The sequence below is a fragment of the Perca flavescens genome, chromosome 15 (assembly GCF_004354835.1).
Source record: "Perca flavescens isolate YP-PL-M2 chromosome 15, PFLA_1.0, whole genome shotgun sequence".
Taxonomy (NCBI): domain Eukaryota; kingdom Metazoa; phylum Chordata; class Actinopteri; order Perciformes; family Percidae; genus Perca; species Perca flavescens.
In genome coordinates, this window is record NC_041345.1 from 20617656 (window position 1) to 20674432 (window position 56777).

General features: G+C 40.8%; 1 protein-coding gene, 1 long non-coding RNA gene and 3 other non-coding genes across 8 annotated transcripts; 1 reads left to right on the plus strand and 4 right to left on the minus strand.

Annotated features, from left to right (window-relative positions):
* Window positions 1-19556: 19556 nt before the first annotated feature.
* LOC114570109 (uncharacterized) lies at window positions 19557-21576 on the minus strand. The gene is made up of 4 exons (XR_003694469.1): window positions 21299-21576; window positions 20518-20555; window positions 19874-19913; window positions 19557-19669 (listed from the first exon to the last, which is right to left on the minus strand). It is a non-coding gene; the product is annotated as an uncharacterized LOC114570109 (long non-coding RNA).
* Window positions 19740-19829, minus strand: LOC114570448 (small nucleolar RNA SNORD88). The gene has a single exon (XR_003694523.1). It is a non-coding gene; the product is annotated as a small nucleolar RNA SNORD88 (small nucleolar RNA).
* LOC114570444 (small nucleolar RNA SNORD88) lies at window positions 19981-20072 on the minus strand. The gene has a single exon (XR_003694520.1). It is a non-coding gene; the product is annotated as a small nucleolar RNA SNORD88 (small nucleolar RNA).
* Window positions 20626-20717, minus strand: LOC114570447 (small nucleolar RNA SNORD88). The gene has a single exon (XR_003694522.1). It is a non-coding gene; the product is annotated as a small nucleolar RNA SNORD88 (small nucleolar RNA).
* A 3351-nt stretch (window positions 21577-24927) lies between the features above and the next one.
* On the plus strand, window positions 24928-43992 carry si:ch211-51c14.1 (protein kinase C and casein kinase substrate in neurons protein 3). Of its 4 annotated transcripts, XM_028599990.1 has the most exons (11): window positions 24928-25207; window positions 25583-25682; window positions 27491-27558; window positions 33241-33397; window positions 33595-33830; window positions 34724-34879; window positions 39389-39564; window positions 41598-41718; window positions 41849-41919; window positions 42066-42145; window positions 42647-43992. In XM_028599990.1, the coding sequence occupies exons 3-11, from the start codon at window positions 27499-27501 to the stop codon at window positions 42754-42756; spliced, it is 1167 nt and encodes a 388-aa protein (XP_028455791.1). In that variant the 5' UTR covers window positions 24928-25207; window positions 25583-25682; window positions 27491-27498; the 3' UTR covers window positions 42757-43992. The 4 variants fall into 4 exon arrangements, with proteins under 4 accessions (XP_028455791.1, XP_028455789.1, XP_028455788.1 ...); XM_028599988.1 differs by lacking the exon at window positions 25583-25682; XM_028599987.1 differs by lacking the exon at window positions 24928-25207 and having other exon boundaries at window positions 25387-25682.
* Window positions 43993-56777: the final 12785 nt, after the last annotated feature.

Genomic DNA, 56777 nt, shown 5'->3' on the forward strand with positions numbered 1-56777 from the left:
ACACGGGGACAGGGGCCAAAAAGAGACAGGGGGCGAAGTTTCTATGGAAATGAGGTGTGTATTGTGAAACGTACTACATTATATTTACGTGTGTGTTCCTGTGTTGACTGGGACTGTCATCAGGTTGAGAAGAGTGCCTGTCTAACATGACATTGAGTTTTAGTAAGAGACAGCAAAGAATATGGAATATAGATAACTTGGACAAGACTTTTATTTAAAGTTTCTCCTAATTCCTACATAAAAAGGTTTGAAAAGTTAAAGATCCCCATTGACTGAGACCCATAGATTTGCATAAACATACACTGGAGACAGATATTATCACCTGGCCTGTTATGAACAACACACAAACCCACGTAAGGACAGCACAAGAGGCATTTTCACATTTGTGTGGAGCAGAATGTGTAGTCCGAAGATTTGTTACATGATAATGTCTGCAGCAACATATTTTATTATTTTCAGTCTTCTATTGTTGACTCATTTAAACCTGCATTAACTGGCATGTGACCCTAACTGAACCAGTCATGCAAAGGAGTCCCTCATACACAATCTTTAGTTACTTTAGCTTATTATTTTACACATGTACTGTACGATTAAGTCTCGTGTCACTCTCCACTTTCTTTCACATGCTCCTTTTTGGCGTTTCAGCCAAACTACGGGGATCATTCCGGGATGGGGATGATGTCGTCTGGGTTGGGCCTTGGCTACGACCGTGGCCAGTACACCTCAGGTCACGGCCCACCGCACGGTATGCTGCGGCAGAAATCCATCGGTGAGGCTGTCTGTTTTTTCTGTCTGCCCCTCCTTTCGCCTGTCTGTCTGTCCTCTGGACCAGTAGAGGTCTAAACTGTGCTGACCTGTTTGTCTGTGGCCAACCACGTGTTGTCTGTGGCCAAAGTGCACACTTTGTATCTGTAGCTGATTGTATGTTATACACTTACCTGTTTAACTTACTATACCTGTACTGTACTGTTTGTCTTTTACTCACCCAACTACTATTAGTTATATACAGTAGTGCCAATAATCTCCTAGTTTTATTCTGATGGATTATTTTCTGGTTTGTAAACAAATGCTGCCCAGTTGTTACTTGTTTGTGGAATTATATATTGCACTAACTGACTTACCTACTAACAGACCTAAGAATTGAGGACAGACTCGCTGGCAGGTAGATGGGCAGTCAGATTTAGACAGACACTCTCATAGATTACCCTCAGCTTTCCTTTTTTTCTGGCTCCATTTCCTCTCTACTTTTATTCACCCCAAAACTTTTCTTCTTTTCTTCTTCATCAGCCTCTCTTAATCTCACTCTCTATCGTACCACCTGTAAATCCCTATTTCATCCCAATTTGTTTTTTCTCCATTTGTGAATGCTGTACTGCAGGGGTGCCTGAGGAGGAGAGGCAGTACCTGCATCCTCCAGCCATGAAGTTTGCTCGCAGTCTGTCAGTGCCTGGCCCAGACGAAATCCCTCCTCCTCCCACCACAGCTCCACCAGACCCTCCATTCTCCTCTGCTCCGCCACTAGGTTGGAGAGCAAAGTCATCCCAGCAGCCCTCTGTCTCCGTTTCACAGTCCACATCCACCTCTGCGCACTACCAGCCCTACTCCCAGTCAGGGCACTTCACACATGGGGGCAGGGAAAGGGCCGGTGGTCCCAGCACTGGCCCCAGTGATGGAGCGGTGGACAACACAACCTCGTATGCACACGCAGCTGCCCATACTGCTCAAAGCAGGACTGCTTCACGGAAGGTTGCGTATACTGGGGAGTCTGTTGGAGCTGGCATAGGGGCTAGTGGAGGGGCCATGCCTGCAGGTCTTAGGAGAGGCTACAGCACCGCTGTCCCCCCATCCAGCATTGCCACTGTAATGCCCCAGCAACAACAGACTACCCAGAGTCAACCCCAGCGAGCAGACCGCACTGCAGCTGGGGCAGGCGGTCCTAAAGGAGGGGCCCGGAGAGGCAAGGGCCCCCTGGTGAAGCAATCCAAGGTAGAGGACCTGCGCATGGCCCAGGGTACGCTGGGAGGCAAAGGCTCGGTGGAGAAAAGCTCCATCCCAATACCAACCATTATCGTCAAGGCCCCTTCAACCAGCAGCAGTGGACGCAGCAGCCAGGGCAGCAGTGTGGAGGCCGATGCTCCTGCATCAGGGGAGACAGATGAAGCCAAAATGCCTCATGGTCCTCCTCCCTCCACTCCTGCTCCACAGCCCCCTTCTCCCCCTTCCATCCCAGCGCCGCCGCCTCCGTCCTTGCCTTCTATGCGAGCCCAGGATAATCTGGACTTTACCAGCCAGTTTGGGGCTGCCATTGTTGGTGCAGCTCGCCGAGACAGGGAACGGTTTCATGAAGCCCGCAGAAAGAGTGCCTCATTGTTCATGTCTGTTGAGGAGGATGTAAGTCTTGGGGGAGTGAGTGATGGAATAACAAGGACTCAAGCGTCACAGCAACAGCTTAACACACAGGGTGAAAGTTCATCAACACGGCTGCGCCCTTCCAAGTCTATTGACGAGGGCATGTTCTCTGGGGATACTTTTATCCATCACACCCGCAGTATGCCTCCAGCCTTTGGCCTACCTGAGTACTCCTCACCTGCCCTGGACTATCAGCCTAAGTCTGTGCCTACTGACTTGTACACAGCAGCAGGCAGGCAGCCAGCACCCTCCAGTACCACCACATTCATTCACCCTCTAACAGGAAAGGCTCTTGACCCCACGTCGCCACTAGGCCTCGCCCTGGCTGCCAGAGAGCGTGCTCTGAGGGATGACAGCAGGTTAAGGAGGGGAACCGAGCACCACTTTACCCGACAGATGTCAAGTGGGATGTTTCCTTCGTCTACTGTCACTTCTCAGCCTGTGTCGTCAACCGCCCAGTCCTCCAGCTCTTCTTACCTGGTCACCTCATCTTCTCTGGCTGCTACCACAGCCACTGTTGGACGCCCACCCTCACCCAGAATCCTCAGAGGAGTTGGGAGTGTGTGGAGTGAAGAAGGCGGTGGAGGAGAGCGGGAGCGGGAAGGAGGAGGGGCTCGTGAGGGGCTAAGAGTTCGCTTCTCTGAGGACAAAACGGTCCACACACACCACTACCAGTCTCAGCCGTATCAGCCAACCTACAAGGAAAGGGAGCGGGACAGGTCGAGGGAACGGCAGAGGGAGCTGTCAAGAGAAAGAGAGAGGGACAAAGAGAGAGAGGGTTACATGAGGAGAGCAGAGCAGGCTGCTGCCAATTCGGCAGCCGCTGATAACTCTGCTCAGCAGGCGTCCCAGTCTCAGCAGCCTCGGAGGCCCACTTTTCTCAGGATGGAAAGTCAAGCTGATGCCTATATCTTGTCCCTCACCCCTCCCTCTCCTCCACCTACCAGTACTCAGCAGACAGCGAACACTACTGGGAGCACTGGGACTGGTATAATGGTTCTTCCTCCCCCTGCCCCCTCAGTTGATGCCGACGATGAGTTTGTCTACGCAGACCCTCTCCCACCTCCATTACAGTTTGCTAACAGCTTCGACAGGGGAATATCAGGGTACTCACAACACGGGATGCGCCCCAACAGCATGACATCCCGCCAACAGCAGGTCCCACCCCCTCCACCTCCACCTCCTCCTCCACCACCACCCCCTCCACCCCCCCAAAAAGAATCATTTGTAAGTGGGTTTCCTGCTCATACACCCCTGCCCTCACCTCAGGCAGGGGACTCCACTGCCTCCAGCCTTACATCTTACGACAGTGAGGTGGCTAACCTGACTCAGTCCGTCACCTCCCCCTCCCAAACGTCGCCCAACCCCCCTCCCCCTCACTCTCCCTCTACTCTGCAGCCCACCTCGATAGCGGGACCTCCGCCTCCCCCTTCAGTCTCACCACCGCCTCCTCCCGGATCTTATCACAGACCCTTCTCTATGTCCCACCCCCACCACCTCTACAACAGCTCTCACACTCCTGGGCGCTCTTCCCCCACGCCTCCCCCGCACACAGTCGCGCCTCCCCCGGCCTACCGTGGTCACCCAGCGCCCTCCTCCACTGCTGCCACCTCTGCTCCACTTAGGGGCACTGCCTCACATGTCACGACCGCTAGCTGTGCCGCTATAACCACTGCTGCTGCCACCACAACAAACACCTCCACTCAGCTCTACCACGAGCGCACACATACCACGCATACAACATCATCCACCGCCATCACCGGCAGTCGCAGGACAGGGGAGCACCATCGTCCTCCCCCCGCTACTAAGAAAGGAGAGTCCCAAGAGACGGTGGTGGACTCTGGGATTGAGGAACTGGACAGCCGCAGCAGCAGTGACCACCACCTCGACAGCATCCTGGCCAGTGTCCGTGGAGACAGGCTGGACCGAGGGGAGAGAGGAGGACGGATGGGAGGCGGGACAGGGGAACCAGAAAGGGGAGGAGATTTTCTGGAGTCTTACATGAGCTATCTGGACGGACAAACTTTTGAGATGCAGAATGCCACAGCAGCAGCCTCCACCTATCCAAAAACCAACAGATTCAGAGAAGGAGGTCGCACCAGTGATCTACACAGACAGACCAGCACTGCTCCTGCATCCTTCCACTCACACAGACATAGAGACGAGCAGGAAGAGGATGAGGTCGAGGAAGGAGTGGATCAAAGTGGCCGGGATGGGTATGGAGTGAGGGACGTGCAAAATTTGGGACGTCCTATTTCACCGTACTTTGATCGCCCTCGCACTCCTGAGATGAAGCCTCTATGGGGCGAGGGGCAGATGGCCTGTGACCAGTCTGGGTCACTTTTAGAGGGGAAAAAGATTTATCCTCCCGCATCCAGTATGAAGCCCAGCATCATAAATGAGCTGAGCAGCAAACTGCAGCAAAGAACCAAGGACAGCTGGAGCACCCAGAGACCTCTAGGCAGACACAGGTACACATCAGTGAAAACGTTGGCTTTATGTTTTTCAGTGTCACAGCATGAACTACAGTTTTTTTTGTTGTTGATGCACGGCATTGTCATTCTATAAATGTCTCACCTGTGTGAATGTATTAGTGTGCCACCTGTGAGTTCTGTACCTTGATGTTCAGGCCTTCTGTGAAAAACTATCTGTGTATGTCTTGTGTAATTGTTATGTCTATACTGTGTAAACCTCTCCTTTTATTTCTCTGGCTTTTTCCATGTGTTTCTCTCAGAAGCAGAAACAGGTAATAGAGCCACTTCCACACTCCTCTTTTTCTGTCAGGAAGAACATAAAACCTTGACACCTGCTTAAATTTACAGCCGGTTTTTAGACAGTAAGGAAGGAGAGGAGTTAAACTGGATTCAGTTAGAATGTTGTACACAATCACGATGTTGACAGTATCAAATCATTTAAATCCATGGGTTCTAAAAATTGCTGGTCAATGGTGACCAACATTTTCCTTAATGTGTGTGCATGTTTTTCATCGTATCGTTTTCTGTAATCTATCATGCTTTTTTCTTGTCAATTTCTCTCCTTCTCCATTCACAGATTTTCAGAAGACTCAGCCTCAGCTTTGAGCCCCCCCTCAGCTCGATCCTTGTCACCGTCTCCGATTTCATTATCGCAACCGGCGTTATCCCCGTCCCCCACCCCTGCCTCCCAGTACCCCAACTGGGGACGATCCCCATCTCCTCAACCTCAACCTCCAGCTTCCTGCCAGCCTCCACGTTCACATTCCCCATTGTCTCCGACATCTTATGCCCCTTACCCCACTTCCCCCAAACACAGACCTGTCTACCGGACCAAAGCCCTAGAATTCCAGTTCATCCCCAGTCGCGACTCCCGTAAAGCAGAATCACACATGTTACAGCGTAGGCGAGCACCCAGCCCCCTCATCTCTCCGTCAGAGAGGCCAAAGCTGGGTCCTCCCCGGCCATCATCCCTTCCACTCCTCCCCACCACACCTCTATACAGTGCCATGTACGACCTCCGAGGTTCAATCACCCCGCCATCACCCGGGAACCCTCTTGGAGATCCTTACTTCTCGCCCTCTCCTCCCCTGTTTGCCCCCTCTGGTGCCCCTCCTCCTCCAAACTCTACTTTAGTTGTCTCTCGATCCCTCTCTCCAACTCACTTCCTTTCCGGAACCTCCTCTCCGCCCCTGCACCCTCACCCTCCGCCTACATGCCTGAGTTATCCCCATCTACCGCCCCCTTCCCCTACAAAGCCTTTTGCCTCCAAGCCGCTGCCCTACTGGACCAAGTATGACGTTGCAGACTGGCTAGGATACCTGAACTTGGGTGAGCACAGAGAGCGTTTCCTGGACAACGAGATTGACGGCACCCACCTGCCCTCCCTAACCAAGGACGACTATCTGGATTTGGGTGTGACACGTGTAGGCCACCGCATGAACATAGAACGGGCCCTGAGGACTGTTATGGACAGGTATGGCTTTAATTCTCTATTATCACTGACCATCTCAATTATTTGGAATGTTTACAATTGGTTACATGCATTTTAACTTAACTTTTTAACTTTTTCAAAAGCTTCACAGTTTTTTTACCAACATGCAACTCAACACAAACAGTTAATCTAAAATGCCCTGATGTAATCAAAACCCTTCTCAAAAATAAAAATATAATACGCTAACAACCAGTAGCATTACAAAATGTATTACTATTGAATTTGAAGTAGCTTTTGTTTGACTCTTTTTTTTGCATAAAATGAGATTCCGTTACACAAAAAGAATGGCATCACTTTACTGCAAGTAAGTTATTAAAGTCGGCTATCCATCAGTGGTGTTGGAACGTTTTTTGTTTTGTTTATTATAACATTGTGATCGCATGATTTAGATATTATTGTAGAAATCTACTGTTAACCTCGCACTAGCCTTTTGCTCATTATTAGCCTGCCAATTTAAATAATTTGATGACAATTCACGCAATTAATTGTGATTCAGGCTAACGTTCAAAGATGACATACTATAGGCATTTTATGGCATACATTACTGTACTTCAACTTTTTGTATGACATACTATATACCATAGGTCCTCCACTTGCCTTCTTTCTGTCTTAGTCCATCCCACCGAGGAAGCACGGGAGAGACGCAAGCAAATAATGGGAGGAGAGAGGGAACGAGCAAATGTGTTTAGTGGGATGCGTCACATGAATTCATCAGCTGTATGGGGGGAGTTAGCAGCTCCTTCAGCTGCACGGCTTCCGGAAAGGCTGCTCTCGTGTATCCTCTCTTATAGCTCCTCTGTGATTCCTCCTTGATGCTCGTTCCTCGGGGTAGAAATAAGGGCTTTGAGACAGACTTCACAAAGGAGGGACAGAACAACTTCTGGTTCAGCCGAGGACTGAGGAGCGACGAGCTATCAAATAAAAGACATGAGATACAGCTTATGACTTTTTATGATATTTTTATGACATGACACTATACTATGATTTTTTTTTAAATAACTTTTTAATGACATACTATACTATGATTTTGTTCAGATTTTTTTTTATGAAACACTTTACTATGACTTTTTCAAATTACATATACTATGACTTTTTTGTGACATACTATACTATGATTTTTATGACATTTTTATGACATACTATCAAATTACGTTTTTATGATTTTTATGATAAACTATACTGTTTATCATGACTTTAAATGACTTTTTTAACCACTTCTTATGGTATACTATACTATGATTTTTTATGACATACTGTACTATGACATTTTTATGACATACTATATTGTGACATTTTTATGGCATACTTTACTGTGACATTTTTATGGCATACTTTACTGTGAATTTTATGTGACATTGTTATGCCCTGTCTAGGGGTGGCCAAGACACAACAAGAACCAGCCCCATCTTTCCCAAGTCCCAAGCAGCCACAGAGAAGGATCATTGAATATGAAAGAACTTAGTTTATTTACAGATTCAGATAAACATACTGGGAGCCTGGTCAGACTTCAGGGTGAGCCAAGACCAACAAAACAAATATAATGTAAGAAGCAACCAATCTAACCTGAAGAAATAAAGTAAACCAAAATACAACTACTAACCTCCCTAACTCAGCTAAACAGGAGAGAAAAAGGTTACCAAATGTAAGCAGTCATAAAAAAGTTACTTCCAAAAGAACATAAAACGTCAGTATGGCTAAAGCTACAGTCAATCCGTGTTTGGATGCTATTTTGCTTTTTTATGGCATACTATACAAAATGACTTTTTCATGACTTTTAATAACTTTTTTCATTACTTTTTCATGACAAACTATTCTATGACTTTTATGATTTTTTTATGACATACTATAACTTTTTATGACTTTTAATAACATACTATACTATGACCTTTTCAACATTTTATTGACATATACTACACTATACCTTTTATGATTTTCTAAATGACATGCTATTCTGTCTTCTTTCATTCTTTTCATGGCATACTAAACTATGACTTTTATGAATTTCTTATGACAAACAATAACATTTTATTGACATACTACACTATACCTTTTTGATTTTTTAATGACATGCTTGTTTCATGACTTGTTTCATGACATTTTCATGACATACTATATTTTCCTTAATTCTTTTTCATGACTTTTTATGGTATGCTATACTATGACTTTTCATGACTTTTATTACGTACTATACTACTATGACTTTTTCATGAAATTTTTTGACATACTATACTATGAATTTTTTATAACTTTTGATGACATACTAAACTATGAATTTTTTATAACTTTTGATGACATACTGTAATACTATGACTTTTTTCATAAGGGAAAGAATGCAGAAAGCCATCACAGGTCAGACTCAAACCCTGAACCTTCTGCGTTGAGGTATAAACCTATATATATCTGGGCCTGCTCTACCAACTGAGCTTATCTGGCCACAGTACTGTGACTTTTTCTCATTAATTTTTTATGACATATTATACTATGACTTTTTCAGTACATATAATACTATGACTTTTTTCATTACTTTTTTTATGACATGCTGTACTATGATTTTGTTTTGTGGCATTTCCGCCTTGAATGGAAATACTACTACATACATACTATACAGTTACTTTTTTTATTAGTTTTTTCGACATACTATTCTTTGACTTTTTTCGACATAATATACTATGACTTTTTTCAACATACCATACTATGACTTTTTCCGACATACTTTACTATGACTTTTTTCGACATACTATTCTATGAATTTCTTTATTAGTTTTTTCGACATACTATTCTTTGACTTTTTTCAACATACTATACTATGACTTTTTTCAACATACCATACTATGACTTTTTCCGACATACTTTACTATGACTTTTTTCGACATACTATTCTATGAATTTTTTTATTAGTTTTTTCGACATACTATTCTTTGACTTTTTTCGACATACTATACTTTGACTTTTTTTATTAGTTTTTTCGACTTTGACTTTTTTCGACATACTATACTTTGACTTCTTATCACATTGTTTTTGACATACTATTCTATGACTTTTTTTGACATACTATACTATGCCGTTTTAGTCACTTTTTTCAATATACAGAAGGTTTTAAGGGTCCAATATACTAAGTAAAAGAGATGAATATGACAAAATCATAATGTCTTCTGTCAAGTCAGATAGCTTAGAGGGATAAGTGAATGATTGGAAGACAGAAGGTTGAGGGTTCAAGTCCCACATGTCTCAGCAATTTTTGAAGTCCAACATATTAAGTGAAAGAGGCAAATGATGAAAACATAAACATGAATGTCTTGTCAGATAGCTTAGGGTGCTAAGAGAGTGATGGGAAGATGGAGGGTTGAGTGTTCAAATCCTGGATGATGCTGATAACAATGGTTTTAAGACCTACATTATAGGAATGAAGCATACAAAAAGATGAAGAGTTTTGTTCTTGTCTGTTATTACTTTTTTCGACATGCTATACTATGACTTTTTTTTGACATACTATACTATAACTTTTTATCACATTTTTTGACATACTATACTATGACGTTTTTCATGACATATGCTGAGTTTTGTAGTACTATGACTTTTTGCGACATACTACACTATGACGTTTTAGTCACTTTTTTCGACATACTATACTATGATTTTTTTCAACATACTATACTATGACTTTTTTATCAAATTTTTTGACATACTATACTATGACGTTTTTGTCACTTTTTTCGACATACTATACTATGACTTTTTATATGTCATGACTTTTTCATGATATATAATACTATGCTGACTTTTTTTTAGTGATGGGACGTTTGACACCGAGCACCGACGCTTGTATCACTCCCGCAAAGCACACTGGTTGGAAGCAGTGTTGGTGCTTGTATCAAATTGAAATAAGCATGTGACTGATGATGTCTGAAGCTTCGAACGTCACTACTTTTTTTTCAAATGTTTTGACATACTATACTATGACTTTTTTCTATAATTTTTTTTTAAGATAATTTTTTGGGGCATTTCTGCCTTTAATGGATAGGACTCATTAAAGGCAGAAATGCCCCAAAAAATTGTATATATAAAAAAAAAAGTACTATACTATGACTTTTTGATCACTTTTTTCGACATACTATACCATTACTTTTTTATCACTTTTTTCGACATACTATTCTATGACTTTTTTTGACATACTATCCTATGACTTTATTATCATTTTTTCGACATACTATACTATGATGTTTTTGTCACATTTTTTGACATACTATACTATGACTTTTTTTATCACTTTTTTTGACATACTATTCTATGACTTTTTTTGACATACTATCCTATGACTTTATTATCATTTTTTCGACATACTATACTATGATGTTTTTGTCACATTTTTTGACATACTATACTATGACTTTTTTTATCACTTTTTTTGACATACTACACTATATCTTTTTTCATGACTTTTTTATGACAATGCTGTAGTATGACTTTTTTTTAAAGATTATTTTTGGGGCATTTCTGCTTTTAATGGATAGGACACATTAAAGGCAGAAATGCCCCAAAAAATAATCTTAAAAAAAAGTATTACACTATGATTTTTTTCAACATACTTTTCTATAATTTTTTTTGACTTACTGTACTTACTTTTTGTCACTTTTTTCGACATACTATACTATCACTTTTTTTGACATATTCTATGACTTTTTTCGACATACTATACTATGACTTATTAGTTTTTTTGACATACTATTTGATGACCTTTTTCGACATACTATACTATGACTTTTTTCATGACTTATAAATGACATATACTGTAATACTATGCTGACATTTTTAGTACTATAACTTTTTTCGACATACTATACTATGACTTTTTTTATCAATTTTTTTGACATACTATAATATGATGTTTTTGTCACTTTTTTGACCTACTATTCTATGACTTTTTTCGACATACTGTACTATGACTTTTTTATCAAAGTTTTTGACACTATACTATGACGTTTTTGTCACTTTTTTTGACATACTATACTATGACTTTGTTATTAGTTTTTTCGACATACTGTACTATGACTTTTTTATCAAAGTTTTTGACACTATACTATGACGTTTTTGTCTCTTTTTTCGACATACTATACTATGACTTTGTTTTTAGTTTTTTTTGACATACTATTCTATGACTTTTTCAACTTACTATACTATGACTTTTTCATGACATATACTACTATGCGGAATTTTTTCGACATACTACACTGTGCCTTTTTTATGACATGCTGTACTATGACCTTTTTTTTAAAGATAATTTTTTTGGGCATTTCTGCCTTTAATGGGTCCTATCCATACTACATGTATACTTTGACTTTTTTGACATACTATACTATGACATTTCAATCACTTTTTTGCAACATACTATACTATGACTTTTTTCATCAAATTTTTTGTCATACTACACTATGACTTTTTTGACATACTATACTAGGACTTTTTTTCGACATACAATTACTTTTTTAACACATTGTTCGTCATACTATATGACTTTTTATGACATACTATTATACTATGATTTATTTATGACGTTAAGGCATTTTCATGGCATACAATACTATGACTTTTTCATGACTATGAATTTTTAGGATTTTTTTAATCACATGCTATTCTATGACTTTTTCCATTACTTTTTGTGACAGACATGCATATATAGATTGATAAATTGATATACTTTATTGATAAGAAATTTGAAAATCCTTATATTACATAGTAGGTTATCCAGGCATTGCATTGGAAAATATACATGAATATAAAATTAACACCATCCATCCATCCATCCATCTTCGTCCGCTTATCCGGTGTCGGGTCGCGGGGGGAGCAGCTCCAGCAGGGGACCCCAAACTTCCCTTTCCCGAGCAACATTAACCAGCTCCGACTGGGGGATCCCGAGGCGTTCCCAGGCCAGGTTGGAGATATAATCCCTCCACCTAGTCCTGGGTCTTCCCCGAGGCCTCCTCCCAGCTGGACGTGCCTGGAACACCTCCGTAGGGAGGCGCCCAGGGGGCATCCTTACCAGATGCCCGAACCACCTCAACTGGCTCCTTTCGACGCAAAGGAGCAGCGGCTCTACTCCTCACGGATGACTGAGCTTCTCACCCTATCTCTAAGGGAGACGCCAGCCACCCTCCTGTGGAAACCCATTTCGGCCGCTTGTACCCTGGATCTCGTTCTTTCGGTCATGACCCAGCCTTCATGACCATAGGTGAGGGTAGGAACGAAAACTGACCGGTAGATCGAGAGCTTTGCCTTCTGGCTCAGCTCTCTTTTCGTCACAACGGTGCGATAGATTGAATGCAATACCGCACCCGCTGCGCCGATTCTCCGACCAATCTCCCGCTCCATTGTCCCCTCACTCGCGAACACAACCCCAAGGTACTTGAACTCCTTCACTTGGGGTAAGGACTCATTCCCTACCTGGAGAAGGCATTCCATCGGTTTCCTGCTGAGAACCATGGCCTCAGATTTAGAGGTGCTGATCCTCATCCCAACCGCTTCACACTCGGTTGCGAACCGATCCAGTGAGTGCTGAAGGTCGCAGGCCGATGATGCCATCAGGACCACATCATCTGCAAAGAGCAGCGATGAGATCCCCAGCCCACCAAACTGCAACCCCTCCCCACCCCGACTACGCCTCGATATCCTGTCCATAAATATTACAAACAGGATTGGTGACAAAGCGCAGCCCTGGCGGAGGCCAACCCTCACCTGAAACGAGTCCGACTTACTACCGAGAACCCGGACACAGCTCTCACTTTGGTCATACAGAGATTGGATGGCTCTGAGTAGAGACCCCCTCACCCCATACTCCCGCAGCACCTCCCACAGTATCTCCCGGGGGACCCGGTCATACGCCTTCTCCAAATCTACAAAACACATGTAGACCGGTTGGGCATACTCCCAGGCTCCCTCCAGGATCCTTGAAGAGTGAAGAGCTGGTCCGTTGTTCCACGACCAGGACGGAATCCGCATTGTTCCTCCTCAACCCGAGGTTCGACTATCGGCCGAACCCTCCTTTCCAGCACCTTGGAGTAGACTTTACCAGGGAGGCTGAGAAGTGTGATACCCCTATAATTGGCACACACCCTCTGGTCCCCCTTTTAAAAAAGGGGAACCACCACCCCAGTCTGCCACTCCTTTGGCACCGTCCCCAGACTTCCACGCAATGTTGAAAAGGCGTGTCAACCAGGACAGCCCTCCACACCCAGAGCCTTGAGCATTTCTGGACGGATCTCATCAATCCCGGGGCTTTGCCACTGTGTAGTTGTTTGACTACATCAGTGACTTCCGCCTGGGAAATCGACGACAATCCCCCATTATTCTCCAGCTCTGCCTCTAAGATAGAGGGCGTATTAGTCGGATTCAGGAGTTCCTCAAAGTGCTCCTTCCACCGCCCTATTACCTCCTCAGTTGAGGTCAACAGTGTCCCATCCTTACTGTACACAGCTTGGATGGTTCCCCGCTTCCCCCTCCTGAGGTGGCGAACAGTTTTCCAGAAGCACTTTGGTGCTGACCGAAAGTCCTTCTCCATGTCTTCTCCAAACTTCTCCCACACCCGCTGCTTTGCCTCTTCCACGGCAGAGGCTGCAGCCCTTCGGGCCCTTCGGTACCCTGCAACCGCCTCCGGAGTCCTCTAGGATAACATATCCCGGAAAGACTCCTTCTTCAGTCGGACGGCTTCCTTGACCACCGGTGTCCACCACGGTGTTCGTGGGTTACCGCCCCTTGAGGCACCTAAGACCCTAAGACCACAGCTCCTCGCCGCAGCTTCAGCAATGGAAACTTTGAACATTGTCCACTCGGGTTCAATGCCCCCAGCCTCCACAGGGATGCACGAAAAGCTCCGCCGGAGGTGTGAGTTGAAAGTCTGTTGGACAGGGGCCTCCTCCAGACGTTCCCAATTTACCCGCACTACACGTTTGGGCTTACCAGGTCTGTCCAGAGTCTTCCCCCACCCTCTGACCCAACTCACCACCAGATGGTGATCAGTTGACAGCTCTGCCCCTCTCTTCACCAGAGTGTCCAAAACATACGGCCTCAGATCAGATGAAACGATTATAAAATCGATCATTGACCTTCGGCCTAGGGTGCTCTGGTACCAGGTACACTTATGAGCATCCCTATGTTCGAACATGGTGTTTGTTATAGACAATCCATGACTAGCACAGAAGTCCAACAACAAACAACCACCCTGGTTTAGATCCCAATCACGCCTCTCCAGGTGTCTCCATCATTGCCCACGTGTGCGTTGAAGTCCCCCAGCAGAACAATGGAGTCCCCCACTGGAGCCCAAAATAAATTAACACAACAAATAAAATAATTGAAAATAGCTCAATACAGAATTCAAAAACAAAATTGTATTTAATATATATATTTTTTATTGATAAAATACATAATAGAATAGACTAAAATACACTCTGAAGCCACAAATAGACTTCCCATCCCTATGGCCAGTTGTACAAATCTACAACAGCCGCTGGCGTGGCTGAGGTCAAATAACCAATCAACAAAATCAACAAACTTCTCCAGACAACTGCATGTGCACTGTGGACTGCAATTCAGTCAAAGGCTAAAGGTTAAAAAGTCTAAAACAATTATACCTTTCTCCTGAAGTACCTTGCTTTTCATACAAAAAGAGATTAATTGTCCACCACAGAGGACAAATTGACCAAAGATGTTCTATTCAGAGGTTAAAGTTTAGTGCACATCATCAACTCCTGTTGTGATGAACTCCACCACAAAGAAAATATTGAGTAAAGGCCAGGATGTCCTTTACATGGATGAGTCACGGGAAAACAACAAACACCATTCATAATCATTTCACAAAAAACACCAAACATCACTTGTGTCCTATGTCTGTTCTTCTGTCCTCAGGATGTCCAGCAGTCCATTCCCCATCTCTGTTCTCTCACCTCGGGATGGACAGACTGAGAGGAGGAGGGACGACGGGAGTCGGAGCTGAGGTTGCAAACATATAATCATAAAGAGAGAGAGAGTGAGAAAGAAGGAGGGGTTGGAGTCAATGAGGGAGGAAAACACAACTGCTGCTATCCATGGAGGATTCACACAACAAATGAGGGGGGAACAGATTTCACACAGAGAGGACAGAAAGAGGGAGTCAAGTCCCAAAGGGAGATGGAAAGATGGGATGGAAGAAGGGCTGACGATCCATAAAGACACCGGCTGGCGCTCCCCAGTTGTGGCAGGCTGATTTACACAAGTACACTCCCCACATGCATGCACGGTCACACCAATCAACAAACAAGTAACACAAAAACTTTCATCCAGAAATCATACGAAAATCATACGAAGACAGATATTATGAGTGATAAAACCGAAGAAAATACTTATGAGAGAGGATTAAATCTATAGCCAGTTCGATTAAAAAAAAAAGAAGAAGAGCGGGTTGTGTTGTTGGCGAGCTAGAGAAAAAGATAAAGGTGTACTTCATCGTGCAGGCATCTTGCTGAGTAGTCTTCTTACCCCCCTCAGCCGGCTGTTCAGGTTTACGAGTGGCACCCGCCAAGAGTGCAATCAATGACAACCCCTCCCCGTGTGACTGGATGTTAGTTTTAAATTGTGTCTGAATATCATTGAGGATGAATATTTGAGGGTGAATGGGGGTAAATGTGTGCAAATGTGAGGCTTTGTCTGTCTGCATGGTGAACGTAGGACGACGCAGGGCAGTGTATCAGGACAGCTTCCACGTCTTTTAGAGGTGACGAGGGCTCAGACCGACAACTTGGTTCAAACCAAGGAGGCTGTCTATGTGTTCAGCTTTGATTGGTTACGTCCTGTTTTTACCTCACCACTGATAGGGCTCTGTCCTCACTGCAGGTCCTGTGATCAGGATCTTATGTGTTTCTCTATAGCTCTTTATCATCTTAAGTCTTATAATGACATATATACAGACTGGTCACTGTATCACAAATTTGTAGCAAAAACAAGTGCCCAGACCAACAAAATAAAAATAAAAAAATAACAAAGAATCACACCGATATACACACACACACACACACACACACACACACACACACACACACACACACACACACACACACACACACACACACACACACACACACACACACACACACACACACACACACACACACACAGGCACCCCAGTTACTACTATACATGCCTGCATGCATACACCAACATGTAGACACACACACTTGCAAGTGATTGTGTTAAGAGTTTATGGGACACCTTATATATAGACACACTATATGTTTGGATCCAAGATATACAAAAGGAGACAGACTGCTTTCAACTGTTAGACTGGATATGTGACATTGTGAGGAGAAATACCCCAGAGGATTTGATTTACCGAGAAAGACTTCCTCAGCGTTGAGGCAACTGTTGTTCAACCATTCAGACCTTCCGTCCGAGGGAGACTGGAAAGGAGAGGGGAGGGGAAGAGGAAAAACTGCCATTTTCTTGCTCTTTCCCACCCAATCGCCCCTGCTCCTTCCAGGAGTGGCCTTTCTCTCTCGACAAAATCCAAGAGGAAACAAGCAGCCACCCAGCCGAGGGGATTTGAGAGACAACGCTTATATCGAGTTTTAATACTATGATTGTTCTTACAATTTTTAAACTTCAAATGGGAATACTGGAATACTGATATTGATATGAAGAGATTTATTGTTACTATTTATCATTACTTCATCGTCCTTACTGTTATTATAGCTTCAGAGAGTTCCTGATATGGTGCTCTTGTGCAGTCAGTGTATTTTCTGACTGTGCGATGAAGATGGTGTTGGTGATATATATAAATATATATGTTTGTATATATAGGTATTTTTGAATAGAAAGATGCATATTATTTCTTGCACGGTACCCTTAACATTGCTTCTGTGTGACAAGAAGCATTGCAACTTAATGTGAAGCACATTTTTAGAAACACTTCTTTTCTCCTTTCTGTTTTTCTTTCAGCAGACTGTGAAGCTTTAATCAAAATCATGTTGACCTTTATGGCCTCAAAATATGATTTCCTCACTCTTTTTAAAAGTTAGTTGCCACTTAATATGCAGATACTAAAAGTGTAGCAACTGTTACTCTGGGGATGCCCACGATACACATAAGTGAAAATGATGTATCACTATTTAAGCTGTCCTTTTTTTTCTCATTTCTGGCTAACAGACAGCCCCTTTTGATTGATTACATACACACATTTCATTCTTAATGATTCTTGATGTGCCATATTGCACTGCAGTCTTTTTACTTTCCTATCAGCTTCCAATGCACATTTACATCTCATTATAACAAAGTCCTGCTTTTCTCACTGCTGCTGAGATCAAAAATAAGGGCTCTCTCATGACCTCTCTACCTTGAACAACGCTTCACCTCTCCTGCCGCTTTTGAGTCCTCGAGCACATATCAAACGTACGCTATACATCAGGCGTAGTCTGGGGGAGTTTATCTTCTCTCGGGCCCTGCTGTCTTGTCTGTTTTTTGCTAAAAGTTTTCATAGATCATTTCGCTCAAAGTGCTCATACATACAGGCATGTGACTGAACAAAGGTCATTAAGGTGGATTTGTCTGTAATTGTTTTATGCTGGTGGTCAATGAGAGATTATATTTGAATGGAAGGGAAATAGCAATAAGGACGATGAAAACAATGGTCATCTAATTATGGTTTAGGTTGTAAAAAAAGTTCTAAAGAATCTCTGTCTTCCAAATAATGTTTAACATGAAAAGGTACAATGTATTTATTTAACTGTTCTGCTTTCTTTACAGTTCGACCCGTTCTCTACATATGCCCCCTTCTACTGTTATTGACCTGACAGTATTAAGAGCTCCAGTATGTTTTCGCTCATCATTTGCATCTCCTTGTTTGTACAAAGCACCTTCTGCCATCGCTGACATGTGCCAGTATGCTCACAGCTCATTGTTTATTACCAGCATATTATGCAATGACCCTATTTCCATTAGCAACTGTTTTTTTTTTTTTTTTTTTTTTACATTTCCCTTTAAAGGTTTTGAAGTCATTTTCGGCCAAAAAGGGCATGTTTCTGAAAGGGTCAACAAGCAGAATGTGGCTTCCTGTCCAAACTCATTTCTACTTGTTTCTATCAGGTCTCAAAAGTGTTTGCTAGTGTAAATAGGGCCAATTAATTCTTTGGATAAGACATTCTAAAAAACATATCTTACTGATACAATGATGTTCTCGTTAAGTGGCTGGTGAGAATTGTTTTCAATCCTTTCTTTGCATTTGATAGTTATAATTTATAGAGGCTCATGGTTGCTGTCAGGAGATAAAGTAAGATCTGAGGGAACCGGTGTGACTCTATAGAAAGCATTTCTTTTCCTTTAAGAGATCTTTTAAAAAAATGAGAATATGAGCTGATGAAAGTTAACTTACAGAATATATATGTATATGTAATAAGCATATACACATTCATATAAACATATGAATTTCAAATGTTTTAAGAGATCATAAATTGTTAGAATTATAATAAAGATACAGAAACAAAGTTGTAATTTATGTTGTGATTTCTTGAATCTTGGATATTTACCGTTGTGCAAGACAATGCTCTAAATGAATTTGGATATGGTGTATTGTTTATGCAACGCTACATGAGATGAAATGGATTATAATAGGGAATTTCAAATCTATTCATACAATAAACTACATCATACAACATTGCGCATAAACCTAGCCCAGTGCTGCAGTACATTGTATAATGTACCAATAATATACTTACTAGATGAGGATTTCATATTTAGGGACCTAGAAATTACACCCTCCTGCAAATATTAAATTACATGTTACAGACAGTGAACCAACAGCCTTTTTTCTGTCCTTTCACAAGAGCAATGTAATCACGTAGTGAAAATGATTGATTTGCATTATCCACACACAAAGGGGAATACTTTGCTTTTCAATCTTAACCGAAGACAGTTTCCCCTTAAATAGTGTAGAAAATACTATAGTATAAAGTTGACATATGGAGTAAGTATCCTTTTAAAATACAATTTAATTGCAACATTACAGTTTTCACATTAGATGTATCCTGTAAGGTTCTCAGTGCTGTAAATCCAGAATTTAGATGTTGCAGTTGAATAACTTGAGTAACAGAAGGGTTACAAGTCATTACATCATTTCAAATATACTGTCCCTATACACTGGTATAGTAGTTGCACAAAAAGAAAAATACTTTTAGAAGTTTTATTTTATTTAAAATACTGGTCAACATTGCTTTCAAAAAAGAAAAATCAAGTTACAACATTGTTATAAAGCTGATGATGTCTGTGGGAGGACCAGTACCTGAAAAAAATGAAGAAACAGCAGTCAGAATAATCTCAATCCTACACTGTTAAAAAAAATTTATATCAATCATCTCATCAGAGTCTGCCTTGTCAAGGGCAGATCAGCACTTCTGTCATCACTAGTTTTCTGAGCCCAGTGCTATACATCACAAGAGATCAGCATTCACATTGTCCGCTAGTTAAAGGCTGAGTTATGACAAACCTGATTTAAGTCCAGTCTGTGAGTGGCTTCACTTTAGCACCTGAAAAAAGAAGAAAATACCATTTTAATTGTGTTATAATTCTCACTTTTAACAATCATTTGTGTAGTTTCTCCTCAGAAACTCTGGCTTGTCAGGGCCAAAGATGCACGTTTATCTTCATACAGACTCAGAGCCCAGTGCAAGTCATCAGGGGAGAGGGACAGCTAAATCCATTCAAGTTTAACCAATTGGCAGAAATAACAAAAGCACTGGGTTGCAGTAGCTGACATGTACAAGTATAGCTAGATTCACAAACAAATCTCATTCACATTTAGTATACAAAGCCATCTTACCATTTTAGTGATGTGCTCAACGCAGACTACTTGAGAGACATTTGACTTTCAACAAAGGCGACTTAGGGTGCCAATTTTAAAGTTTTATTTCTAATGACCTTGATAGAAGTGCTAGTGGACTCTAGGAGCTCATGAGAGTTAATTGTGAAATATTGAGTGTTCATTGCTCTCTGGTGGTCAGTTCATAACTACACCTTTGTCCACTATGAGATTCCTGTTCTAACATTTTCGCCAAAAGATATTGTAAACTGTGTTCAGTTGGTAGAGCAGTTGGCTGCCTTGAGAACATTTATAATTATGAGAATACATACCTATGTGTCTGTGAGTGTTTCCAACTGTTGCAAGTGATCTGAAAAAAAAGGACAAAAGCATGAGTTATTGTATTGTCATGACCATAACCTAGACTAACATTAGCTTATTTTCTCCTCAGAAACTCTGGCTTGTCAGGGCCAAAGATGCACGTTTTTCTTCATACAGACTCAGAGCCCAGTGCAAGTCATCAGGGGAGAGGGACAGCTAAATCCATACAAGTGGATACCTCATCATATACAAGAAACATTTACCTTAAAATGCAATCATTCATGCTGTGCTAGTATTTATCTTGCGATTACTAATTTTAGCTCACAACACTGTTAGCTACAATGCTAATGTTCCATGTTAGCTACCATGCTTACCACGTGGAGTTACCCAATGGGCCCCAGCGTTACCGGCTAATGCAGCTGCTGTATGCTAAGGGAACACGGCAGTAACCGAACCAAACCATGTTCAACACCAGACAACACGTGTCCTAGAAGTGGCTACAGGACTTGAGTTGTAGCGTCATTTTGGTGTTAAATCGTACATACAATTTATGCACCTCTCGTTTTTTCTTAAAAACTCAAGTTTTTATTGGCGGCTCCCGTAGTTCGATAGTGCTAGCGTTAATCATACCGAATTGAAGTTTAACCATTATAAGCGACGAATGTTAACGTGATTCATTCACAGAACAGATAGGCCGTGGGTTGCAGTAACGTTAGTTGTATTACTACGTTACTCTACTAGTCTAAATGTTATCACGAAAAGCGATCAGTGAAATTCATAATATAATCTTACCAGTTTCAAAAGTGATGTTTTAGTCGAAGAAGACAGCATCAAGTGACTGCTAACTGCTGCCGCTTCCTCTTCTTATAAATATGGGCGGTTGGCAGCCATCTTATAAAACAACTACCGCCGCCTAGTGGACTGGAGTGGATCGGAAACAAATCACCAAGAAACAAATCGAAATCCTCTCTTCTTAACTTCGAACTACCTTATTAAGTGACTACTATTAATATTCACTTTACTGGTAAATTCCAAATAATATGCTAAGATGTTAGGTCCACCGCGCATTCACAAAGTTTACAAAACTGGTTGCTTGAAATGTGCATGTATCTATGGATAAATAAGTAGTGCTGCCCTCTGGTGGCCACACTGTGCAACTACATGTCAATTTTAAATGTTATATTTTGAAAGTATCAACCGGAAATAATACAATGTTATTGCGTTTGGCTTTACTTCATTGTAACCAGTAGAAAAGACAAACGCACCAGGTTTAACAAACAAAGTAAAATTAGTAAAAGTTTTGAAGTACTACTATATTGTTGCGTTTGACTTTACTAGTAGAGTGTTAGTTCTTCACTTTAACCACTGGAGGGCAAAACTACTCGTGATTTTGAATACATATGGTGTTGAAATTGTCACAACTAAATTGAGGTAAAGAAAACGCAACTGGATTAACAAACATTTTTCTTTCTGCATTAGAAAGTAAGTTTTAAGGACAATTGTGTTGTGTGTACCTAAAAACTAATTCCCCTCTAGCGGTACAATCTTTACAGTACAAATAGTCAGTCTTTGAGCCGGACAACCTGTGTGTTTTATACTGTTATTATTTAGAATCACGAGTATTTCTGCCCTCCTTTGGTTACAATGATGATCTGCAACTCTACCAATAAAGTCAAACCAAATGCACACAAAATAGTAGTACGTCCGGAAGATACTTTCAAAATAAAACATTTACAATCGGCGTGTAGTTACGCACTGTGGCCAGAGGGAAGAAACACCAATTGACTAGAAATGTAAAAGAAAAAGATTATCATTATCATTTTTAAACTGTACAGGGTGTTTCTCATTTCTAACTTACAAGGACAGTTGTGTTGCACTTATGTCTTATACATTAGAGATGTCTATAAGGCAAATAACGTGTTAATTTGCAATCATGTATTTCAGCCCTCTAGTGCGATGCGTAACTACATATATTTACAAAAAAATAAAAGTTGTAGTTACTCACTGTGACCACGACTCTTCCGGTATACAAAAATAAAACACACATACTTTTTTTTTTATTTATTTATTTTTAAAATAAAACTCACATAGAGTGTAGATATTAGATAAATATAGCCTACAACGTGATTAGTGATGCTAGACCTGAAACAGACGACTTGACTGAGTATTGCCCTTTCAAAGCTGATGCAAGATGTATCAGTGCCTCATTAAACACAGCCAAATATCAATAAAGTATGCTGCTGGCTTTAAATATGGGGTATATAATCTGCCACAGTATTTGAAAGCAGAGCTGTATCAAAATATCAAGGCTGACAATGGTGAGTTCATTTATATAGTTCCATTTTTGACTCACCGTTTCTACGGTCTTGCATTGAATCAGTCTTTACAAATTCAGTACAATGTGCAGGTGTTAGAGGTGAGACATTAGGCTCGTTCGAGATGAACTGCGCCTCGCCTGTAAAGTGGACGAGAGCAGGCGGCAGCAGCGGGCGGCGGGGACAAAAGTCCGCTCTCAAGTCGGACAGTTTTCCAGCTGATTCCAGCAGCATTCAGGCTGAACAGGAAGTGACACAAACACTGTGGTTCGATTCCGATTTAATAAAATGTTATCAGACCCATATATCAGCTTGTACACAGTCTCCAGTTGATTTTATTATGACAGAGTAGCTGTCAAAATTCTCTACATGTGATCTGTTGCTGATTTTAATTACCAACAGACTGTAGATGATCCATAACCTGAACAGATTTAGTCTCTCTGACTTCTAAACGTAACTATCAGCCTCACAACAGGTGTTCTGTACAGAATAAGCCTTTAAATGAGACAAATAGCAGTTAAAATCCCTCCGACTCAAAAATCAATAAAAAGTTTATATAAAACGTCGTCATTATGAGTCGATTATGAACCAATCAGCTGTTCAATCAGCTGAGAGGCCGGAGTTTCCCAGCATGCACTGGGTCCACTTGCGTCCGCCTGGCTCTTGCAGTTGGTGAAAAGCAACTGCGCTACCTGCGTCTCAGAACTGCGGCCGCCTTGGTCTCGTGAGATTATCGTTGTCCACGTGTGCATGACGTCAGAGCAAGTCGGGATCAAGTCGGACAAGAATCTAACCGGCATGCATTGGGCGGCGATCGCAGGTGATCGATTCTGCGCAGATCTGGCTCATCTCGAACAGCCTAATTTTATTTTGCATCAGATGGACCCTAGTGGGTGGCCTACGATATGTCTTTTCAAAAACAACTTCTTAAACTAATATTTCATTCACATCAAAGTAAACTTTCCCACACATTTATAATCAACAGAATTTTAAGTGTACGTTTTGCACTTTTGTAGTATGATATGAATAATGGACACCTTTAAGGTAAATTGTGATTTTGCTGTAAGAGTAACAAGTTACCTTTGTACTGAGACAGTATTTTCTTTAGCAAAATGCATTTACATCAATACATTATAACAAAGGGAACATTGTGTCTACTTTACTAAACGTTTCAAGATTCTTTTTGATTCTTTATTTTAAAAAACTGACCAGAAGAAGAGGGTTGAGCTGGAGTTAGAATCATTATACTATTCCTCTAACTTTCCTATAGGGATTTGGACTGTGCCACTGCATGATGAATCTACATAAACATTACTTTACAGGGACCTTAATCCACTTGTTGACTTTTTCTCCACAGTGTTGTCATGATATCTGCCTCGTATCCTTACAGATTTGATTATAGGATTACTAACACAGGATTACTTCTTGCAGGTTGCAGCTGGGCGTAAACTTTGCAACGTCTAACAGCTGTCTAGTTATTTACATGGCATGTTCTGGCAAAGCAAAGTTTCAAGCAAAGCATGAAGCAAGAGCGGCATATCTGAGTGTGAACAATTCTTCCTCAGGGGTCTCTGACTTCAAAGAATCTCTGCCTTAAACACAAACACACACACACACACACACACACACACACACACACACACACACACACACACACACACACACACACACACACCGGATGTATCCTCCAGCTGTGGAGGCAGACCTACTGAACTCTCCCGAGGGAGTGTAGAGGGGAGGAAGAGGGGGTATAAAGACATGCATGAGGGGATGGAGTTATTCTAATCTGGACATGCTGCTTTGCACTTCTTTGTAAAATAGTAAAACATAGTTAATAGGTCAATTCACACACACATACAGACAGATTCAGGCTGGGTGACTCAGCCATTGTCTGACTCACTTACTGTAGACGCACACACACACATAAACAAACCCCAAAAAACACACTATAGCACACTTCATTAAGACTACTCCGAGGGAGGTGAAGCGAGTGAATGATAGAGAAAAAGAGAGCCGATCTTCAACAAGTGGTGAAGTACAAAGAACAAGAGAATACATTTCCTGCAGCTGTTTTAGAGAGAGAGACCAGGAGAGAGGAAGGGAGGGTGTGAGGGAGGAGAAGGAGGGAAGAGGAGGAAAAAAAAAGAAAGAAGCCAACTCATCTGACACAACAGTGGGCCAAAGAAAGGGGAAGAGCAGGAGCAGCACTGTCCAGAACGAGTGGAAAATCAAAGTTGGAGAAGACGAGTAGAAGTGTAAAGAAGACAAGACGGAGAAAAAGAAAGAGCCTCAGAGTCTGCACAAAGATTGAACTGGGTGAAAAAAAGCTGCCAAACAAAATAAGGAAAAGGGGGTTGAAGCAGAAAGGGCCCCAACATTTAGAGAGGTAAGCAACTGTGAGCGGCTTGTTATCCTTGCATGGCTGTATACTTGCATTTCAGAGAGATCTGATGGCGTGATTGAGCTCCTATTTCTGCTCCGTGTGTTCACTTGTTACTATATATTTCCTCTATGCAATGTGTGTGTGGTGAGTTACATCTGACAGATGAAACAGGGACAGGGGGAGGAGTGAGTGTGTGCCATAGTGGGTGCAGTATCCAGGGGTGAAAGAGTTGCTTGGTTGGTTGGTTGGAAGCTTCAGATGGGATCTTATAACTCAAATGACATTTAGTTTTTAGTAAGTTGTAAGTTTTTAACATGTAAAGTTAGAGTTTTAGATACTGAGAGGACTGGGTTAACGGAAGTTACTGGATTGCTTCAGGACTTCTAAAAACTGGGGAACAAATTTCCTGCCCGACCTGCCAAGAGACTATAAAAAGTCTGGAGGACCCCTGCTGGAATTAGATCTGTGCTGGTACGTGGTAAGTTATGCAGTATACTCTGAGTTGAACTTACAGGACAGTGAAGTAGTAGGCAAATGCAAGTACATAATACATATATTACCACTTGCTTTTAACTTTTGTAGCTCAATGAAAGTCAGCAAGTTAGGAATATGGTGAAATATACCTCTCAAATATCAGAAAGCCAGTTGGAAATTCCCAGCAGGCTTTTCTAACTTCAATTTGTTTCATTTTATATCTATTTCTCAGACTAAGGTTATTTACATATTCAGGATACAACAAAACCGGAGCCTATCCCAGCCCTAGAGGATGTTTAAATTGATTATAACGTCTATGAAATAATATTTGAAAGGCCTATGGTGGCATCGAATTGATTCCAGTAGATGTGGAGTTGCACAGCACGCTTTCTATTGCACATCTACAGATCCTAATGCTTGTAAAGAGTATGAAATAATATCTGAAAGGCATGCAAGTCAGCCAAGACTGTTACTTGCGTGTGTACGTACAGGGTTAATCTTATATAAGCTACAGTTGGGATTGAATTCACACAAGTAATTTGCTTGTGTCTAGTTTTTGATAGGCAGAGACAGCAGAGCTCCCCCACCCCCACGTTCCTCTGAAAACACAGACACTATCATACCCAGAAGAGAGCCAGCCCGCAAGGGGACAGGAAGTCCAGGTCAAGGGTTAAGAGGGAGGCAATTCATTATTTTTCTGACCTCCTGCAGAACTCAGGGTTGTGTAATCTATGAGACCTCAGCGGCAAAGACACGACAGAAGCAAGCTGAGGAAGATTCAGGCAGGGAGAGGCATGGCATTATGCTCTTAGTGGAGCATGTGATGATGCCCCGTGAACAGCAGGGTGTGGAGGAAAATCATTGAATCTAATTTTGTGCCTAACAGAGCCATGGGGAAAGATGGCTGCAGGGAGGAAAAGCAGGAAAGACATGAAGGATGTATCTGGATGGAGTTCAGCTCCGGGTGCATCAAGGGTTTAAAACGCCAGAAGGGAAAACTGATGTGTGCTTAAATATTTAACTGGAAAAGTTTCTTTTTTGGAAGTGGAACCAGACAAGCATAAAGTAACATCAGACAGAACTTCTTATGTATTGCATAGTGTGCCCGTGTTTCTTTTGTGAGTGAGCGCGAATGATGGGATGTGTTGACCTTTATACCCTGTTTATTTTAGGATAGCTCATGTTTCAAAACTGAGATTGCTGGGATAGGGTTCTCCATGCTCACTGATGTTGTTACGGCATGTGAGACGCTGTCCGATTCACTGTACACTTCATGGGTTCAAACTTACTTTACACGTCAACTTCCAACGGCAACTACAACTCTTCAATGGGCTTACAGAGCCTCCATTATACGATTCAGTCTCTGACACGTTACACCTGCTGTCATCAGTCATTTATCTGAGGGGGATATCAAATGCTCTCATATCATAGACCCTGGAATTGAAATTATGTACATTAGAGCAATGATTCCCAGCCAGAGGTATTTGTACCCCAGGAGGTACTTCTGCAACCGAATAAATATTGTAACAGCCACTGTTATCCACGTCTTAAATATCCACTTTAAAAACAATTCACATTAACAATACAGGGGTGTGTGAGTTCATCTGACAGGGAGAGAAAAGGTTGAGAGGACATGGTTGGTTCTCCACTGATTCCATGTGGAGGGACTTTTGCTGGTGGTTTTGAACTGAATTATAAAACTGTTATAAAATGTAGGTAAGCCATTGATACCTACACGTAGAAGCCGATTAAAGAACGGTCATATTAAATGTGAGATAATTTGAACTAATCATATATTCTTTACTCTCTCAGAAAACAGGATGTCAACGCTACCATCAGAAAACAGCATTGAAGATGCCTGCAGTCGCAGCTTCTGGATGGTAAGACTGAGTGTATTTGTCTGTTTGTCTTCCGAGAGAGAGAAAAAGGCAGATCCACAAAATAGCTTTTCCCCTGCAAGTCTCAATGACCTTCCTGTCAAACCAGACTAAACTGTTTTGTCGTTCAGGCAACGTATTAGTGTGAACAAGGCTGTGCTTTCATTTTTAAATGTGAATAAGAACCATTGTATAGTCGGAATTGCCTTGCTTGGGTTAACTGCGCTCCGGGAAGGTTTTTGTGATAGTGCTTAGCTCATTAGGTATTTGATTGTCTGTGTTTGCTCGACAAAGTAGACTGTGTAGCACAGAGGTCATGTCTCTGGGGATCCAGGACAAGTTTTTTTTTTTCCATTTTCACTGCTCTCTGCAACATCATTGTTCTGGTAAAGCACACTGCTGCATGATGTTTTTATTTGTTGTGTCTTCTGCTGGATAAGGAAAAGTGGTCACATCCTATACAGAGATGAGAGATCTTTCATCTTTTTTCTGCTAGTACATTAATTTGTCCAAAGTGACTTGAAGTACACGTTTGATGACTTCCTGAAGTCTTTGCTGAAGTCAAATGATGATTATGGAGATTTAAAATGTGCTGGTAGGTGGAATTGTTACCTTTAGATAGAGCAAGGCTAGCTGTTCCCTGTTTGTAGTCTGTGCTAAGCTAAGACATGTGAGTGGTACTGATCTACTCATCTAATTCTCGCAAGAAAGCAAATAAGCCCATTTCCCAAAATGTCCAACTATTCTCTTAAATAAGATCTCAACCATGTTGTATAAAGCAACAGTCAATAAAAGATTAAGATTAAGAATAAAAGATTAAGATTTAAGAATGTAGCAAGTAAGTGACACACACAGTGAACTTTACTGGCAGAACAAAGACTGCTGAGGGCAAAACCAGTATCAAGTTCAAGTCTAGTCAATTTTGTTTGTATAGCCCAATATCACAAATTGGGTTTTACAATCTGTACCACATGCGACACCCTCTGTTCTTTTTCTTTTCTCGCTTCGGATAAGGAAAAACTCAAACAAACCCATTTAAAGGCGGGTGTGGGGGGCTTTCATTCATAGCTCAAACCTAGACAAAATAAAGAAAAGAGGTGAAAATGAATCAGAATAAAATAAATAGGTGACACAGTAAATAAATAGTGCATGCATATATCACTTTTCATCAATAAACAATAATTCCAACAGTGTTATCAGCAGTAATGCTTTCAGTGCAGGATTTTATTGAGTAATTCACAAGACATAATAACACATGATGAATTACACTGACAGTAAGGTTATGCGTACATTTTAAGAAATGGTTGTGATAAATAACCTTTGTAGTTCTAAATTGCCTAAATCTTATTTACTCCAATTCAGCACCTGTAACAAACTCCTCAGGACAGGCTCCTAGGAAGTGCGCTGGGCTTTGAAGCCAAATGGACATAGCAGCCAAACAGTGGAATAACAATTTACGTGTCTGTCACGTGATGTACTCTGGCCCAAAAAAACTTTTCACCATAGACTTACATGGCGAAGGAGGAGTCTGTAGATCAGTGGATACCTTTTTTTAAACGTCACAACCACTGCGAAATGACTTGTTTCACTATCAGTATTTGATCCATTGATCCAATAACATTTGGAAAGTCTGGAAGACCCGTGCAATTAAACCATTGAATCCCCATTCAAGTTAACAGACCACTATAGATCATCCAGGTCTTTTTATTCGCAGAAGTTATACTTTTTTGGCTTCATGCACCATTGAACTCTTATAGGAATGAACGGGGTTCAGCCTTGAACGCTGTATCCAGTTATTGTAAAGCATCCATGCTCTGCACTCTGTTTACAGGACACAGTTGTGTTTTGTCACAATGTTTTAAAGCTGTAAACACTTCACATTCAAAGTGCCCAACTATCTAATTTGAGTGTGCTACCGCTTTAATATTGGCTTTGTTTCCCGCTGGCCTCGATGTGCTGTACCACTTTCATCTCTCCCCTCCTGTAATTTTGGCAGCCTCCTGTTGTGTTGGATGTGTTTCCAGGCCAGTTCTCGTCTGTGTCATCCTGCCGCCGTGCTCAAGGGCCGTCTGTCATTATACTGCAACTTAAGCTCTTTTGTTTTGGATTTGCAAAGTCACCACCACTTAAAGAAATTTGCAATCACAGTGCATTCTATAGAGTATACAAGTGTACTATTCATACTAATACACATGCTGCAGTGATGCATCAGACTCAGCCCTGGGCCCATATTACACTACTACTGTCCTCTTTACTCACTACTGATTATATAGAGACATTCTGTGAACCCTGGCATGGTCAGACTCTCATGTTGTGTGTCTCTAAACACATCCTTTTGCTGTTTCTAAGTTGTTTTTTTAAATCTCTGAATCAGACTCTGTCAATTTTTGACTGGACTAATTAGCCTCTTCATTGTTTTAAGACAAAAAATTCTGTCTGTTCTTTAAATCTGTTGTTGAACGCTTTGAAGTGTCTCATGAAATGGATCCGTTTTGTTTTGTATTGATCTATATTTGGTTTAAAAGCACTTTGGAAGGACATAGATATAAAAGCTGGCATGATTTTATTTCTACTATTTTTACATCCGTTATTGTAATACTACTACTATGCTGCTACTACTCATACTAAATTACTGCTGCCATTGTTTCTACAACCACTTATGCTATTACTGCTACTACTGCTAGACTATATCAAAATTTTAGTGCAACCATTAGTAGCTTGATACTGTTGCTGATGCTGTACTATTCTGCTCGTGGTTCTCACCCCTCTTTCTGTGCACTGACACGCTTTATACTCTGGATAGGATCCATTATATTCGTGAAATGTGATTTTTCAGTGGAGGACCGTGGCCATTTTCTTTGATACTGCGTTTTGTTGCTTGGACAGATTCTCTAGTAGCGGATTTGCATCTGCCTCAGAGATTGGCCAACTGGGTCTCTGCAGCGTTGCCGTTGGCCTCAAACTGGATTCCTCAGCTGTTTCTGTTTAATTCTCAGACGAGTGAGGAGAGTCAGTACAAACCACAACAGAGGCAGAAAGAAAGAAAGTAAGGAAGAAGGAGAGAGAGAGAAACGGGGGCCACTGATGAGAAGTACCCCAATTGATTCTGATTAGAGTAAAAGAAAACCAGTGTTTCATTAAAAGCACATTTGAGTGCTATGCTTTCTTTGAAGGCTGTTAGTATGAAAATAAATCACCTTTACAGTCGTAGGTGCAGGTTTTCATACATGCTGTATTCTAACTTCTAAGTATTTTAAATTACTTGACGACCAGGTGACACACCAGGTAGCAAATGAAAGCAAAAATATTTCTTTAAAAGTGTGAATGGACACAAAAATTATTCATACAGGAAATACACTATCACATATCTTAACAATGCATTTACAACAAAGCAGAAACACAAGTAGCTAAAAATTGAAAACATGCAATATTGAATTAAGAATTGCATTTGCCTACTACTTCACTGTCCTACATATTGATTAATCTATCTAAAGCTACCTCTAGCAAAAAAAACTACTGCATATTTGTCTGCTAGCATTACCGACATGCTTTGACATAGAGACTTAACTGTTTGACCTTTCCGATGCACCATTTAATTAACAACTAATTAAGAGTCCCATTAGGATCGAAGACCTTGTCAATTAGTTGTGAAAAAACAACTAGTGTAGAAAAAATTAAGATTTAGGTCTTTGGTTGCATACTCTGACAAATGGTCTGCTCGTAGTTGAGAGTGAGCAACTCTGAAGAGGGAAATATCATCTTGCAGATAATTTTGCCAAAGAAAATAAAAAATAAAAGTAAGAGCATTGTGTCTTACAATATCAAAAAGCGTAAAGGAACTGAGAAAAGCTGTACACTGAGTGTGTATATGAAAGGCACGCAGACGGTGTTTGCATCACCTATAAGACAGACATACACCTGTTTGACAAGTGGTAATCATCTGCCGTGAGAAAGTTCTGCTTACTTATTATACATTAATCTAATGGTATTTACAATAAATGCATTGCCTCAGATGACTTAACACAACATGACAACATATATGGTGTCCAGAAATGTTCAACCAGCTGCCTAAATGTGTCAGTGACAAACAGATAGGGTCTGACAGAAAGTGAAAAAGAGAGTAGGAGTGAGTGCTGAGTAGGAGCTGACGGTAGCTGCCAGGAAAATTGCAGAGAGATTTCCAAATACCACATCCACAAACAACACATTTGCTTCAGATGTGTTATTACTCTCAGGGCCTTGCCTTCTGCTGCCCTCTTGTCCTCCTTCTCTGTCCGTCTTTTCGTCCTCATGTCCACTGACCACACCCTGCGCTGCTGCCAGCATTAAAGTTTACCACAGGAAACCTAATGCCAGTAAAGTGTCACTTGTGGCATGTGGGTCTTGACCTTCGATGGCTGCAGCAGTGTCACAGCTGTAAAAGGAGATGAGGATGCAGGCTGGACCTTGTTAAAACTGACTGACCAGAGAATGTGATACAGACCAATAGGGACTGCTTTATGTTCAATAATAATGCTTCCATTTTGCTGTGCCGGTTCCAGTTCAAAGACTTGTACATGCTGTTTAACTGGCACGACTGACTGGGACACCTAAATGGAACAGAGCAATCATTAAAGGAATAGCTCAACATTTCACGAAATACACTTATTCAGTTTCTTGCTGAGTGTTTGATGAGAAGATCAATATCACTCTCACATCTGAACAGTAAATATGTAGCTGGAGCCAACAGCCTGTCAGCTTAGCTTAGCATAAAGACTGGAAACAGAGAACAGTTGCCAGACTTCCAGAAGAGACTACAGAAAGTTACTGCACCTGGCAAATAACCTCACGTAAAACGGAAAATTAAATTTTTTGCACTTCAGTTTTTGTACGGATCACACAAACGAGATGTGCCATGGTGTTCCTCAAAGTTCTGTGCTTGGACCAATTCTATCCAGGTTCTGTCTGAGGTTTCTGCCTGTTAAAAGGAAGTTCTCCTCGCCGCTGTCACACCAAATGCATGCTCTAATTGTTAAGTATCTGTAAATTATACAGTGTGGTCTAGACCTGTTCTATCTGTAAAGTGTCCAGAGATAATGTCTGTTATGATTTGACACTATAAATATATAAATGTATACATTTAATTAAATTAGAAATCATAATAAAAGGACTACTGCAACTAATGATAGCTGTAAAGGATTTTGTATTACTTGTATTAGTGGTGGCAGTTGTGGTTGTAGTAGCAGTACATGTAGTACTTCATTTCAAGAACGCTATTATTAGTAGAAGTAAAAGTAGTATTCACGGTACTGACATTAATGTTAACAGTATACGTAGCAGTAGTAGTAGTATAAGTAGCAGCAGTAGTAGTTGTAAGAGTAGAGGAGTCATGCTGGCTTGAACAGTTTCAGTGTTTCTAAATTAATTTGTCTGAATCAGTTTATATTGACTACATGCTGTTGCCACATCTGTGAGCAGATGTACAATTGTGTATTCACTGGCATTTAAATTGAAAAGGTAAAACTACAAAGAAAAACTAAAAGACTGTTTTGAATATTGGCAAAACATCTTTTGGCTTTTTCAATCCCCCCAAAAATGATTATGCTGTTGGATATTAATATCAGGGTTTAAAGCACCAAGTCCATTAAATCTCCCTGTTTATTTTGTGTGAACAGTAGATCTTCCTCTCTCTTTGTGTCCTGGCAGCCTGGGAACTATCAGCCCACTGTGAAGCGAACAGAATATGCCTTCCAGGCCTGTAATGACATAGTGGCATGTTTCCAAGAGAGAGCTCGCGTGGAGAGGCAGTACGCCCAGCAGCTCAGTGAATGGAGCAACAAGTGGAAGCCAGTAGTGGACTCCAGTAAGTACTGTAGCTTCAACCCAAGATTTTGTCTACACAGCATGTAAAATGTGATCATATAATATGATGAGAGATGGTAATAGATACCTTCTAGTTTTGATTTGTTCTTAAATGTAAATATTGGCTCGTCATCCGAATTGTTTCTAAAGGACAAAGAACATTTAGTAATTTGTGATTCCCTGGTCCTCCTCTCTCAGGTCCTTTATACGGATCTCTCCTGAAGGCTTGGCAGTGTTTTCTGTCTTCAGCTGACCGGCTGGCCTCCTTACACGCCTCCATCTGTCGCTCCTTGGTGTCGGAGGATGGAGACCGGGTCAGGACCTGGCAGAAGGACACCTTCCACAAGAAGTTATTTGGAGGCTTTAAGGAGTCCCAGGACATTGAGATGGGCTTCACGCGTGCTCAGAAGCCGTGGGCCAAACGACTTAAAAAGGTCGAAAATTTTCAGATTCAAAAGCCAGGTTTAGTGTTAAAAAGCTCTAGTCTGAAATTGTGATATAAAAAAATGAATTCAGGCGGATATTCTGGATGACAGAGTCACATTTAAAGATGTACATTTCTGATAAACCTGCAGTGCACCTATCTACCTACCTATGTCTGTAACAGCATATACTGTATATCTGTTCTGTAGATTGTTCTGTGTTCTCCTTTGAGAAGAAGTCCTGTTAGGACAAAAATCAAAAATCAAAATGTATAATTTAAAGTGAGTAAAGTAAAGTTGCAGCAACAGAACCTATTGTCAAAGAGGAAATGACTGACACACAATACACTATGTATACTAAAATATATACATTATACAGTACATAACAGCAATATCTGGAAGATAAAATACTGAAAGTCCCTGAAAACTTTATCTTGATTACATTAAATAATCATGTCTAAATAAGTAACGATGAAATAACATCTGTAGTTTCACAATCTGTGCTTCTCTGTGATTTGAGAGCAGCTACGGACCAGAGGACATCCATCAAAAGCAGAATTACATATTTTCTTAAGGAATCAATACTTCATACATACTAAAATCAACTGCAACATCACAAATGGATACTCATTAAGTAAATGGCCTCAATTCAGTCTCAAGTCTATATTTAGACCACAGAGAACTAATGCACCATTATTGTATTCTGGGTATCAGCAAGATGCTTTTCAAAGCCAGTTGCATCACAGTTTTCAAAATTATCTTTACAGGTTGAATTGCTTTTGAACGGATGAGATTGTTGATGGTGTGATGAAAACTCAAACATGTAGACAGACACACCTTCCTTTGTCCTGAATTTTCATTATCCATCCACAACTGTAGATAAGTGTGTTTTGGTTCGTCCACAGCTGGATAAAGCCAGGCGGGCGTACCACAAAGTGAGCCGTAAGGAGCAGGCAGCCAGGGAAAGAGAGGAACACTCTCAGGGGAACCCAGATGTTGCCATTGACAAACAGAAGAAGATCCAGGAGGAGAGAGAGCTGGCTCAACAGGAGGCAGAGAAGGTAAGCAACATGTTGTCATTTTCATTGGGGTGATTGATGATGATCTGTTCCATCAGTTCATCTCCAGACTTGCAATGTTGAAATGATTAAAGGCACTCTGTGGAGTTTTCGTGAGTGGGCCCTGTCATGGCAATTTTGTAATTGTTGAGACAATAATCTCTTACAGTATTGTCAGAGCATGGTACACAAGACAAAGGTTAGTTTGTAATATACACTGCAATGGGAAACTGCAGTCTCTCCTTATACCTTGGCTTGGTCCTCCCCCTCTGGTCGAGGTTGTTTCTTTCAGTCAGTATCTTGCATGCCTTTATTCTCAAGACAAAGTTCTCATGAGAGCTCAGGATCTTCTGATGACATACAGGTGGCCAACAATGCAATCAGGAATTAGCATGATCAAACACAAGGGAAGTTAACATGATTACATGTGTATGATCAAACCAGAGATGTATTTAAGACATTTTTTGGAAGTTCAAGTCAAGTCTCAAGTCTTTTGCCACGAGTCCAAGTCAAGTCTCAAGTCTTCAACTAATCTTCTGCTACTTAACACATCCCTCTAGCCCTCGGACCTGGTGAAATATTAACCTAAGTCTGTCACATCATATGGATACAATTATAAAGATACAATTTGCCTGTTCCCAGCATTAGCACAACACTTTGCGATGGTTAGCTTGTTACCTGTGACGATATATGCTAAATTTAACGTCTCTTTCACATTAGCAAGTGACTGACCTATCTGGGTGCGTTTTGAGATGCACCCAGATGAAGAGATGATGAAGTTCGACGTTGTTGATCCGGCATCATTTATCTTGGTGCCACGCACCTTGCATGTAGCTGTTCGCTTACTGCCACTGTTTACCAGATGTGTATAAAGTACTAGAGACCCATACTTGAGTAAAAGTACAAGTGCTCTATCAAAAAAGTGACTTGAGTAGAAGTTGAAGTGCTCTTTAAGCACCACACTTAAAGGAACACGCCGACTTATTGGGAATTTAGCTTATTCACCGTCACCCCCAGAGTTAGACAAGTCGATACATACCCTTCTCATCTCCGTGCGTGCTGTAATGCTGTCTGACGGCTCCAGCGGCATCAGGCCAGCACAGAACATGCAGGTGACTGGTTCCAGCAATCCTACTGCTCCGAATAAGTGACAAAATAACACCAACATGTTCCTATTTACATGTTATGATTTATAGAGTCACAGCGTGTACAAAAAATAACGTAACATGAGACACAGCCGTCTTCTAACTGTAAACAAACCGGGAACTATATTCTCAGGCGGAAGAATATAGTACTTGGGCGGAGTGATATGCTCGCAGCAAGCCTGTCTGAGAATATAGTTCCCGGTTTGTTTACTGTTAGAAGATGGCTGTGTCTCATATTACGTTGTTTTTTGTACACGCTGTGACTATACAAATCACAACATGTAAATAGGAACACGTTGGCGTTATTTTGTCACTTTTGTCACAATTCGGAGCAGTAGGCTAGTTGGAACCATTTACCTGCAGGATCTGTGCTGGGCTAGGCTAATGCTTGAACCGTCAAGCAGCGTTACAGCACGCACGGAGATGAGAAGGATATGTATCGACTTGTCTTACTCTGAGGGTTTCGGTGAATAAGCTAAATTCCCAATAAGTCGGCGTGTTCCTTTAAGTAGAAGTACTAAAGTATTCAACATTTTTTATACTTAAGTATTGCATTTATTTTAAAATTTACTACTCAAGTACTGAAAGTAAAAGTACAAGTATTGTGTTATTTAGTTATTAAAGAAAGCAGTCAAGTTTGATTATTAAAATGATTATTTAAAATGTTTAGCCTTAGGCTGTAGCCAAAGGAATTAACAAATATTAAATATATTATTATTATATTAACAATAACCAATATTAACAAATACTGAAGTAAAATGTAAAATTATCACACTGTGCAAGTAAAATGAACATCCTCTCCAGCACAGTAACGATTAAAGCCCCCAAAAACATATCACACACTAGCTAGTAACGTGTGATGTACAGGAAAGTTAGCAAGCTAGCAAGATATAGATAAACTAGCAGCTTCACATCACAGGGTCAAACCGTTAACATTCAGGACTCACTGCAGACTGGAACAACTCAGGAATAGATTAATCTGCTGCAACAATAGCTAAATAGAAAGAGTACAAACTTAGATCGTCTCTGACTTCTGAACGGGCAACCGTAATGAAAAGAAACACAACGCGATCTCGGGGATTACGTAAATTACGAAATTAACTAACTAACTAATTAACGTAATTAACCTAGCCGTAACTACACACTTTAACCTACACAGTCTCCGTAGCGTGAGGAATTCACAACAGTAACGAGTAACGATGCAGCACATAAAAAATGTATCGGAGTAAAAGTATTAAACTCATCGAAAATATGTACTCAAGTAAAAGTGGAAGTAGGAGAACAGATACAGCCTTTTAGTACTTGAGTACAGTAGGCCTAGTGAAGTAGTTCTACTAGTTAATGAAAGCAAAACTCCAAGAAGACTTGGTGTCGCCATCGTCAATGCATTTTTTTTTATGTGAGTCCGTGCACATAGGCATAGTGCATGCGTTACATTTACATTATGGCAAGGGGCAGGGGACATGCAGCTCGTCATACGTTTCCCCAACGTACTGTTTGTGCAACTTAAGTGCGACTCGAGTCCGAGTCTCAGACTTGAGTCCCCATCTCTGGATCAAACACAATTTCTCTTACAGTCCCCTAGTTGTTTGTATCTGCACACACACAAGTTCGCAATGATGCAACACACCTTCCGGCGCCTGTTTTAGGCTATTTCACAGACCAACAATCTGTGGCGCCAAGAAACCTACAGCAATGCCAACAACATTTCAAATTAATATTCAAGGATGTTCCTTGTAAGTGTTACTTACTTGGCAATAAACCCTTTTCTGATTTCTGAAAAGGCAGGGAAGAACAAGCAAAAATGAATGTAAACTATTCAGTGTAGTGGGAGGAAATGGTGGTTTGTGTAGAACATTTTAATTCAGATTTGAAGTGAAATTCCAAGAAGGAAATATAGGTTTTCCACATGGAGAACTGCATCAAAACTAGTGTTGACGAACTGACCGAAGAGCCGGTTAATTAACCCGACTCGTGTCACTGAGCCGGGAGAATTGAGTGCCATACGTCAATGAACCGACTCACTCCTGTTTTTTTCTTTTACTTCATACGTGCCAGTGTCAATGGTTGGCCGTTGTGTAGCTGGTATTCTTCTGCTACTGTGTAGTAATAGCTCATTAGCGCCTCCAATGGACTGGATTGGTGGTGGTAGAATCAATCAGGAAATGAGCTACCTAGACCCAATGCCGAACAAGACCGAATGTAACCGTGTAACCGGCCGGCCCGCTCGAGTCTAATGTAACCGTGCAACCGGCAGGCCCGCTCTAGTCTAATGACCGTGCAACCGGCCGGCCCGCTTGAGTCTAATGTAATCAAGCGGTGTCTTGGTTCTCGGCAAGTTTGAGTTATTAACCAAACCTTGTTTCTGGTGCATCTTAGAGGATTGTGTTCACGGCAATTCACACATTATCAACATCACATACAAATACACGTCATGTTATTTTGGTAGTTATGTTAAGTTAAATGTTAGAGAAGTGAATTTTGCTACGTGGTAGCTAGGCTAGGCTATCACAAGGAGACCGCTCACCAGGCTACTGAACGAGACCGTAAGGACCGTAACCGAGGGTACGGCACGAGTCTATATTCAAACGGGTGTCTAGGTTCTCGGCAAGTTTGAGTTATCAACCGATAGCAGAAGCCTTTCTCGTGCATCTTAGATGATTGTGAACATACAAATTAATAGATTACATTATTGATGGATATCACATACAAATGCACGTCATGTTATCTTAGGAGTTATGTTAAGTTAAATGTTTGTTACGTGATAGGTAGGCTGTCACCAGTAGACTGTGCACCAGGCTACTGAAAGAGACCGTAACCGTGCCTAATGCATGAGTCATGTAATCAAACTGGTGTCTAGGTTCTCGGCAAGTTGAGTTATCAACCGATAGCAGAAGCCTTTATGTTTTAGAATTGTGTTCATGGAAATTCATATGTTACATTACCAAGGAGAAAGTATTAGGCCTATATCATACAAATACATGTAATGTTATCTTGATAGTTATGTAAAGTTAAAAGCGATCACCCCCCCGCCGCCGAGGGCACGCGAACCGGTGACCGAATCTATTAACTCGGTAGGCCAACCAACGACCGTCTGGTTGAACCGACTCCCGTAAAAGAGTCAGTTGTCCCATCACTAATCAAAACAAAACTATTGACAATCCATGAGCAATTTTGTTATTTTAGTTCTTTTAGATATAATATGGTGCTTGTTGTTTTGATTTTTCAAACTCCTGTATTCAAATTTAGTTGTCAGTCTAGTTTTAGTTTAACCTTTGTCTCGGGTTAGGGTTTGGGTATGACTATGTTACAGTGAGAGCCAATGATTCCCTGACCAGTGTGTGAAAGTGTTTCTAAATGTTCACAGGTTCGGGCCCGGTATGAAAAAGTCCTTGAGGAGGTGAACCGCTACGCTCCACGCTACATGGAGGAGATGGAGTCCATCTTTGACCAATCGCAGGATGAGGAGCGCAAGAGGATTGTCTTCCTCAAGCAAGCCTTCCTCTCCATCCACAAACACCTGGACATTACCAACAACGAGAGGTGAACCACAGTGCTTTGCATGTGTATGTTGGTTGTAAGGTTGTTGTAAGTTGCTGTATGTGCTAATTATATGACAATCAATGTGTGGTGGTAAAACAGCTGTGTATTTACAGTAATGCTAAGTATGTAATTGAGGCATTATTAAAAGTTGTTCCACTACATAGGCCATATGAGTGTTCTCAATAAAGGAAATAATAGCAAAGACTTAATTACTTTATGAAATATGTAGAGGCCACGGGGGGATATAGGGTAGATGAGAGAAATTATATACTCTATTAATCTGCTTAATTTTGGGGTAACGCTTTGCTTCATATGCCCTGAATGGCAGAGCAAGTTGATTATGTGCCAATTAGACATTTCAATACACTACGGTTACAGTATAAGCATCAGAGGAATATCAGCAGGTTAAATTAAAATGAATACCCTGCTATTAAATATACAGCTGCCACATAAAATATTCATCCTACCAAATTCCTGCATGTTGTGTTGATTATATCATGCTCAGATTATGATGCATTGTAAAACCTTACAAGCACCCCTTAAAGTAGACTGTCACAATTTTTCTGTCTTAGGCTGATTGGCTGATGTTTTAATATAGAAAATAACATTGTTGACAAACTGACAGCAGAAATGTGAAGCATATTTTAAATTGGCTTGCAGCTTCTTTACTCTTTACTACTTTTTTTGGCTCACTTAACACCTGTGTTTGGTGAGTCAACATATTCACCATTAGAGTGTAATCAGTGTAAAGTGGGGAGCATTCTTTTTTAAAATAGATTAAGCTAATGCTGCTGGCCAATCTCTTTAAATGTAAGTTTAAGTGGAAGCCCTGAGTTTGAAGTGTGTGTTGAAGTGTAAAAGTGGAAAGCTGATAAAATAAGTTGAAGTGTAACATTGGAAATTTTGCAGGTTTAAGTCCTGTGGGCCGCAGTTAAATTGTAAGTTTGTATGCAAATGCTAAAAGAGCTAACAGTTGTATAGCAAGAGCTTGAAACCGGTGAAAAGCAGCTGAAATGTCAGTCAATGTCTAAGCTATAAAAGCAGATGCAGTGTTACTGAAGTTAAGGCGGTTTGATAATAACTAGTGCAGTGCCCGTTCAGAATGTGCCTGTTCAGAACAGGCTGATTGCTTGGCCTCTGCTATTGCTACTTGCAGCTTTCTCAAGCACCGCTCATCCAAACAACTTCACACTCGACACTGGGCTTCATTGGGTCCTGAGCAATACACCTGCCAATTTGTGTCCCTTAGCAATGCTAGATACACGTCATTTTCTAACAGCTAGCTATTTGGGACCAGGCTAATTCTGGGAACTAAAGCGCTCATTCCAAACGTTACATTGCTGATGCTTGAAATGTTTGAGTTTGCAACAATGTAACTTCTCCGGTTTCTACGATCTTTCTTTCTTCATCTATTCTTGAATGTATCCTTCTGTAGCGAGCAACAGAGAGCAAACTGTAGCTACCCAGCATGCCATTCGGCAGTGTAACAGTTAATATGAGTCCTCTCTCAATACACTACATAGTGTGTACAAAACGCACTACTAAAATATATATATAAATATGTCTCGTCAATCTCAAGAGCTTGCACTCAACACTGCACTTCCTTGGGTCCTCATTATTACACCCGACAAGTGTGAAGTCAATCAGATGAACGATTGTTGAGAAAATCAAAGGACAGACATACAGACAGAGACTCCTTCTGTTTTAGTTAGATTTAAAGAGTAAGAGTAACATTTCAGTGCCAGAGATAGTTGAAGTGTGTGCAGTGTAAATAATTCAAGCGTCTGTTGATATGTAACCAGTGACAGCTGTTAAACTGTCAGTTAAAGAGTAAGAATTAGTTGAATTATCACTTGTGTAGAGGCTTGAAGCAGTTGAAATGTTAGTTGAAGTTTTTTGAAATAGGTAATGGGTAACAGCTCTGTATTGTTTGGATCAGTATATCTAGTGCAGCTTTGCATTGGTTTGCCTCCGCTAAAATATGTATCAATCTCAATTTAGGTTCTCTTATTTACTCTCCACCACTCATTTAGTGTGAGGGCCGTATACAATGAGCTCCACAACACACTGATGGCCATTGATGAGCATGAGGATCTTCGCTGGTGGAAAAACACCTACGGGCCCGGTATGCCCACCGACTGGCCTCACTTTCAGGTACCTAAGTTTTTGTCCATCTACAACCATTTCTATTACCAAAATCAATGCAAAGTACAATTCTTTGTAGTCTGTTTTTTGGTCTGAGGTTAAATGTTTAGTAATTATTTTGTACAAATGTTTTTTTTAGGAATGGATGGCCGAGAAGAAAACCAAAAAAGGGAAGAAAGAAGTAGAAAAGAAAGGAACAACAGAGAGGAGGTGAGTACTTCTATCCCAAAGGAAATTGTTCTATGCAAGTTTGTGTTTTTATTGTGATTTGATGCTGTGTAGCTGTTGGTGTTCAGCTGATCAGATCTGTCTCTCTGTCCCTTCTTTGTTCTTTCTGTCTCTTTCTCTTCCTCTAGTGTGATGATTGGAGGAGTGAGAGTAAGAGCTCTGTATGATTATGTTGGCCAGGAGACAGATGAGCTGTCATTTAAAGCAGGTAAACACACACATACCATCCTGAAAAACTTACTGAACTGCACTGTGTATTGCATAAATTATAAACACTATACAGAATTGTTGTGTAAAATTCTTGTAAATTGGCATACTATCTATTTATATTTCAATTGTGTATTTGTCGTCCATTCCACTGTCTGTGTTTTTAGAGCTGAAGCAATTAGTGGAATAATCAAGTAGTTGATCAGCAGAAAATTAATAAGCAACTATTATATGACAATCATATAAAAGTTTAAGTAATTTTTTGCCAAAAATTGACTGGTTACAACTTCTAAAATGTGAGTAGTTGTCTACTATAATGTTATATTTAGTATTTTTGGGTTTAGGACAAAACAAGCAATCTGAAGACATCGACTTGAGCATTGGGAAACTTTGATGTTATTGTTTTATAGACCAAACCATTAGTTGAGATAATAATCTGCAGTTTAATCGAGAGGGAAAATAAGTAGTGGTAACCCTAATTTTTAATTCCATCTCCCGGCAGGTGAGGAGTTTTTGAAGATCGAGGATGAGGATGATCAGGGCTGGTGTCGGGGGATGAAGGACGGCGGGTGTGAGGGGCTTTACCCAGCCAACTATGTTGAGGTGGTGTAGTTAGTGCATCTAAACTAAAAATGAAAGATCTTGTTACATCATGTGCTTTGTTTTACTGTGGAAGTCACAACCTGGTTTAATGACTAAATGTCAGAAACCTAAAACCAATGCTGTACAAAAAAAACGCCAAGTAGCTGTTAGCCAAAGATCTGGTCTGTGATGAGCGTATGAACTTAAGAGCACTTCAGAGGATATTTTAGCATATAGAGATTTTTTTAAAACTATCCAGGCTGTATAATCTCTTGAAGGATTTTGAGAAATGTTTTAATATATACAGTATGCATAGACCACTTGTATTGAAGCCATATGATAAACAATGCTTTAATGTAAAAACGTGCTCTTATATAATGAGCCATTTGGTGCTGAAATTGCATTACAAGACAGCTATTTTCCTTAAGCTGGCTTTTTTTATTTTTCACCTCGACACATTTCTATTAAAATGCTCACAAAGCCTCTCAACATATGGAGAAAGTACTGTGATTATAATTAATCCAAAGCAGCTGTACAAGTGGAGTCAGCTTTATGGAAGTAGATAACCTGTTTTTTCTTCTTTTTTGTGGTTTAAAGGAACAGTTCAACACTTAGGAATATGGTCGTTTGCTCTCAAATACACAATGAATTGGGAAGATTGACATTAGTTTCACCTCTGTGTCAGGTATAGGGGGAAGTACTAGCCTAGCAGCATCAACACACATTCCAGGAGCTCAAGTGCTGTCTTATTTGTTATCTTGTGTACTTAAAGTGGCTATAATCGATATATTAACAAGTTATGCTATGACACATACTGTATGTGAAAGGTTTCTGAAGAACTGCCAAACTGACCTGGAGACTGCATGCAACATCTCAGATGTACTTGTGAAAACAAAATTCCGGTGCCTATTGTGTTGATGACTAGTTTTCTAGCTAATAAAATATGTATAATGGCCACAGAAGATACTGATTAGCTGGATGGTGGTGGTTATAATCTTAAAGTGGAAATCCCCCATAATGCTTACTGTCAACAGGTATAAAGGTACTGCAGGGAATTATGACAAAAATACTTATCCTTTATGCTACATCACAAACATTAAAAATAAATGAAAATTTAAACATAACTTTTAAACAAGCCTGTTTATATCTTGTCAGAGACCATGGTATAATGACTCTGAGGTACCTATATAGTGCCTGACTTTACACTACACCTGACAGCAGGTAACGTTAGCCTACCTTTAGCTAGCAGCTGGATTAAACACGGTTAAAAGGCTGACAGCTAACGTTAAACAGTGTAAAGTGTGACTGTATTTCACTGTAGAGGATTCCAACACTGCAGCAGCAGCAGCTGCCATTGTCGGAATTAAACAACACAGATGGTGCGTTAAAACAGGTACCCTTGTGGTGCATTCAATGTTATTGTAAAATACCCTTTTCCCATCTGGTGGTTGTTTTTGTCATTCAACCGCAATTTACTGGTGAAATAAGTTATTGTTATAAGTTATAGTTATTACATTATTATTAAATCTTTAATTTTGACCACAGCCTTAGCAATAAACAAGTTGCCGACTGTTGTTTAGTACCCTTCTTTTTTTTCTTCATTTTTTTTAACTTTAAAAGTATCGCTTTAGCACTGGTATCGAAAAAAAACCAAAACATACCCAACCCTAATTATCACTCACAATGTGTGTTAATAGGACAGCTTTAATTGCTTTACTATGTTCATAACGTAAAAAAATGCAATGTAAATGCAGTCCATATCCAGTTATTTTTTTTATTTTTGATTGCGTGATGCTAGTAGCTTTTCCCTGTTTCAGGTCTTTGCACAAAGCCAGGACCTATTATCTACAAACAGGGCCCAGGTCTTAACATGTCCCAGACGTAAAGCTATTTCTGCACAGCGTGTTCAGAGATGAAACTGATATTGCTCTTCTTCATTACATTCTCAGTTTGACGCCAAACATTCATATTTCTTAGCATGTCAGACTGTTCCTTTAAGATAAATATGTACTGGGGAACATCGTTTTCCTATCTGTCTGTAATCATCTGTTGCTATACTGTATGTATGACGCATATCATGAAGAGCATCTTTACCAAAGTAAAGAAACGGCTTCCAGAAACTGCTGGGATTGCCTTCCCCTTGTCTTTAGCCTTCTACATTATCTGTGTATGTGCTGTATGTCTTTATTTGTCATGTAAAAACTATGCATTTGCCCCCAACAATACTTTTTTCAAACTGCCTGCCTTTTCGAAATAAAATGTTATACTGTTAAAGAAACATCATAAATGTTATTGAATTTAGGATAAAAGAATGAATGTGTGTGTGTGTGTAAGAGAGAAACGTTGTTGTATGTGTGTTTTTGAGTGTGTGAATTACTATACATGCCATCATCCTCTGGAAGTCCTGAGGTCCTGGATGTTATTACAAGTGCAGAGCTGTCAGCTGTCACACACACACACACACACACACACACACACACACACACACACACACACACACACACACACACACACACACACACACACACACACACACACACACACACACACACACTTTTAAGCCTTGTGTCAGTGTCACATAGACTAAAGTCCAGGTCAAATGCTGCTCTTTATCGTGATGATGCCACCACAGAGTCAGATGCAGCCTGACATCAACACATGGCCATCAGCCAAGCAAACTGTCCTTCACCATTGTTTATTTTTGAGTCAGCCGATAGCTAGAAGTGCAGTTATAAATCCTGGTATATTGTTACACTCTACACAAACACACACACACTCACTCAGTTTTGTAGTAAATACAAGCAGAAAGGAGTATGAGATGTATGACAGGAAAGTGTGTTTCCAGAGGAGTAATGGAAATAATGATGTCACCCTGGAAGGAATTTCCTCACCTGACAACAGATTTCTTGCTGGTAGCAGCTGTGACTGATCTGTAATCACAAAGACGGTCTCTGCTGAGCTCTGACACACATCCCTCTGCTGCCTATAACATTTCAGACAGTACTGGAAAACCTTCAAAAGATGGAGAATATAAATCATACTGAAAACAGATGTTTTAATGTAGTAAAAATAACAATACTACGTAAAAATACCCCATCACAAGTTAAGTCCTGCAATTATAATTTTACTTAAACCTGCAATAACCAATCTTCTGGCCATTTAGAGCCATATCCACAATTTCCTGAGGGAAATATCTGGCTCTTTAGCTGCGAAAATCACACTCACATACACACACACACACACACACACACACACACACACACACACACACACACACACACACACACACACACACACACACACACAAAAAAATGGCACCCTGCAAACTACACAGTAACCTATGTACTATGTAATGTAACCTATGTACATTAGCACAAGGGAGAAGTTAGCCTTCAGAGTTTACTATCAGAAAGGGTTTATTTTAACCCAAATTACTATATTTTCCTAAACTTAACAAAGTAGTTTTGTTGCCTATACCTAATAGATTTCTGGCAGAAAGCCCTGAAAGACAACTTCTCCTATACATACACTATGCTGTAAAATTGACAAAGATGACATCATTACTGATGAAAGGATTCCGCAAGTGTGAGAGCATTGAGTGTGAACCAAAACAGTGAAGTTAGCACTGGACAGCTAAACAATGAGCTGAAACTCATTATAAACCACCGTAAAGCTGAGGACAGCTGCAGATTTCTCTGTAGAATCATCACTATGAGAAACCCGTTTTACATTGTCACATTTCCATTGTCATTTGTCAGTGTTATAATAGAAATATAAATTATATATCAGATATCAATTATAAATTCATAGCCACTTGAAAGTGAAATGAAAATAACAGACTGTGTTCTTTATATATCTTTATAGATCACCCCTGATCCAATGTTTCATTTCAGCATGCCCTGAATACATTGAGCGATAGTTGGCCACTGTAAGGAAAGAACTGGCAGTGTTGCCCAGAATAATCCGTCAAAAACGTTCGCCAATGACTAAACGCCTCATGACACCTAAAAATGCACTTCAGTGAGAGGAGTGGCACGAAGGCCACAGGCAGTGGTCGACTGGCAAGTCGGAAAAAAGTCACTTTGTCATGAGTCATCTGTCATCTTGTTTTCATCAAGCTGAAGACTTCATTTATGGGGAATGACAAACCGAGTCATTGACCTGAGAGCTTGTTTCCCGCAGTGGAGTGGTGTGCCAGCTGTATTATGGTGTATACTGTATTTTGTTTTGGCTTTGGTCCACTTAAAAAAAGGTTATTATCAACAAATACACTGACACTTATCTTCAAATAAGTCTTTTTTTGCCTGTGTGTTGTTAAGCCTTTCATGATGAAACTAACCCTCATTCATACTTGGATAAAGTGTAAAATGAATGTAAACACATAAGAAACAAATGATGTGAAAGTTATGAGCTGCCTCTAGACATTTTTTTTGGCAGCTTAACCTGTGGGCCACTTTAGACACAATACAGAAGCTTGTAATTGGTAGTGCAAAAAATTTGATCGGCGTCCAGGGCGCAATGTCTTTTTCTGTCACATTAGAGGAAGAGCTGAAGGGTAGCAAGTTGTTTTTATGCTTCAGCAGTTTTACAAGGGAACAATGAAAAGGTGAGAGCAATACTGCAAAGACTTTTGCCATTTACATCATGTACCCAACTTCTTTCAGTTTTGAAATGCTCTGTTGACATTTTGACATTCCCCTCTTCCATTCAGTTTTTAGAACAAATTGTTCGCTTCTCACCAAACTCTACTCTGAACTCTTATGCTTATTTACATCCATTAGCTAAAGCTCATTTATACTGTAGGTGCAATGAACACACACCGATAAACAGACGCTTGTTTGTCAGAACAATGATGAGCGAAAAAAGCTAATTTGCATGCTAATAGCCTCATGATATTAAATTTTAAGCCACTGAGCTTTCAAATACCAACTGCTCAACAGTTTTATTGATCAATGTGGTCGACACATGGACACACACTCTCAGTGCAAGAGTGTTGACCTCTTAAACTTGTTAATTTATCACATAAGACTTCCTTATTGTTCATGATCCCAAAACATATTACTGTTCATGTTGACATTTCTTACTGCTAATGGTCAACACTCACACATCACATTTTTTTGCTTTCTGGTACAGAAGAAAACTAGCTTGGTGTTATCTTGTTCTCCAGCAGAGGGAGCTAAACGATCAGCAGCACAACCCTCAGCAGGCCTGTCTTGAGGAGAAATATGCACGCTGGGGTGGCAGCATAATGGGAAAATGTCTTTATTCCCTCATCTCTCATGTGGTGACAGGCAGAACTTAAGGTTGCCATGGAGAGAGCTGCTGAAACGGGGCCATAATTAACAGAGCCACAGAACTTGGTTCAATGACTCATTACATTTCGAGAAGTTAATGAGGAAATCACATAGCTCCTCGAAGGCAAATCACTCCCTATGTGTATAATGTGTACATGTGATGAATGTTTGAAGTCACATCATGAGGTGAATATTACTGTACACTGCTGCAGCTGGTTCTGCAGGGCTAGTGATGAGCATGTGATCTGCCCCCGTGCAGTCTAGCCGAGAGCTGTATGTGTAGAGTGTGTAAGTGTGTACGTGTGTGTGTGTGTGTGGTGTGTGTGTGGTGTGTGTGTGTGTGTGTGTGTGTGTGTGTGTGTGTGTGTGTGTGTGTGTGTGTTTGAGTCTGTTGAGGGAATGATTCACCTCCTTGTCAGGGAGACACAAAACATATGAACATTTTCTCAGATTGTCATACACAATCATAAAGGATACTCTCCAGCTCCTTGCTCCAGATGTACTTTGACGTCTCTCTCTCTCTCTTTTGCTCTCTATAAGCTGCCCTGGGGAGGCTCCTGTCGCAGCTTAGGGCCAACAGTGGGCTGCCCAGGGGTCAAGAACACAGGAAAAGCTGCCCAACCACCTGTAGACCTGCCAAGAGCACTTAAGCACAAACTGTCTCTCACACTTTGTCTCAAGGATGTCTGGAAAATCCCACTTGAGTCTCTTGCTTAAACAACACTAAGGCTCCCCCTGGAAATTCAGAGGCAAGGTAGCGGTTAGAATGCCAAAGGTGCAGAAGAGAAGAGCTGGATACAGAGAGTAAGCAGACTTAAGGCCACACCACAGACTGCCCTGGGCCAGGGTTGCGGCCCTCAGGCCCCATCCTGCAGGGGCCAGACTTATCTGCACCAGGCAACTAGGTCAACCCAGGAGACAGGTAAGACCCCCTCATTTGGCCTCTGAATGTAAATGCATGCTTTTCATTCCAAACTGCCCAAAAATAATGAGCAATCAAGAAAATGGTTATTCTCGCATTTCAATTAGCCTAATTAAAGAGAGGGCAGCGGGCTACTCAGAAGAATGGCAAGCACTACAGTGTGTATTTGTAGGTGTATGTGTGTGTACAAAGAGAGAGAGAGAGAGAGAGAGAGAGAGAGAGAGAGAGAGAGAGAGACTCTCCAAGGGGTTTAGCTGAAACACTGCATCAGCAGTCAGAATGTGAAATTAACCATTTGCTTTCTTCCCTCCACAGCCTGAAGCAGATACACAATCTGGTCAGCATACTGGCTGCCAGAGAAGATGCAGAATCACACAGCGTCTCCATCAATCTATCATCAATGATTCATATCTCTGTGGTCTGAATTGTTCAGTTATTGAGTTCATATATTAATACTTATCGGTGTTCTTATCTCTAACTGTTAAATGTGGTATCTGTTCATTTTTTTCTTTTTCGTATGGATGTGAAGGAGCAGCTGGCAGTTAAAGAGTTAAGTGTAAGTTCAGGCATCCAGTCTGACAGTGAGAGCCAGATGGTCATGTAGAGCACTTACAGTGACAAGGTCCTACACAGCTCCCCCTGCTGGCTCACACACACACACACGCACACACACACACCTCATTTGCATGCAAACGCACACATGACTCTCTAGCAGATAACAGATTCCCAGGTCATTTACCCATCTATCTCCCCTCCCTCCCTCTTCCTCAACTCTTTTCCCCTTCTCTCACTTCCTCGCTCCTCCTCTTTTCATTTCCCTCGGTCTCAGTCTGATGGCCAGAGTTAATTGGCTGCTGTCTAATTGCTGCTCATTAGCTTGTGTAACCAAACATGTGAGACGTGGGAAACAAAACTTTCTTCTGGCTCTCGTTTGGCTCTGTGCTGTGTTTTTGCAATTCCCATTCCAAGTCATCCCCCCCCCCCCCCCCTCCCTTGTGACTTTCTGCACATTACCTGTCTTTGTTTGCCGTTTCATCTTTCCATTTGTCGCTTCACTCACCCTGCACTGCAAAAACATTTAAAGGCAGAGATGAGGAAGTTCAATGCCAAACCCAACAAACACTAAATCTTCACATTTAATGATGGCATGGTATAAATAAAATTGAATCTCAACAAAATGTCTGTCTATTTAATGTCAAACTGTTTGCATTGTCTTTTGCCACTGTGTCTTCTTTTCCTGCATATAATGTGCACACAAGCTCATACGCATAGGAAAAGGCATATGTCACACATCATACAAATCCTCATAATGCGCACAAACACCCACCCACATGTGCAGACACACATCAGAAAGGCCAGCCTCCTCGCCCACAACCGTTGGCATTTGGCAGATTCTCTATATTTGGGTAGTGCCCCTCCCATAAGCCCAGCCTTCTCAGCTCCCCTCCCTATTTAATCTATCTCAGAAAAACCTCAGGGGTTTAATTCCTTTCTCAAGGCAAAGTGCTTTGCTGGCATGGCAGCCAAATCCATACACAAGGAGAGCATCAAGCTTCAAAGTGGACATCTCAACAGCGGAGCAGTTTAGTCAGAGAGACGTGAAATATAGACCATAGTGTGTCACTGTAGAACAATAAAAAGAACAGAAATTGGTCTAGAGCTGCTGCTGTCCTCTGGGGATGTGGACAACTGTGGTGAGAAACACTGGAAAGAGTGAGGAGAATTACGCAACACTTGTAAATTAACACACGTACACAGACAGACACACACATGCCCACTAGCAAACCGTGTGATTTGCCAAGAAAATTATTTACTAGTCAAGAGCAGGCCCTAAATGATTAGATTAGTCTCCTGGCTCCTTGGCTTCTGTAGCGCCAAAGACAGGATGGGATGAGACATTACGAACGTTAGAGACACAACGCAAGTAAATATGTTAAGACAAAAAAGGAAGACGTGTACATCTCAAAATATCACTAAAATCTGCTTCACCAACCCCCACCAGTTAGTCAGACCCTTTTTTCCCACCATACCAACTGATATTTGCAGCCCCCAAATATTCATAACTGAGACAAAAATAATCATCCAGTCAGAGAATAAGAGGCATGCAGAGATCTCTCCTTGCTCTGAGAGGTCCACTACATTAATCTTCAATTAAATTAAATTAAGGACAGGAGCATCTTTTGTAAAAAATTAAGTAGTTAAATTCAGTAAGTAAATGCAAGTTTGACAAACATTTGACACAGAAGGTAGGCTTATGCACCCAGAGTTTAAAGCAGCTATACATTGCTATTTTTATAATAAGGTATCAAATGACAGGGTGAAAGGGATTGCTCGTATTGATGAACCTACAGAGTCCTGTTTGTGAACGCCTGACTCCAGAATTATCAAATCTGCAGCTCCACTTGGCTTTATGGCAGTTTAGAGTGAGTTTCAGCTCATTCTTTAGGTGTCTGGCCCACAACTTTACTGTTTTGGTTCACTCTCACTGTTCTCATAGTGTTGTTTTCGACCATAGCAGGTGGCTGTTCCATTGGAAAAGCTCAAAAGACTAGCTGATTAGCAACAGCTAAAGAGCCAGATATTTCCCTCAGGAGTTAATTAGACTGAAAACAGACCTACAAGAGAATGAATATTGGATTTAGATTCATCAGGTGGACACAATCATGACTCCAAATGAATGATAAGGTTGCTCTGTAACTGCTGGAATTGTAAATAATCGACTGTTCGACCTCTGTCCCCAAATGGCCCGAAAATCTGTTATAAAAAAAAGAGTTATGGCCCTATTTTAACGATCTGAAACGCAATTATCAAACGCAAGTTGCTATGCGTTGTTGCTATTATACCGGTGGGATAAATGACTCTTGCGCCCGACACAAATCTAAAATGGGTTGATATGAAGTAGCTAAATTACTCATAGGTGTGGTTTGGGCGTAACGTGCAATAAACCAATCAGAGCATTATCTCACATTCCCTTTAAAAGCAGGCGCGCTTGTTCCATGGCGGATTGCTATTATAACGGCAGATTTGCTAGGCGCACGCTCTTAATACATCCATGGGCGTACGCCAGGAGCGGTTCACAGCCGAGGAGACCGACGTTTGCTATTGATTTTTATTTTTGACAAAATGTAAATAAAGAAATGTCACAAAAACATACTTTCTGATGTTTTGGTCTCACCCTCACTGAATCACGAGGTTATGAATGCATGGTGATATTTTTTCAATGTAATCTAACATTAGTTAAACACTAGGATTACCTCAAGACGATGCAGCTCTTCTGTCTCTCCTCTCCCGTGCTGCTGCTGGGGCATTTGGGTTGCATCGGCAAATGCAGTTCAACATCATGTCTCCTTAAGTCCTCTAATATTTCCTCATTTATGTCATCAACACATCCATGATTCATGGAAATGTTGTGTAAAACAAGGTCATATTTTTCCTTGTATTTATGTATGGTTTGCAAAAATGGGAACTGCTGGGTCCGAGATGAGAGAAGCAAAGTATATGCGCGGTGTACACTCTACATTACGGCCAATGTGCCCTTAAAATAGCATCTGAATAACGCGCCACTGACTTTAGACCAGGATTTTCCTGGTCAGTGGCAGAATTGTTTTCAGAAACTGCAACATAGCACTAGGGAACGTTTGCGCCGGAACACGCCTCCTATTTTTGCTGAACCGCCCCTTGGAGCGCAAATACATTCCCTAATTTACCGACTTGAGTCTGTGGAGGGAAAAGTCCGCTGTGCGTCGGGTGCAAAATAGGAATGATACATGCGTGCGTCGGTGTACAAAGTCAATTGCGCTGGGTGCAAGATAATATGCATGCATTAACTGAGTTTTTTTGCCAACTTGGAGGCAGCAAAACAAACTTGCTAGCAAACTTACACATCCAGTGGTTCCAGAGCAACAGCATTCATTTGGGAGTGGGTTTCTGGAAAATGTGAATGCAATATTCACTCTCCTTTTAGCTCTGTTTTTCTTTCAACCAACTCCTGAGACAAATATCTGTCTTTTTAGCTCCTAAATGCTCTATCTCTGTCCATTTACGGTGTAGTGCTCAGCAGGTAGTGTACAGTCTTTTCACTGAGAACAGCTGACATACTATTAGAGTGGTGAGAGCGAGCCAAAACAATAAAGTTGTGGGCCAAAAAACCAAAACAGTGCTAAAGAGATAAATGTTGCTATAAAGCTCTATAGAGCTAAGAGGAAATGCAAAGTTGGGTGATAAATGCCTGTGGGCTCATTGCTATGATAAACCCCTTTCATATGCAAGCACTCATGTATTCCACTGATAACATAAAAAAAAAAAAAAAAAAAAAAACGTTTTAGCCGTTTTCAGATGAAATGCTGAAATAAATAGAACAAATAGGGGTACAAAATATACAAAAGAATACACAAATTATAGAAATGCTTGAAATTCCAGGATAAAAGGTACATTGTGAGTCTATGTTCAAGCTTTTCAGCTCTCTTCAGATCCCTTATTGAGGCTGTTCCAACATTTTTAAGAACTCAATGCTGCTTCACCAAATGTCCAACTTGGACAGAAATTTCAAAAATGCCAGCCTCTCTCTTTACCCATCACACAGAAAATCCAGTTTTGACAGTTCTAAGAAAGAGTACGCTGTCTCACACTCAGCCTTGACCTGAAAGTAGCAGCTTGTGTAAGTGTCTACTTAAAACCTTGGACACTAGCTGCTGCCACTGGGGTTCACCAGAGGACTTTGAGGTTCCTGACCTAAACACATACTGCATACGGGGCCGGTCCAAACTGCTCCAGGCTAAGGGCAGTGAGGTTGGAAAACCCCCCAAAGAGCGTGGCCGAGAGACTGGACTGACCTCGCTGAGTTTGCTGGAGGGGTGATGCTACAGAGAGGAGAGGCTACTGAAGGTATCTGTCAGGAGAAAGAAAAGAAAAATAATAATAATAATAAATTAGGTAAAAGGAGCAAATGGAATAATGAGAAATTAAAGTGGGTGATGCCAGTGGTTGATGGGTGAGGGGGAGTCATGATGAAGACAATGAAGAGCAGTTGAAGAAAGACAGAGAGACAGCTAGAAAGAGGAAAAGAGAGAGAGAGAGAGGTGGGCGATTGGTCCTATGAGAGAGTTGTCATGGTAACAAGTGATCATGATGAGGTTATGAATGATCAGGAAAGACTTTTGGAAAGAAAATGCAAATACATACAGATGATACATAATTACATCAGACATGAAATGCCAATACAGGACAGTACTACGTCAGAGTTGGCGACGTGTGATGGGAACTAATTCAAAAGTTATGTTTTAGAGTTAAGTTTTAAACTTTAAATTTAACAAACCGCTATTTAATTTACTTTGGATTAAGCTGAAGTACAGCTAATCACCTCTCCTGGGAAATATTGTTTCATTAAATAATCAACGGTTTCATTAAGTGGGCTCTTTGTGCTACTCTTTATTGCAAAATCAGACATTATTACATTAGTAAACATATTTTGTCTTAAATAGAGGCAGGCCTACAGGTTGCATGCAGTGTCCATAGTGTGAGCAGAATGCCTTTCTGAACACTCCCCACACCTGCTGCCACACTGATTAAATGTCGCTAACCCTCCTGCACACACGCCTTAGTTTTCTATAGTTTACACTTAATAGTTCATATTCTCCTCTTTGGGTTTGACCTTTTGAACTTTGCACATTGCACATACAAAAGCAAACAAACAAACAGATACATGATGACACATAGCTTTTGTTTTAAACATCATAGTCATAGTTAATTTAGTATTGTTGGCTGTACGTTGGTTTCTCTTTGTAGAAACACAATGTTAGGTAACTTCTGTACAGTCACACTTTAGTTTGTCTTCAGATAAGTTTGTCTTGAGTCTTTCTAATTTCTATTTCTTTGAGTTACTTGAGTTGAGTGCTGCGGGTGCCACTGCTGGAGGGACATCTTGTCAGGCCAGAGTAAAACATGCAGCCCGTAAAGTATAACTTTTAAATACAGGTAGTGGCCAATCAGAATGTACCAAGTTCCCACCACATCATAGGGGGATTGGGATGTCTAGTTTAGAGTTTTTGTTTATTTCTTCAGACTATATTAGTTTGTTTGTGCTTTTGTTTTGGGTTAAGTGCTATACCGATGAACTAACTGTTCTGCTATTTTATCTGTAGTTTAGGTGGGACTGGTTTGTCTTTGGGACCTCCATTGATTCCAAAAAATTGTCTGATCACCCATTATATAGTATGTTCCTCTTTGTGTTCAGTTTGTTAGTTTGGTCTGTTCAGTTTTGTTCATTATGTTATTTTAGCATAGCCTGAGTTACCGTATGTTCTGCTTAGTATAACTTTGTGGCATATTTTGTTTGTGTTTGCCTCATTTTTGCCACCTGTGACCCTTCATACCTCACAGTTCCACTTGACATGGCGCAATCGCACCAAAATTCACTTTTTACATTTTACGAACTACGAGGCAAGATGCATTAAGTTTTAAGTTTCAGGTTTTATTTGTCATATGTTAGATTAACGCAGGGTCAACCCTACAATGAAATGTTTTTAGCAAGCGAACGGGTCAGCTCAGCAATAAAAAAATAAAAGATAAAATAGGATGAAATCAAAATAATACATACATTAAAGTGACAATTATACGATAAAGTAACAAAAACATAGCAAAAAGTGCAAGTACAATGTAAATCCCTCAAGTTTGCTGAGTTGACTCAGAGCTCTCGTCAGTGCAGTCATTTTCACAAAATTCCTGTATGTCGTGGATGCCATACACAAAATTCCACAATCCCTAAACATTTCTCACCAACACTGCCTCCTTGACATTACATTAATATAATGAATGCATTAATGATATTAAATAAGCATGTATGCTTATTTCCCATGCACTTGCAACTTGGACACCAACTATTTGGTCACTTTGGACCTGTTTATCCCTTGATAAGACAAACCCTTCACACACACTTGCAAAAGGAGGATGAAAAGATGGGACAAGGATGTTGTTGCGTGCCACAACCAAACATAGCAAGGTAGCTGATCTGGCAGCTTGTTTTCTCTAGCTGTCTCTTGCTGAAACATGCAGCTGTTTACCGACCGACTAATATTCCCTAACCTTTATCTGTTTGCTGCTGTTGTCTTATGCATATGTGTATTTTTTTGCTGCTGCTATTTTGCTTTGCCTGTTTGTCTTACTGCTTGGTAATATTTGTTGTCACACATAATGCTTGGTATGAGTGTATGTAAGTAGTGGATGTGTTGGAAATGGATGTCTGCTGCTGAATTTTAAACTTCTGACATTTCTCTTTTAGCCCCTACCACCTTCCTTTAAGGGGCGTTGCCTTTTGCCAGGTCACCATTGTGAATAAGATTTTAGCAGTCCAGTATCGCCCAGTGCTATCTAACCTATAGAAACGATGGCCAGAGTTACTAAAGTAAAACTCAGTTAGTCAGAAATAAATTGTTGCTTGGCCTTAACGCTTTGTTGGACAGCACCTTGTCCTATTGTTTTGCCACAGGACTTTGTTTGGAAGAAGTTAAATTATTACTACCTATCTTCTGTTTTGTTGGTGCTGCTGAGGAAGTAAAACATAGTGAGCTACGGGCAACTTTGAATGTCTGTCCCTTTTGGCAAGACAAGACAGAGCAGACAGACAGACAGACAGACAGACAGACAGACAGACAGAGATACTGCTTCTTTAGTGATGTCTGTGTCTGTCTCCTCTGTCTTGCCTTGCCAAGAGGGACAACCCCCCTCTTCCTCTGGTGAGAGACATAGTGTTAAGTATGAGTATGTGTTGAGCACATGGCTGAATTAGAGGAGAAAACTATGCAGAAAGGTATGAAAATGTACCCCAACAAAAGAGGCAA

What these genes read in the sequence shown, in the direction of transcription:
- si:ch211-51c14.1 (XM_028599990.1), top strand. Translation starts at nt 27,499, where the DNA reads ATGTCAACGCTACCATCAGAAAACAGCATTGAAGATGCCTGCAGTCGC. An exon ending in GGGCCAAACGACTTAAAAAG is followed by an intron (nt 33,831 to 34,723) that starts GTCGAAAATTTT and finishes GTTCGTCCACAG; the next exon opens with CTGGATAAAGCCAGGCGGGC. An exon ending in AAAGGAACAACAGAGAGGAG is followed by an intron (nt 41,920 to 42,065) that starts GTGAGTACTTCT and finishes CTCTTCCTCTAG; the next exon opens with TGTGATGATTGGAGGAGTGA.